The 71,579-nt window shown below is 39.6% G+C and overlaps 4 protein-coding genes across 6 annotated transcripts in view; 1 reads left to right on the top strand and 3 right to left on the bottom strand.

The window, feature by feature from the left end:
* Positions 1 to 1,874, top strand: part of xkr8.3 (XK related 8, tandem duplicate 3) — a 13,749-nt gene extending 11,875 nt beyond the window's left edge. Inside the window, exon 3 of the mRNA XM_020927519.2 lies at positions 1 to 1,874. This exon is cut by the window's left edge and continues 2,046 nt beyond it. The gene's annotated coding sequence lies outside the window, so the exon portion shown is untranslated.
* Positions 1,875 to 9,732: 7,858 nt separating this feature from the next.
* Positions 9,733 to 20,065, bottom strand: LOC110162639 (XK-related protein 8-like). The gene is made up of 3 exons (XM_020927540.2): positions 19,601 to 20,065; positions 13,946 to 14,154; positions 9,733 to 13,216 (listed from the first exon to the last, which is right to left on the bottom strand). The coding sequence occupies exons 1-3, from the start codon at positions 19,894 to 19,896 to the stop codon at positions 12,465 to 12,467; spliced, it is 1,257 nt and encodes a 418-aa protein (XP_020783199.1). The 5' UTR covers positions 19,897 to 20,065; the 3' UTR covers positions 9,733 to 12,464.
* An 11,563-nt stretch (positions 20,066 to 31,628) lies between these two features.
* On the bottom strand, positions 31,629 to 58,481 carry eya3 (EYA transcriptional coactivator and phosphatase 3). Of its 3 annotated transcripts, none has more exons than XM_055156932.1 (19): positions 58,361 to 58,481; positions 51,729 to 51,797; positions 51,253 to 51,302; positions 50,223 to 50,308; positions 47,260 to 47,337; positions 47,133 to 47,181; positions 43,229 to 43,335; positions 42,432 to 42,569; positions 42,229 to 42,311; positions 41,561 to 41,714; positions 41,206 to 41,366; positions 40,811 to 40,894; positions 40,629 to 40,718; positions 40,483 to 40,541; positions 39,895 to 40,055; positions 36,970 to 37,084; positions 35,001 to 35,122; positions 34,810 to 34,910; positions 31,629 to 32,929 (listed from the first exon to the last, which is right to left on the bottom strand). In XM_055156932.1, exons 2-19 carry the CDS (start codon positions 51,750 to 51,752, stop codon positions 32,849 to 32,851), a joined length of 1,743 nt encoding a protein of 580 aa, XP_055012907.1. In that variant the 5' UTR covers positions 51,753 to 51,797; positions 58,361 to 58,481; the 3' UTR covers positions 31,629 to 32,848. The 3 variants fall into 3 exon arrangements, with proteins under 3 accessions (XP_055012907.1, XP_055012908.1, XP_055012909.1); XM_055156933.1 differs by having other exon boundaries at positions 51,729 to 51,800; positions 58,361 to 58,475; XM_055156934.1 differs by lacking the exon at positions 42,432 to 42,569.
* A 3,599-nt stretch (positions 58,482 to 62,080) lies between these two features.
* The window catches only part of si:ch211-195b13.1 (STKc_SGK domain-containing protein), a 13,246-nt gene continuing 3,747 nt past the window's right edge, over positions 62,081 to 71,579 (bottom strand). Inside the window, exons 3-13 of the mRNA XM_020927525.2 lie at positions 69,311 to 69,386; positions 69,157 to 69,197; positions 68,251 to 68,308; positions 67,886 to 67,969; positions 67,009 to 67,140; positions 66,574 to 66,686; positions 66,083 to 66,206; positions 65,623 to 65,718; positions 65,371 to 65,526; positions 65,156 to 65,245; positions 62,081 to 64,658 (exon numbers count right to left, since the gene is read on the bottom strand). Coding sequence (XP_020783184.1) covers positions 64,479 to 64,658; positions 65,156 to 65,245; positions 65,371 to 65,526; positions 65,623 to 65,718; positions 66,083 to 66,206; positions 66,574 to 66,686; positions 67,009 to 67,140; positions 67,886 to 67,969; positions 68,251 to 68,308; positions 69,157 to 69,197; positions 69,311 to 69,386 — 1,150 coding nt within the window. The 3' untranslated portion in view covers positions 62,081 to 64,478. The remainder of the gene's footprint in view (positions 64,659 to 65,155; positions 65,246 to 65,370; positions 65,527 to 65,622; positions 65,719 to 66,082; positions 66,207 to 66,573; positions 66,687 to 67,008; positions 67,141 to 67,885; positions 67,970 to 68,250; positions 68,309 to 69,156; positions 69,198 to 69,310; positions 69,387 to 71,579) is intronic.

The raw sequence follows: 71,579 nt of genomic DNA on the forward strand, positions 1-71,579 counted from the left end.
GGTTATAGAAGTGACCACACAAGACACAAGATCTTGGAGTTTCATATGCCAAACTCTTATTTATTTAACGGTTTTCATTTTATTATGAGCTTTTCATGAATATTTAATGTACATGGTTGATGACTATACAAGTTTCGGGAGATTCAAGAGGGAAATTTTAGCTCTACTTTAAAATGAAGTAATGTTATGAAAATGTGGTGAAGACAAAGTATAAAATCTTTACTTTGCACACCTAAAAAGTACTATTACTATTTTACACCAAGTCTAAGCAAGCAGTGTACAAACTGTAAACGATATATAAACGGTGTATTCAATATATAAACTCAAAACACATAAATCACATGGTATACATCTATTTCTGTTACAGCAGCTCCCTCATGTGGTGTTTTTGCATATTACATTACAGCTTTACCTCGTAGCCTTAAATCACTATAGCAGTACTTAGAAGTATTACAGTATACCTCAACAAGGGCTCACACTATTTTCATTTATATTTCAACGCATGCAAATATCGTTCGATGTTTTTTGGTTTATATTTTTAATCTGTTATTTTGTTGACAAGAATAAGCACAAACTTCAGCAAAAAAAATGTACTTTCATTCAACAACATTTTTATACTTTTAAAACCAGAAGCTATAATGGCCATTTTGATACATTTTTACGAAGTTTGGTCGAAAATGTTACAATCAAACATGGGGCATTTTTGGCTTTTAAAATCAGGGAGAGTTTTGCTGTTGTAAGACTTTGAATGTAGATAGATTTGAGTCTGTGGGTCTGAGTCTTGGACATCAGGGCTGCACAATATAAAGAACTTTTTACAATATTAATATGTGACTTGAATGCAGTGTTATCTGTTTTATTTGTTATACTACAGAGCACGTTAAATGTTTTGAGTAGAACCAACACTACAAAGACACGACAAAGACTGAAGCGATATGAAAACACCTCACTTGTTCTTGTGAATCTCTTTTTAAAGGGAACTTTGAAATAATTGGATGTGAAACAAAAGCAGAATAATAATAATCCATTGAAGTTGGATGGTTATTGTGTTTTCTGTAACTATGAAACCAGGATGAAACCAGGATTAAACTAGAACTAGACCAGGACTGGACGAGGACTAAACCAGGACTAGGCGAGGACTAAACCAGGACTAGACCAGGATTAAACCAGGACCACACCGGGACTAGATCAGCACTAGACCAGGACTAGACCTGGACCAGATCAGCACTAGACCAGGATTAGACCTGGACCAGATCAGGACTAGACCTGGACAAAACCAGGACTAAACCAAGACTAAACCCGGATTTGACCATGACTAAACCAGGACTAAACCACGACTAGACCAGGAATAAACCAGCACTAAACTAGGACTAAACTAAGACTAAACCAGGACTAAACTAGGATCATACCAGGACTAAACCAAGACAAAAGCAGGACTAAACCAAGACTAAACCAGGACTAAACCCGGATTTGACCATGACTAAAAAAGGACAAAACCAGCACTAAACCTGGATTTGACCAGGACTAAACTAGGACTAGGTCAGGACTATTGCATCACATTTTCAGTGTTTTGTGTTTGATTTTCAACACGTATTGATTGTTTGTTTTAGTCGAGTGCCTTTGTTTTACTCTGTGGACGGTGACTTTACATAGATCTTATGTAATATCTATATTTTAAAGCTGGCAATCTCTTGACCACCTGAAGATTTTACCAGAAGAATCCAAATTTAAACAAAATTGCTCAAAGATGTTGACTTTTCGGTTGTAATCATATTTTTTGTAAGTTATTTCAGCTGTTACAGTTATCACCATTTGGTTCTTGTTTTATTGACAAACAACTTTTTTCTTCAAACTCAAATAAAGCTGTCGACGTATTTCTGTTACATTCATTAATCCTGTGCTCGTTTATTAATGCAGAAAGATTATATGATTTATTTGAACAGGACTTTAAAGATGTACTACAGTATGTACTTTTCTGGTAGAAGTCTACTTTCTGTCTTCATTGAGATATTATTTTGCCTCGAATCTTCCAAAGTTTATTAAACTTCTCTCCATGGATACAAGCACTGATGGCACCAGGCCAAGTTATAGGTCAGATCTGTGGAGAGGGGACACAACTCACAGTAAGAATGCCTGTTTTTACAAGGTGGTTTTGAGCAATAAAAATATTTTCAGTAAATCAAAACAAACAAGAGAACAACAGCAGCTGTAGCCAGGTCAGGTCCAGAGGTGTGAAAGCTCCATTATGACTCTGAATGATTCTGCTAAGATGACCCACACTCAGTTCCCAGTTCAATAAGCCGAGCTAAACTAACAGAAACTGGAAGTAAGTCAGAGTAGTTTCAGTGTAGTTAGCTCCTCCCTGCAGACAGATATAAGACAGTGTCCAGCAGAGTCTGACCACAACTGAAGAAGCACACTGAAAAAACGGTCCAAGAGGGGTTGCTCAAATTGTCAAAACAAATTTGACAACAATAACATGACTTTTTTACATTTCTCTGTCCAGCATGTTTAAATCTTACAAAGGTCACTTGATTGTGGCCGATGTGAGACCTGCAGGTTTTAATCAGGTTGAGGAAACATGACTTTATTCTAATCTGTGGTGAGGCTCCTCCCTCTGGAATTCTCCTCGTAACAGGACACAGGACAGTTCCAGGAGCAGAGACACACAGTGTGGAGCAGGAGGATTATCAGAGCTGATCTGGAGGTGAGACTTTTCAAAGATGTTATATGTTTCTCTGGACTAGAATGTCGTCATTGTTAAAGCATGTTTGTGGTGTTTTATTTGAAATTAGAGTTAATGTCAGGACTGTTTCCATGAAACAAATAGTCTTTGACTGTCCATCTACAAGAGTGTGACAGTTGTACTAAAATTTGAATGTGTTTGTTCCAGGGTCGTCTACAAACAGTGACGTCCAGAGCTCTGCTGGAGCTGTGGGGAAGTTCATGAATGTTACAGCTGATGTTTCAGGAAAAAGGAAGATGTTTAATAACCAACAAAACACAGAGCACAGATGAACAAAGTAAGTAAACCAACTAAATTGATTTTAAAAGAATTTTTCAAAATGAACTTCCTATTGAAACTGTTATCGTACTTGTACAAGGTGATGTGGCACTAGGAGACTTTATACCAGATGCCCTCCCTGTTACTGTGTTTAGAGGAAGAAAAGCAGCACATGGTGAGTTTTGTTTCTGCAGATACACTTCTAATGTTCTTGTTCTTCTGTTCTGGTCCATTATTGTAGTAATAAGTGCTTTAAATGTATTTAAACATGTACAACAGAGTAGATGATCAGAATGTGATCATCATGTGTTATTCTGTGTCCACAGAGACCAGAGCTTCTTCACTGGAATAAATCTTCACACTGTCCAGCTCCAAACTGTGTGTCTCTGTACTTGTGTGTCTCTGTGTGTTTGATTCTGTTTAAGACAAAACAGAACTGTGGAAAACTAAAGACTGTTTTTGTATTATTTTACAGAATTAGATCAATTAAATTAAATTATACATACTTATACATTTCATGATAAGGTAACATCAGATAAATATGCTTATTCAGCAGGATTTGATCAAATTTCATCAACATGAAATAGTGACGTTCATGTTCTGAGAAAAATATGTCTAGAGGGAATCAAAAATAAGTTTCAAAGCCTAAACATTATTTTATTGCATGCAACCACTTTCCATAACTTTTTTACGCAAATCCAGCGACCTTTTTTTTCAGTGCAGCTTAGATGAGCTGAGAAACATACTCGACCAAATAAAATTTGTCCAGTTGATAAATTGAATTTCTCCTTTGCCATTTTTAATTGAGCAAATGATTAAGGTTAAGGTCCACTTCATTGTCCCTGTATGGAATTTTGTCTTCAGTGTCTCTGGGTTAAACCTGTTAGGAACAGTGGGACTCATCTCCAGATCTTGAGCTAGTCTTGGACCGGAGGATTTGACCTTTGACCTGGTTATGTGTTTTTGCAGTTTACATACAGCAGTTTGTAGAAGTATTAGATAGTATACCTCAACAAGGGCTCATTTTATTAAAAAAAAAAAAAAAAAAAGTAAATAAATAAATAAAATGTGAGCTGTTTTTGCTTTATATTTTGTGAGCTGTCCTTTGTCAACAGAAATAACTACACATTTCAGCTAAAATGTTCTAGTTTCATGTTGTTTTCATGTAATCATGTTCCTTGCATTTTTTTTTTTTCACCCAGGGCTAAAGGGCTGACCGGGGACCCATCTGCAGACCTCCACTCAGGATCCTGTCTGGAGGATAAGCTGACTCCTGCCTGTTTTTGGGTTTATTTTGGAGGAGTACTTAGAGGAAAGACCCAGGACCATAAAGACCACAAAAGACCTCACTACATCCAAAGAATCCAACCTAGAACCTACTCGTAATGAGGCGAGATAGTGCTGCCATTCATACACATGTAAAACTCAGTCAAAACATGCTGAGTTTTATGGCTGGTGGAAGAGGATATCAGTATTCTGATTCAGGATCAGTGGGCCTATGATACAAATCTTGCAGCTATGACATTTATGTGAGTTTGAATATCTTTTGGTGGCATCTAGTGGTAGAAATGCAAATATGCATGCAAATAGATTTATTATCTTCAGCCAAAATTCAAATAAAAGTGGAATAAGTGAAAATAAGTTAAAGAGTCATAATAAATAAAGAGCTATTCAAAAACGACTTATAACAGTAAACATTACATATGGGTCCAGTCAAGTGGTAACTTGGAGTTTGGATAACAAGATTAGGTTGTTTGACTCAGATTTTTTGACAATTCAAATGTCTCTTATTTTTCAGAAAATTTCTAGATGGAAAACTAAATTGAAATAAGTAAAGTATCAGAATGAAATAGGAAAGAGTTTAAACACTCAACCAACAGGGTACAAGTTGAAAACCTGTGATTGATTCTTTCACAGTTGTTGACAAAAAATTTTAAACACTCATAGTCACCCCCCCCCCCCCCCCCCCCCCCCCCCCCTTTGTAGAGGATGAGGTCTTCGGGGTGAGAGAGAAGGGGTCAAGAGAGCGGAGACAGACGGTGCTGTCAGGATAGACCTGGATAGAAAATGCTTCAGGGTAACTGAAGGTGTGGTTGAGCTGAGCTGTGGTTCACTGGAGAGGAGCAGCGGGAGGTTGAAGAGAACAGACAATTAAATAAAACAAATAGAACACTTTTAGTTGTCCACCATGAACGCACTTAAAAATAGTTGTGTGTAGAACTGTGCATTACTTAGGTTTTGCTGTTTAAGGAAATTGTTCAGTTGTTTCTCATAAGGGCCTTGTGTTCACTGTGTTGTGTAGCATTACACTGTTGGTAAAGGATGTCATGTGCCACACACACGGCACAGCCTGTGTGAACGCTGCTGCTCAGCAGAAGTGTGGGAAGGAGGCTGAAAAGTGTCCACACTACAGGCGTCAACTAGTTTTGGAATAATAGTTTTGGAATAAAGGCTGAATTGGGGTGCAGGGTCACGCTGACACTCTGAGTTTATCAGTGCTGAATCAAGACGGACGCACCGATAAAGCATGAATATCACTGACACATTTTGCAGTGTGGGACCAGATTTGAGTTTGAGTCTTCAGCACGGCAGTTCAAGTCTGTGCATTCACCTGCCTATCAGGATCCATGGACGGGTGGATTCTTGTAGGTGTATGAGTCCAGCCTTGAGCTCGTCATATGAATGAGTTCAAGTCTGTCGCGGGGGGCAGCAGTCTAAGCAGAGACTCCCCAGACACTTCCTCCAGATCCTCTGAGGGGACCCCAAGGCATTCCAGGAGGCATCTGAACCACCTCAGCTGCTCCTCTTGACGTGGAAGAGCAGCAGCTCTACTCCGAGCTCCTCCTGTTCTGTTACAGTTTTATAAGAAAAAATCATTTACAGAGAGACAATTGTGGAGAAAAATAGTCGGTAAAGACGAGTCTTCTCTTCATGGTTATGTGGACTCTGTGTAGCCCTGGTAGTTTTTCATTTGGAAAATTTTGAGTTGCCTTTCGCTCTTCACATTGCACTGGGCATCATACTCGCACCAGTGCTGGAAGAAGTACTCAGTCTAGTTACTTAAGTCAAAATACAGACACCGGACCACAAAAAAAAAAAAAAAAGTAAACTAGAAAAGCACTCAGAGAGCGCAGACCTCCGCCAAGGACTACCCCCATTTTTTTATATAAATTGCGATAAAATCAGTCTTCTGGATCAGATCCGGATCAGCCTTTGGAATATGAAAGAGGATCTCATTGTCCATCCCTGAGTCAAATTTCATGGGATTTGGTCAAAAATTAACCGAGATATTGAGAAACAAAATTTTTGAATTTGTTTTAATGCGTTGTTTCTGATTAAATCTAAAGGTGTAATGCCGGCCGCTCCTAAAGGGTGAAGTATAGTTCTGCGTCGAGGTCTGTGCACCGCGAAGTAATTCACTGCCAAAACGCTAGGGGGCGACGATATCTGTCCATTCATATATACGGTCTGAGTGTATGACCCGCAGACGTATAATCTCTGAAAAGTTGAACATGAACCATCTGTAACGCGACAAAAGAACAGACTCGTCATTAGTACAATGTGACTCTGTCACACGTACCAGGAGCTGTTTTATGAGGCTTTGTTTATGTAAGTTGCCATGTGGTTTCAAGTTTCGTTTCTGTAAAACAAACACATATGCACAAAGCGTCATTAAACACATTATTTCTCAATATATACTGAAAGAAAAGCCTACAGGAAATGTCTACAGAGCGGTGGTACAGAGGACCAATCACAGCTCTTATCATCTGCGTCGCTTCCCCTACTGTCTGCGTCGTTTTGACGCGTAGTTAGAAAATGTCGGAGGTGCACGTTGGTCAACGCAGACGATTTGACGCTGGACCATAAATTGGCCTTAACGCGCTCAGGGCCCCGATGTAGAGTACGCCTCTAAAAGCCAGGTAGAGGCTCTGGGTGATGCATGTTTGGGGGTGTTTACATTTTCTCATGAAGTGATTCCGTAGTTTCTTTTACCTGTAGTGGGAATGAAATTGCTATAGTGATCGGCTAGGGGTGTGTGCACTTTAAAACACCTAAAGTCCTAATAGTGAAGCCACGCACCGAAAAAAAAGTACTATAGCACCTTTTTTATGTATAAATAAATTTGCACTAGCATTTTGGTTCCTGAAACCTGGGATGCAACTATTTGAATTGGTTTGATTGATTTTCCTTTGTTGCACTATTAATAGTTTTTGTGTGATTTGGTTTGTGTCCCAGGTTTTAGTTCCCAAATTGTTGTGCGATTGTGTATCTTTTTTAAAAGAAAATGTGTAAAATGAGCTATTTTAATAGTAACTAAAATAAAGAACTGTATATTTTTCCACTTTAATGCCTTTGTCCTGTGTTTAAGCCAGACTTACCTGTGTTGTAAATAAATAAAAGTGGGGGGACCCCTTTTGAAGCCCCCTCTCTGCTACACACACATATCTCCTCATAGATATCCAAAAACATGATACCAATTTAGTCAGTTCAATTGAAGTTTATTTCTATAGCACATTTAAAATGACTTCAGCTGACCAAAGTGCTTCACGTACAAGTCAACAACATAGAAGAAACGGTTACATATACTGATTTACTACAATAAAAACACCAAGAAACCTGACTCGCTCATACTAAATACCAGGGAGAAGAGGAGAGTTTTCAGTCTGGTCTTAAACTGTGTTAGACTGAGAGGATCTGACAGCAAGAGGAAGGTTGTTCCACAGTCTGGGCGCTGCCACAGAAAAAGGCTCTGTCATCTCTTGTCTTGAGCTGAGTTTTGGAGGAGCAGCAGGAGCTGGTCGACTGATCCCTCAAATAGACTGCACCCATAGAGTGCAAACATTTGAAAATGATAACATTTTAAATTGCACCTGATATAAGATAGGGAGTCAGTGCAGGTCACACAGAACAGGTGTGATGTATTCACGTTTCCTAGTATTTATCAGCAGACGAGCTGCAGTGTTCTGGACGTGTTGTAGACTTGGGGTGGGACGTGGGTCTTGAGTGGCTCAAGACCCACCTTTTTAGCTTGGCTTTTGATTGAAATCTTATACTTTTACTTGTTTCTAGTGTGTATATTTTATTATATTTATTCATTTTAGGCATATTTTTAGGATTTCCAGTGTTTCCTCTGTAGGAGCCTCTGCATCAGGAGCAGGGGTCGGCTGTGGCCGCTTGGTCTGTCCCGTGGGCTCCTGGTGGAGGGTTGGTGTTTGGGCTTCATCTCTCCCCTGGCTCCTGTGGTGGTTCCTGTGGTGGTTCCTGGTGGTGGTGGTGAACGTCTCTCTGCTCCTGGTGTAGACGGCTCCTCTGATGGTGCTTTCTCAACTGGTTCACCTGGATTCAGCCTCACATCTTACTATGTGTCGTTTTATGTATTTTACTGTGTTTGTGTGTGTTTGTGTGTGCATGTTTGAGTTGTCTGGTTGTGTGGGATCGGGCAGGTGTGGGGGTTGGGTTGGTGGGTGGGTGGATAGAAATGTGGGATTGTTTAGTCACTGTAAAGCACTTTGTGATACAGTTTTATATGAAAAGCGCTTTTATAAATAAAGTTTGGTTTGATTTGTAAACGCTGCAGGAGCCCTGGTCTAACCCTACATACAAAGAATTACAATAGTCCAGATGTGATGTCAGGAAAGCATGGATCGCTTTTTGGAACTCTGCCGTGGGAGGTCGGGCTTTAGTTTAGTGAGGAGCCTTAACTGAAAGAAGCTGGACTTAATCACAGAGTGAATGTGATTGTCCAGCTTGAACATGGAATCCAGTCACTCCAAGATTCTTCACTGCAGGAGACAATAGGAGGACAGGGGTAGTCAGTTAATACCCCTTAGAAAAAAATACCCCCACTTTAAATTAGTTTCCTAGCTACAGTTGGTTACACCCTTATCGTCAGAAGGCCCACACTGGTGTGTGAATGTGTGTGTGAATGGGTGAGTGGTTCCCTGTTGTAAAGCGCTTTGAGTGCCTTGAAGATGGAAAAGCGCTATAGCAAAATGTGACCTTTTACCATTTTACCAAGGCCCTGTAGTGAGAAGGTCCACTAGTCAGAAAATCATTCCCTCTTCTATTGGTTTGTCAGCAACATTTCTCTTGAACAACTGAATGTATATTTGATGAAAGGAACAGCGAATAATCCCTGGATATCAGGGAAGAATTTGTAAACTTTTGGATGTTTACCAAATAAAAATGGCTGCAACATCAACATTTTTAGAGATATTGACAGGAAAATGCATAATCATGTATAACAGCATTAGCTAAGACCAGAATTACTTACTTTGTTGGTTTACAAACCCACCAATGCTGTATTAAAAGAAAAAGATTTAAAATAAAATTGAAATGAAGGTTGTAGAGCTCGAATTACTGAACATTTTGCAAGTTGTTGCCTGAAAATCAGACAATTATTAACCCTGTTCCACTTTAGACAGACATTTCCACTCAAATCATTATTTCCTCAAACATTTTTGCTGTATTTTAAGGGTTTAATATATTTATTACTTTTAATATTTACTTTATAAAATATTTAAAACTTGAAATACAATTTCATTCGTAACAATTTGTAACACGACCTGATTTTTTTCTGACTAGAGGCTCTTCTGATGATAAGGCTCACCCCGCTACAGTCCACAATGTAAACAGTCATGAAAATAAAGAAAAACATTCAATGAAAAGGTATACCCAAATGTTTTCACTGCAGTGTAGAATGAACAAAATGAAAAGCATTCAACTAATAACATAAAAAAAGCATTTTATTAAACAGGTGATGCAAGGACTGTACAATGTATAAAGAAAATGTTTCATAAAAAGTACTGAATACTGTTAAATAAATTCAAACAAACCAAAAAACTTACATTATATTATAAATAGTTATTATTTCCTGCATAGACTTGAAGTACATGGTATTCACATAATCTCAAATTCAAATATATTACTTTATGGAAGAACAATGTTAATATTTACGTCAAACTCATTATTGTAATTATTGAGGTATTCAGAGGATGTGCAATTATAACTATACACAATAATAAACGTGCACAAATACTTTTCCAAATTTTCACCTCAAAGTTCATAAAGACATTAATTTTTATACGAACTTCCAATTGTGCGAAAAATTTAAAATAAGAGGCCTTGATATTTTTAGCTCAGCTTAAAGTATATGTACTATTTCGGCGTGTCATAAAAATGCTCCTGTTCTGGGTATCCCGCCTGGTCGTATTGAAAAGGACCAACTGTAAGGCATTTTTAGCTCAGCTTGTGAGCTGTAAACTCAAGCTGAGCTTATGCGATCACCCAGTGTCCGGCGTCCATCCATCTGTCTGTCTGTCCGTTAATCATGGCTGGACAAATCTAGACTGTTTGACTTAGAGTCCATATGAATGTCTTTAGATTCCTTAGGGTAATATCTCTTTCCAATTCTTGAATTATGTCACAGTGACCTACTTTGTGGATCTTTTAGGGCAAAGTTCACTTTTCCAATGCATTTCAATGGGAATTAGTTTTGCTTATAATATAAAGGATTTTTACAACAAGATCCTTTTCACTATGCCAAATTATTATCCCTACCATGACCTTTGTCCCATACCAGCCATTTGACCTTGATCCATTTTCCAAGGTCATAGCAGCCATTTCAATTTTCACATGGTCAAACTTCAAAAGCCAGACAAATCTAACCCTAATGTGTACACTACAGGGCTTTCTGACTAGTGGGCTTTCTGACTAGTGGGCTTTCTGACTAGTGGGCTTTCTGACTAGTGGGCTTTCTGACTAGTGGGCTTTCTGATGATAAGGGTGTAACCGTCGGTCAATCATTTTGACTTGGACATTTTGTAAGTAGCTCACATGCTGAAAAAGTGTAGGCACCCCTGATAGGTAGATGCCCTTGGTGGTGTGTATTTTGGGTGCTGGTGGTTGATTGCATTTGTCATGTAACTTGTGTATTTTTGCGTGGCAGACTGTGCTGCTGCTGTTACTCCTGCTCTCAGATTCTCTCAGATTCTCTCTTAAATTCTCTCTCAAACTCCCTTGAATTCTCTCGCAAAGTCTGTCAGTTTGCCCATAATCTCCTTTTATCTCAGTGTAGTTAGTGTAGTTGTTATAGTGCTTATATATGTTTTCGTTGGGGTAGTTTGTGTGTTAGAGGACAGTGCAATGCAGTACCACCTTGCACTTTAAACATCTAATAGTCCAGAGCACTTTAAGGCCGCACACCTTAGCACTTTACATCTAAAAACAGAAACAAAACAAAAATACTAAAGCACCTAACACTTTGGGTACTGAAATCTGGGATTCAACTGGTTGTTTGGCTTGATTAACGTTTGGTTTTGCATTATTCATTTTGGTTTTGTGTGATTTCATTTAGTTTAGTTGAATCCCATATTTTAGTTCCAATTTGTTATGTTAAATTTGTGCTTTAAAATCTTTAAAATGAACCTTTTAATATCACTGAAATCAATAACTATTTACTGCCTTTGTTTTATGCCCCCCAAGGTTAATATGGAATCTATTTAAATTATAAAAATAGAGAATATGTCAAGTTTACAATGCATGCAAAAGTTTCCTTTGTCTAAATATGCAGAAAAATTGTAGATGGCAAAAAATACTCTTGGCGATGTATCGATAAAACAGCTCATGGATCAACATTTAGTACCACAGTGTATATCAATATCTCAGTATTTTGATATTTTTGCACACCTCTACTACTCATCGTTTGTTTACGATTGGCTCCACAATCACGTGTTTGCGGTTGAATAATTACGGAAGCCGAGAGGGGTCACAACAAATGCAAACGCCGCATTTGTATTTGTTGCGGCAACACAACAAAAAAAAAGCCGCAACGGAAGTGACCGCAGGACTCTCTTTTCCAACAGACCAATCAAGCGACAAGTGAAGAAGAACTACAACATGGAACAAATAATGATAAAACAATAAATTACTTTTACTTACGTTTCCAACTTCTCCGTTCCTTTAATTTTCACATTGTAGTTTGGTCCATCGGAAAATAGAGTCCCACGGTCACTTCCGTTGTGGCTTTTTAATGTGTTGTGGCTTTTTAATGTGTTGCGGCATTTGCGTTTGTGTTGTCGCATTTGTATTTGTTGCGGCGTTTGCGTTTGTTGTGACCCCTCTCGGCTTCTGTAAATAATGGCACCACTTTCTGAATAGATTGTGAAAAACTAATATAATATACAAGGGATATGAACCATAATAAGCAGACATTTCCTCTTAAAGTTTGTTTGTGTTAAACCTGTTGCCCCGAGTCACTGAGTCACTGGGTCACTGCAGCCTCATGTCCTCAGTGTGACCGGTCAGGAGTCAAAGTCTGCTCCCAACTTCCTCTTTGACTCCTAGGGTTAAAGAACATCTAAACCCTGGATTAAACTGCAGATTGACAGTTTAGCACACATCTTGTATTCAAGAACGATAAAAAATACATTCAAATGGTAAATGACTTCACAAGGACCGATCAGGAGTAGAAATTTTCTGCTAGTTTCCTCATCCTCATGTTCACTTTGTCTCCTGGTTCTCTCCTCCCAGGCGTATGGACTGTGGCCATCCTAAACATAATACCATTATCAGGCACATCCTCGACCCTTTCTTCAGGAGAATCTCTACGTAAGGGTACGATGTCCACCGTATCCTCTTCACACTGAAGGTCTGTTGAAGTCACTTTCGGGTGGAAGCAGTAATAGTAGATTGACTTAACTCCAATCCCGATTATGTAGAAAAATAAAATGCAAAAATATGCAATTAAATGTTCATAGTTAAAGTTCGTCAAATCAGAATTAATTTTCCAAAACCACAACCCCCACAGCAGCGTGATATCAGCCACAATATATCCGTGATAAATAATCGTCCACCGTAACGTGTCTCCTTTGACCACGTTAAACCAGTTGAAATACCAGATGAGAGCCACAGTCCCCCGGTACAAAACCTCTCCTCCTTTACTGTTCATGAAGTTGGTTTGAGTGCACCACACAAAGATGAAAAGAACGAACCACGAGCAGAGGAAGTGTGTGCAGATGTAGCAGGGCAGCTCTGAGGTGAACAGGGCCAGAGCAGAGACCCGGGCCGAGATCAGGAGCAGGTTCCATATCAGGTAGATGGCAGAGGCGGCGATGGTCTGCTCATGTTTGTCCTTCAGGAACGAACGGAGCGAGCGATGATATGACATCACGGTCATGGAGACGAAGAAGGCCGAGGCGACGGCTTTAAGAACTGAGGAGAGAGAGAGGGTTAAGAGGACTGAAGCAGGTCTAAACCGGGTCTAAACCAGGTCTAAACCAGGTCTAATCCAGGTCTAATGCAGGTCCAAACGAGATCAAACTCTGGTCTGAACCAGGTCAAACTCAGGTCAAACTCAGGTCAAACTCAGGTCAAACTCAGGTCTGAACCAGGTCTGAACCAGGACTGAACCAGGACTGAACCAGGACTGAACCAGGACTGAACCAGGATGGTCACAGTCAAAGGGATGAAGAAGGCTGAAGCGATGGCTGTATGAACTGAGGAGAGAGAGGAAAGAGGACTGAACCAGGACTAATCCAGGTATAAATTGGGCTAAGGCAGGTCTAAACCATTACTGAACTAGGACTAAATCAGGTCTAAATCAGGTCTAAATCAGGTCTAAATTAGCATTAAACCAGCACTGAACCAGGTCTAAAAACGTAACATCGATACTGAACCACAACAGTTTTACTCCACTCCTCAGACACACCTACTGCTTTTTTTTTTTTTTTTCTCCAATAGTTTTATCAATATTTTACAGCCCAATAGTCCAGCCTGGTCCAGCAGAGCACCACTTTGTTGCAATAAGGTTTATGATGTCAACAGACTTGTTTCTTTTATTATGAATGAATATTGATTTTAAAATGTCCAAATGATAACCGAATAATCCACAGGTGTCACGCTAGGTCTGCTCTGCTGTGTGTTTGTGAGTCCAGGTCTTACTTGGGAAGGCGTGCAGCTGGCCCCTCTGGATGTGGGTGGTGACCATGAGCACGAGCTGAGGCAGAGACTCGGAGAAGGCCTCCACGATCCGCAGCATCGCCACGTCGTGACTCAGACAGACCGCCGCGTCGCCAGGGTCCAGCCCGGACGTCTTCACCCCCTTCAGACGCAGGTACTTACAGATGGCCGTCTCCATCACGCCCATGTGTCTGCACAAACCAAGGACGTCTTAACTCAAGCCACAGGGAGCAGCAGGTGTGACTTTTTACTCAGGGCAGGACAAGATTTGAAAAATACTCTGATATATCGATAAAACAGCCCATGATAATGATACTGGATCAACACATGTAGTACCAGTGTAGCTACCCTGGTTTTCTTCGCAAGAAAGGACTTCACGCTTCGTACTGATGTTCATGTGTGTCAATATTTATTCTCAGTAATCTTCAATAGACGCATCAAGAATCTCAGACTTCCGGTCATTGCACAATTCATACTGGGAAGGATTTTCCGAAAAAGTGAGCATCAAACCTCCATGTTTGTTTTCCCAGTGGGATGAGTCTATTGACAAAGTCGATCTTTTCAAGTCTTTTGAACCATTTCACTGTTGTTTTTGGTTCTGATATTGTCATATTTTAGCTTTGGGATTCGGACATCGTTAATTGTGTGGTTGTTGGATCCTAACAGCGAAAACGGCTCGAGAAATGTGTTGAAAAATTGAAAAACAGTGAAAGGTGAAGGCGATGGGCAGGATTGATCCACAGGAAGGACCAAAAAGGAAAACTTTGACTGCCTAAATCATCCTTTTTCATCTTTCCCGTGGATCAATCCTGCCCATCGCCTTCACCTTTCACTATTTTTCAATTCCGTTGGGAAGAGAAACAGTTTGAACAGGTTTGAGTCACACACATCTGATTCCCTTTTGCATTTATGGAGTTCACAAACACATTTCTCAAGTCGTTTTCCGCTGTTAGAACATTCAACAACCACACAATTAACGATGTCCGAATCCCAAAGCTAAAATATGACAATATCAGAACCAGAAACAACAGTGAAATGGTTCAAAAGACTTGAAAAGATCGACTTTGTCAATAGACACATCCCACTGGGAAAACAAACATGGAGGTTTGATGCTCACTTTTTCGGAAAATCCTTCCCAGTATGAATTGTGCAATGACCGGAAGGAAGTCTGAGATTCTTGATGTGTGTATTCCATCAACACATTGAAACACCGTGAAAACCAAAATAAAGACCCACACAGAAAATGTCTCAGCTCTACATAAATACCTTTAAATAAATGCACAATTGAAAAGAATATTTACAGTGTTCGCCTGTACATCACCAGTGGTAGTTAAGTAGCGTGTCTTTAATTTTCATGTCTTTCTTTACACATTTTTCTGTGTTTCTATCGTCTTTTCCTCTGTTTTTGCAGCTACTATATTTCTCACTCTTTGTTTACTTCCGGGGCAAGGAAAAAGGTCACACAACTTAAAAGGTAAATATTTTCACAAATAAAATATAAAATTAATAACTGTAAAATTTTGACATTGTTTTATTTGTTCAAATATTAAAATATAATTTTCACACTTATTACCATGAAAATAAATATACTGACATTATCGTCAGTTACAACCACAATATATATCGATATCTCAGTATTTTGATATTTTTGCACACCGCTACTACTCATCATTTGTTTACGTTTGGCTCCACAATCAATCACGTGTTTGCGGTTGAATAATGGCACCACTTTCTGAAGTAATTGTGAAGTAATAATTTCACTTTAGTTTATTCATACTGACCAAGAAGACGCTGAACCAGTTTTTGATTCATGTGGATAAGCCAAGGAATTTGTTTTAATTGAGTTTATTGCACTTAGTGTGATGCACCATTTAATTGGTGCCCAGCCCGCATGGGCTTATAAGACACATAAAACAATAAGCAGACAGGTCACACATGAAGTGTCCTTTTACAGAGGTCCCAGACTTTCAACACAAACTGAGCCAACTTAAAAACGGTACATTTAAACAAATACTTCAGTCTCTCCTCATCAGACACAGTAAACCAACAGTAAGAGACATTAGACACGACTGACAGAGCAGCTCATGATACAAACGACAGTAAAACAGAAAATGCATTTCATTTTCAACGTCCTTTAAGTCGCACAGACACATGTGCTCCTCCTCTGGGACTGAGTGGAATCGTCCCGTCTCAAAGGCCAGAGGCAGAGTCCCACACCTCAGCTGGGCACATACTGACCTCTGACCTCTGCTTACGTTCATGGTGACATATGGCTCAGGCCCAAAACAGTCTTCAATTAAGATATATGTTCTCAATTTAGGTGTACATCAAATTTAATTGTGCCACTTTTGTTTCTGCTTATCAAAGTAAATGTTCCTCGTTTGTCTGACATTACAGATGAACCTTTCTGTAAATAAACCGGACATCTACAATCTCAAAAATGTTCTTAATCTCTCTACTCCAGAACGATTTATGTAACAGACTCCAGTTAAATACATGCTTGGTTCATCTTGTGTCTGGCAAATTAACCAACCTGTTCCATAACCGCACCATATCACAAATGTGTCTCACTTCACATGGTTCCAGCCCAGATCTCCACACAGAGCAAGTTTAGGTGCCTTTTTATGCATGTCTAAAAAGTACCTCAGAGCTCTGTTTACTGTAACCCCAGACTCCAGCGCCACAGTCCAGAACAGGACAGACACAGGCCCTGGACACTTCAGTGTAGGTTTTGTAGAAATATTTAATATAAATATGAACCATAATAAGCAGACATTTCCTCTTTTTGTGTGTGTTAAACCTGATTCCCTGAGTCACTGGGTCACTGCAGTCTCACGTCCTCAGTGTGATCGGTCAGGAGTCAAACTCTGCTCTCAACTTCCTCTTTCACTCCTAGGGCTAAAGAAGGTCTAAACCCTGGACTAAACCAGGACTAAAAGCTTATCCATACCACGTGTAACTCAGGTTTAAACCAGGACTAGACCAGGTCTAAACCAAGTCTAAACCAAGTCTAAACCAAGTCTAAACCAGGTCTAAACTCTTTCTAAACCAGGTACTTGACATAAATATATAACACATACATTCTGGGATCACTTTACAATTTCTCTACATTCATTTTGCTTGGTTGAAAATTCTTGGTGTTGACGTTTTTTGGGACTACAGCTTCTCAAACTCGCAAGTATTAACTGTTAAAATGTCCATATTTAGCTGTTTTCAGATCTACTGTGTTATTATGTTTCCTCGTCACAAACAGACCTGGAGGTGTTTGTCTTCATTCACATATGTTGAACACACAAACCCTGCACATTTAGTTCTTCTCTTAAGCAAAAAACACACTGCTCCATCTTGTGATGTCATGTAGTAATACAGGAGGAGCTGGACTGTGTTTTTAAACTTTTACAGGTTCACTTGGATAATTTCAGCTCTGCAATTTCCCACCTCTGCTGGACTAAAGGTAAAACGTAGCACAGAGGTGGAACAGAGCATTTTGAGTTATGCAGACGTAGACTAATAAAAAAACTCAGCTCAAACGTGTCAACAGCAATTCCAGGACTGTTTTTGAGGAGGTAACAATATTATAACATGGCTTAAAGCTCACAGGAGTCACTCTTATGTAATATAGGACTCACAGGATAAAGAAAAGGAATCTGTGTATCATTCGTTTATCCGTTTTTCAAAATAAAACCAAAATAAGAAAATGAAAACAAAAATTTTCCTCATTTGTCTCCAAAACCAACATGAAATGATTTTTTTTTTTCAGTTTTCGATTGTGTTTAAATGAGTAATTGAAAAAAACAGATAACAGCCGTTTCATCCAATTTTGACCCTTAAGCAAGTTGAGCAAACCAGAAACCTGAACTTCACTAGGAGCACAGACACACACACATATAGGGTGTGCAAAACAAACCTAACAGCCGCTGGATTTGAGGATCATTAATATGATTAGGGGTGTGCATTGCCATGAATCTGGTGATACGATGCGGATCATGATGTGCCTGTCACGATTCAATATATCTCGATATATCCTGAAACTAAAACAAGGACGATATATTATGACTTATCAATAATTATATATAATATTTTGATCAAGTAGTATTCAAAAGAACAAAATTGTCTAATACAGTTTAGTTTTTAAATCATGAGAACAGTAAATTTAACTTAATAATTTTTCATGAAAAACCTGACTTTCAAAAATTGATTCAGACACACTTTGAATCAATATAAGAATCACGCAATGAAATATTGCAATATATCACTGAATCGATATTTTCTTACACCCCTATATATGATTAAACAGCTTTTTGAGGATGGAAAAGCGCATGTTTGAATACCTAACTGCTGCAGAGGGTTAGAAATCTAGAGATCCTCAGAAATGTCAGTGAAAAGATTGTTTGCTTTCAGAAATATTCATGTGCATAGGATAGAAATCTGCATTTTTGAGAAATCCGTGCATATTTGTTTGTAGTTGATCATACATAAAATATTTGTGAACTCTCGATTGAATCCAGTCGTATATAAAATGTGTTGTGTGTATTTTGTCCATCAGAATATGAATTGAAAAGTTACGACATCAAGAATTACAATCACAAAATGAATTTGTATTCATATTAAGAACAGCGTGAATTTTCATAGATGCAACTTAACAGTTAAAAATACGTCATCAATGCACAAGCATTATTTACTGAGCAGAAGAAACACTGATCGAGATGCCGGACTTTTGTGCTACATACAGACCGAACCAGGACTGAACCAGGACTGACCCAGGACTGAACCAGGACTGAACCAGGACTGAACCAGGACTGAACCAGGACTGAACCAGGACTGAACCAGGACTGAACCTTGTCCCGAACCTTGTCCCACCCGTGCTTTATATAAAAACGTGGCCTGAACCAGGACTCAAATTCTGACTGCGTGACTGACCAGTGCAAAGACGGACAGACACATGACATTACAGATTTAAAAACATTTGAATGGAAACCTGCTGCTGGGCAACGAAGGAGGAGAAAGTGTAATTACATGAATATCTAAGGGGTCAAATGTCACAGGCCAACTGGGATCACATTTACAGTCATCATTCCAGAAGTATTACACAATAGAAAGAGTGTTACTTTCAGTTTTGGCTCCTTATAAAGCTGTAATGGAACACATTTGTTTACAACATTTCCGTAGAAACAGTTTCAGGCAAATTGACTTGAGTTTGCACCTGCACGTTCACTTCGGCTTTGTTCAGTTGAGTTTATCTTTAGTTTCACATTTCAACTGCAGACACACCCACAAGTGCACACTGGATCTGTCTGTGACATTAGTTTAGCTGTAACGTGCAGGATTATGATCTGTTCTGACTTGTTCTGACGAGACAAAACAAACTGAAAACACACTTCATTCATTCACACTTGTTTAACGCACAAACCCTGCACATTTATACTGAGTTCTTCTCTCAAACAGATGTCATTTTGTAATAAAGACAGCAGCATGTATTTCATTTACTGACTAATCCACTGCTAAAAGTTGGTTTCAGTTTTGTTATTATAAATGACTTCTATTTTGTATTTGTGTTGTGTTCATGGTTACACATCACTGGCATACACACTCTTCTATCTTCTATCTTGGCTCACTTCACTGTCAGTTTAGTCTCACCTGAGGTACGTCCCGAGCTGCAGAATGTGAAGCACCTTGAGCGACTTAAAACTGGGGATCTTCTCCACGTTTGTGATCATCTCGAAGCCGTCGTACTTGTACCAGAGCCAGCTGTAGGTCTGCACCAGGAGAGACGAAGCTATGAGGAAAAACACAAACGCGCCCAGACGTATGTAGTCCCAGTCATTGTAAAAGTCGAGCGCCGTGTACACGTCCAGGATAATGTCCAGGATCAGAGCCACGAGCCCCCCGATGGTCAAGAAGAAGTCCAAGCGCTGAAACTCAAAGTGAGCCATGGTTCATTCATGGTACAAGGACACACTGGAGCAGAGAGCAGGGCAAAGGACAGTGAAAAGTACAGAATAACTCCGCCTTAAGAGGAGGAGTTGGGTGAAGAGACAGAGAGAGAGAGAGAGGAGTACAGAGTAAAGCACAGGACAAAGTACACTGAAACACACTGACAAACTTAACTTGCCTTAAGAGGAGAGACGAGGGACAGAGAAAGAGACAGAAAAAGACAGAAAAGGAGGGAGGGAGAGAAGAAGAATCAGAGAGTAGGCGGGAAAGACGTAATGACAAATATTTCAAGAAGTTAAACTATGTAAACGTGAACATGAATGAACACCTCCCACCTGTGCTCTCTAATTCCTCCTGCAGTCACCAATGCACACACGTGAAAAAGTGTCTCGCTCAAGGACACTACAGCAGTACGCCTCTGCTGCCGCCCGGGACAGTTACATCATCTCTGAATGATTCTCACATACGTTGGCCTAATACATTTTTTGATACATCACATATGTTTTTGTGTGTTTATTTGGATTTGAAATAGTGTGCACAGTAAAAAGTGGAGTGTTAAAATTGACTCTCACAGAATCACTTTTAATATTTTCTCAGGGTTGATATGAGTCATATCTGTTCTAGAGTTAATTTGACATTTTTGGAAATGTTCATTAAGTAACACTGGACCAAAATTCCAGTTTAACCCCGAAATCAAGAGTTATATCAGGGTCCGGTCAAGTGGTAACGGAGGGAAACAGGGGCAGATTTTTGACATTCAAATGTCTCTTATTGAGAAACTAGAGGAACTATTGAAATAAGTAAAGTATCAGAATGTAGGAAAGAGTTACACTCCAACAGGGTCAAGTTAAACCTGTGATATTCTTTCAAGTTGTTGACAAAAAATTTAAAAACTCATGTCGGTAACAGAGAGAATGAAATATGCAGCACTTTTTGGTCAATAAATCCAAACAGTGATAACTCTTGGTTCTCACTTCCATATCCTTAACAAACTGGTTTGAATATTTGCTTCATATAGTTTTCTACCATATGGTACAAGATTAGGTTGAAAAACCTCTTACTTTTTGACTCATGAGATTTTTTATTAAGAAAGGTCATGGTAACGGAGGGAAAATTACAATTCTTTTAGACTTGTAAAACACAGGTTTTACCAGATACTAACACTTAATAGTTTTAATTTTCATACGTCTACTACCTAGAGATGTAGATTAGTCAAAGATGAAGTTTGAAAGTTAACCTGAAGAGGATTTGCAGGTCTTTGAAATTTGGGAACTAATTTTTGTTCAAAGTGTAGGAATTGTACCTGTGACATGGTCTGTTTAAAACATATGGAACTTTAGAACCAAAAATGGTACAGAAAAAAGGTCAACAGTTTCATAAACTAGAGTACATATGTATCTGTTCAATACATTTTTATATCAGATGCATTAACTTGAATTTTTGGCCTTGCTGTTTACTTCTGCTTGACCGGGCCCATTAACATTTTGAGAGTAAACAGATAACACTTTGTAGAGTTATCCTGCTTCGGCTAAACAACACACAGAGGTGTTTTATTTTTACACTTTGTTTTAATTAATTTAAGATGAAATTATGTACAAAACTGGTTCAAACTGGTCTTATCTCACAGGAGTTTAAAGTGGTGGGTGGGAGGAGCCAAATTAACACTAAGGGAAGTTGAATTAACTTCAGCCACATCAACTCTGGCAAATAACCCCAACTCCAACCAACACTTCACTTTCAAATAGTTTAAATAACACTTTTTGTTATCTTGTCTGTTGTTGTTGTTGTTGTCTGTTTACTCCAGTCAAGAAGCAATTTGTGAAGAAAAGTTGAAAAATGTGTGAATTTGCTGGAAGTAGAGAGTTTTATTTTAGGGTGCCAGCTAGACTAACTCAACAGTGTGTGATCAGTGATCAGTGTGTGATCAGTGTGTGATCAGTGTGTGATCAGTGTGGATCAGTGTGATCAGTGTGGGATCAGTGTGGGATCAGTGTGGGATCAGTGTGGGATCAGTGTGGGATCAGTGTGTGATCAGTGTGTGATCAGTGTGTGATCAGTGTGTGATGTGTGTGGGATCAGTGTGTGATCAGTGTGGGATCAGTGTGGGATCAGTGTGGGATCAGTGTGGGATCAGTGTGGGATCAGTGTGTGATCAGTGTGGGATCAGTGTGTGATCAGTGTGTGATCAGTGTGTGATCAGTGTGGGATCAGTGTGTGATCAGTGTGTGATCAGTGTGGGATCAGCGTGGGATCAGCGTGGGATCAGCGTGGGATCAGCGTGGGATCAGCGTGGGATCAGTGTGTGATCAGCGTGTGATCAGTGTGGGATCAGTGTGGGATCAGCGTGGGATCAGCGTGGGATCAGTGTGGGATCAGTGTGGGATCAGTGTGGGATCAGTGGGATCAGTGTGGGATCAGTGTGGGATCAGTGTGGGATCAGTGTGATCAGCGTGGGATCAGTGTGTGATCAGTGTGTGATCAGTGTGGGATCAGTGTGGGATCGTGGGATCAGCGTGGGGGATCAGCGTGGGATCAGCGTGGGATCAGCGTGTGATCAGTGTGTGATCAGTGTGTGATCAGTGTGTGATCAGTGTGGGATCAGTGTGGGATCAGCGTGGGATCAGCGTGGGATCAGTGTGGGAGTCTCTAAGGGCTCGCTCATACTAGGGCCGCATCTTATTTCTTTTCCCTTGCTTCCTTCTCCTTGATTCTGCAGGAAATGGGTGAGAGAGGATCTAAACTCCTCACTGAGACCAAAAAAGTTGAATTCTTTTATCTGAGTAGTGTGACCAGACGTCCTTACTGACCCGGGACAGTCCCAGTTTTGAGCCCCTGACCCAGCAGATTCATCCAAAACCACTGATTTGTCCCAGTTTTATACAAGAAATGTTCCAGGTGTCTCTATTTTTGACCAACTTGACCCTGCCAACAGTAAACAGAGACACGAGTCATCATTTGTAGGGTTGTGCAAAAATATTGAAATATCAATATATACTGTATCGTACATATATATCATACTGCATGTGATGATAAAGTATCGATACTGGGTGCTGCTGTATCAGTATATCGCCAAGAGCATTTTTGGTATAATTTACTAAATTACTGTGTTACAGCTACAGTTTTGTTGTTTGTTTAGAGGAAGGAAACTCGTTTATGCAACACATTTGACACTTTCACTGTTTTGATTAAAATGTTTGTGTTTCATATGAACTTTGCACAGGAAGTGGTTTCACAAAGACTTTGAGTGTCACAGCCATGATAGACATTTTTTATTTAAACGTATATATTGTATCAAATCGAAAGTGCACTGTATCGAGATATGTATCGTATCATGGACTATGTATTGAGGTATATATCGTATCGGCAGCTTCTTAATGACACCCAGCCCTAGTCAGTGTTGGGGAGTAACAGATTACATGTACCGGAGTTACATAATCAGAGTACAAATGATGAGTAACTGTATTCAGTTACAGTTACTGTTTCAGTGAGTGGTAATTGGATTACAGTTACTTTGTTGAAATAAATGGATTACACAGAGGGATTTTCCTGTTTTCACATTTGGGCTATATCCCCTTTTTTTTTTTTTTTTTTCGATAATTCCACTCATCGCCAGACACTAAACCAGGTCCAAACCAGGTCTAAACCAGGTCTAAAACAGGATTTAACAGGACTAAACCATGCTGCATGGACTGTGTCTCCTCTTCTATCAATAATATTTTTTTATTTGGTTGAGTAAAGTCTGGGCTTTTTATTTTCCTTTAGCAGACAAAACATCTCATGTGAAGATTTCCTCGTCTTTGGATTACTTGATTTGCTGTAGAGAAGCAAAGTATTCAGATTACATTACTCATCTTAAGCAATTTAATGGATTACGTTACAAACTACATTTTGTGGTATGTAATATGTAATCTGTAGGGGAATACATTTTAAAAGTCACCTTCCCAACTGTTAACTAACGGCCCCAGGCCTTAGATTGTCATTTGTTCTTTGTGGTCTAAATTATTCTGCTGACACACCTGGATTCCTGCTGTGGGAGCCCTCGTTTGTGATTGGTGGGGCAAGTCTACGCCCACCTCACCTGCAGCCACCGCCCCCTATTTAAGGAGATTACCAGCACCTGATCGGGGCTGCTGACCTTGGTGGCCAGTCTGCCATTTTATATTGTGTGTGTAGTTTAGTTTAGTTCTGTTTTGTGCCTTTTTTGATTTGGTCACTTGATTCTGTTTGGGGGCTTATGTGGTTTAATTTGGGGAATTTGTGTTTTGGTTTCGTGTGTGTCCCTTAATTTACCCCTCGTTTTTTGTAAGCCTGCGTGAGCCCTTTTGTGGCACAACAACAGTTTATTCTGTTGTTCTGTTTCTTAGTTTAGGTTGTTTTCTGTATATTTTTAGTCTTTTGTTAATTTACCTTTTACTGTCGTGTTAATTAAACATTATTTTATTTATTCCATTTCACATCTTGGTTTTATTTTTGTTACTACCCTCACCCCAACGAGCTGGGTCGTAAACACCAACACTGGCCCTAGTCATTTGATTAAATAAAATACAGAAAAGCTGCTTTTAAAATGACAAAAACACTAAGAACATGTGACTGTTCTGACTCACCTTAGTGCAGAATCATTATCCTAAATTACGCACTCTTTTCACAATTTTATTATTACCAACCACCCCAAACCAGGGCTGTCCCAGTTTTTTTATTTAGAAAATGTGGTCACCCTACTCCTGAAACCAGCTCCCTCATGTTTTAATTCACAAAACAGGAAATCTCACTCAGAAACGTGTTCAAATTTATTTACACTGTAACTGCGGTACACAGGAAAACCCAATGAGCTACTTTAACTTACTATGAATATGAACATGTACTTATTTGAGCAGAGACATTCAGGCCCCCAGCGAAGGTCCTTCCAATGAGATGTTTAAATACAAAACGAAAACAAATCTGTGTAAAAATAAAGAGTATTTGGCATCAGGAAAAAAGACACAAGTTTATAGCACTTAAAACACTGCAAAACAAATGAGATTACACGCTAAAGGAAAAGCCACATGCTAAATAAGGCCACGGCCGTTCCGCGATTTGGCGCCGTTTCACACTGAGCATGCCCAGAAACTTCACGTCACGGGAGCTGAAGTTGCCATAGTAACTGTACTTTGGACGTACTTTGTTTTTACTGATAAAACTGGCTCTGTGTGTAAAAATTGAGTACTTTGAAGGTGCGCTGGGTGACTTTTTGGTTGAGTCTGTCACCTGCTTGTTTCTATGGATATGTCGCTAAAATGTTCCACAGTATGATTTTAAAAAGATCTGTCTTACATTTATTCAATTACAAGTGGTTTTAGAGCTCAAAAATCTAGAAAAACATTGACATTGTGACTGAGCGGGGTCGCCTCTCCACAGATCTGACCTGTAACTTGGTCTGGTTTGGTCTCCATGAAAATAAAAGGGTTTAATGCCATACTGTGGAACATTCCAGACAAAACAATAACATCCCTGTGACAGACTCTTTACCATAAAAGTTACACAATGCATCTTTAACTGTTTACAAAGATCAGAAAAAATAAGCAGTAAAACGGAGCAATTTGATGATTCTAGTAAAAATACGATTGTTTTTATTTCTGTTTCTAAGGATAATCTGTGAAAAAGTCGGACTTTGACGTGAGGAGATGTGAGCAGAGCGCCGTGTGTGTAAATAAACACATTTTAAAAGAGTTCAGTTGAAAAGGAGCCAAACCGGGCAAAGACAGACACGTCTCCCAAATGTTCAGTAATCGACAAATACTCTCCCTTCAGATTTACAAACATTATAATTGTGCATTCAAAGTACCGTGTGATTGTCCCTCAGCACTTGCCGTAGACAGGGGAATGAACTGTCTCAAAAACAAATGATGATTGTTTGACAGAAATTGAAATCTCAAAGTGAAAATAAATAGTTATGTTATTGATTCATTTGAGAAGTTTTGACAAATTGATTTAAAAGTCTCTGAAAAGTTTGTGTACCATTTTGGATTTCAGTTAAGAACATAAAACAATAAAATCGGAAAAGTTTGGTAGTTCATTATTTTAAAAAAAATGATTTTGACCTAATCCATGTATCATTTGTTCATTTGTTTTTCAATATAAATCCAAAAATAAGAAAACGAAAAAAAAAAAAAAAAAAAAAAAAACATTTCTTCATTATTTGTCTCTAAAACCAAAATGAAAAAACAGATAATGGACTAAACCAGGACTGAACCTGACAGGAACCAGACCAGGACTGAGACCAGGACTGAGACCAGGACTGAAAACAGTTCAGTCCTGGTTCAGTCCTGGTTCAGTCCTGGTCTGGTTCAGTCCTGGTTCAGTCCTGGTTTGGCATCGCAGTTTAAGTCACGTAAACGGCTGTTATTTGTTTTTTTCCATTAATTCATTTAAACACAAAATCAAAAACTGAAAAAAAAAAATCATTATCTGTTTTTTTTTTTCATTTTGGTTTTGGAGACAAATAATGATTTTTTTTTTTGTTTTGTTTTCTTATTTTTGGTTTAATATTGAAAAACTGAAATGAAAGAATGATGCACAGATTCGACCTCTTTTTCGGTGCCTTTTTCAATTTTGATATTTGATTCTCTTTGGTTTATTTACCCTGGAAGTTCTGCTGCAGTGTCAACCAAGGATCTATAATAAAAACTATTTTTAATTATAGTTCTATGGACTCAAAGCTTATCGCTGCTTCTTGTTTCTCATCATGGAGTTCAACAGTGACTTTCTAAGACGTGAAAGTAAACACGTCGATATAAAAGAAGAGACATGTTTGTCCACGAAACTAACGATTTTACAAGTAAATCCTTCTAACAGCAGAACTTCCCGCGCAAATAAACCAGAGACAATAAAATATCAAAACTGAAATAGGCACGATGATGTTTTGATTGATGTTTTTTTAAATAAACTTTAAATTAAATATTGGAATTAGAGGTCGAAATCCGTTTTTTGTTTGACACTAAAGAGGAATAATGAAAAACTGTTAAGAATGAAAAACTATAAAATTTGAAAAGAACGAATGGTACATAGAACCTGAAATGAAATAAAATTGAGATCATCATTTTTTTTTTTTTTTAAAGGTACACTGTGTTACTTTTCGGACTGAGTGGGCTCGCCTCTCCACAGCTCTGAACTGTAACGTGGCTTCTTGTCTGTATTGGGGCTAAAAAACGGGGCGGACTTCTGCAAAATCTGTGAGTAAAATGATGGTGACCAATGAGCTCTAATTGGACAATTTTTTAGTTTGTTTCGTTTAGTTCTGGCTCGAGACGTAACCCGGGGAACAGACTGACGTTAACGAGATTTTCCAGCCAACTGTAAAGCAATAACATCTCCACGGCAACTGGCACAAGGCTGGAAACTAAACAGAAAAGTTATACAGTGCACCTTTTGTATTTCCTTAAGCTTTCAATTACAAAAAACCAAAAAAAAAAACTAATCCAGACTTGTCAAAACTTAGAATTTTTAAAACTTTTGCTATGACTTTTTTTCTCCGAACAGTGCAGACATCAACCTCACAATAATAATAAAAAAAAAAAAAACACACTGAAAACATAACATAACACTTTGAATGTTGTATAAAATAATAATAATAATAATAATAATAATATAGGTTTACATGAAGAGTTCCCTTTGAGATTATGCATAAAGTAAGGCACAGTTTAAATATGCAATCACACAACAACAAACGACAGAATAAAAAGATTCAAACGTAACATTCAGAAAGCTGCTTGAATGACAGAGACCTTCATGGCTCAGAGTTGTTCAGTCGAAATCACTAAATGTATGTACACAGATGATGACGTGATAATGAGTTTGGTTTCAAGAGGGCAGAATGCAAAACACGGCAGATGCAAAAAAAAAAAAGTAAAAGCTGCTAACCCTGTAGTTTAGACCTAGAACGTTTTCTGAAATGCACAGGATTCTCGGATCAGGAACAGTTCAGATTTCGTTGATTTTTGTTTAATTGTGTTACTTTTGTACTTGTACTTTTGGAAAATGTTTGTATTATGAGCTTAAAGGTGCACCGTGCAACTTTTCTAATCGATGGTGAACCACCTGCTTCACTTTGTAGCCAAGTTTGCCTGTAATGTTCCGCATCATGGCATTAACTCTGTCACATTTATTGGGTTTTAGTGTTTTTATTACCATAATTTCCACACTATAGGACGCACTTAAAAGCATTTAATTTCATCAAAAAATGACTGCGCGCCTTATAATCCAGAGCGCCTTATATATGAATTTATTGGGGTGTCTTAGTACGACTTTAGTAAAGTACAAAGCCGCTCCACTTGCAGCATTACGGCTCCAGCAGTCAGGAGTATCAGGAGTAATACAAACTGTGATTCCTTTTAATATCAAAATGCACCTGTCAAGAGACACGCTCACAACGCCCACTTTAAACTCAAGGCTGTTATAAAGTGAAAGTGTGAGCTGCGTGGGAGCAGTGGATGAGAGAAGGAGAACACACTTTCACCAAGACAGAGAGACAACGCCGAGCCACTTATGCCACGATCTGCCAACGGATCGTGGACGCCTGGGCTAAGGATCAGTATCAACTGTGGTCCGAGCTTTCACCAAGACCAGAATCATCACTGAACTGCCAGGGAACAGTAACCACACTGACTCGGATCATGACGAGAGGGATGTGGACGTGTGGACGCCGGAATCGCCCAACTGTTTGAACTATTATGACTTATTGTGAACACAGGAACAATTTAGTGTCACAGACAGTATTTTTTTTTTTTACACGTTACAATTAAACAAAGTTGAGAGTTATTGTGAACACGTTAAATAAAGTTTGACCGACTTATCTAACTGTTGTGTTTCGTTTAATGCGCCTTATATTTCAGTGTCAGTGTGGTTTATATGTGAAAAAAGTTTGAAAATAGACCATTCAATGACAGTGCACTTTATAATCCAGAGCACCCTATAGTGTGAAAAATACGGTACTCAAAAAAACACACACTCTTACTGTTAGATGGGTCTCCTCTCCATAGATCTGCTATGGAGTTTAATGCCATACTATGAAACGGTCCAGGCAAAGCAATAACATCTCCATGGAGACAAGCGAGTGGCATGATCCCCTTTAGAAAGTTACGCGGTGCATCTTAAAAAAGTCATGACATTATGATATGATGAAAAAAATGACAATATATGAAATCTGTTTTAGAACTTGGCTGCTTTTCTGTTAACTCGTGTTTCTTTAGACTTCACTTCATTAGATAAATCAATATAGGATTAAATGAACACAAACTCGTTCAAAACATCCCTAAACCCAAACCAGAACCTTTAAAACTTTAAAACCACAGTCCACAAGCACACGTACCAGACTGGGTCATCCCTTTAACGCACTGGAACTTATGACCGTCATTCACAAAACCCAAACCCAAAATGTTCAGTTTGACCAACACTTAAAGGGACATGTTATACAACTTTTTATGAACTTTGAACCATGTCCTAACAGTGTTCTCTCATTATCTCACTCAGAGTTGTATTTAGAGTTTATTTATTTATTGATTTATTCCTGCAGGTTTGCGGGTTAGGGTTAGGGTTAGGGTTGTGTTGTGTGAGCCTGCTCTACAGTTAGAATCTATGACAGTTTTGGAAAAAGGCTTGATAAAATAAACAAGCTCGACTTCGGTTTTATAAAACTGGTGTCCAATGAGAGCTGACGTCGCCGTAAACATCATCACAACTAGGAGCGTGCAAAAATATGATATCATTTAATGTGATGATACAGTATTGATATCATGGGTTGCTGTATCAATATATCGCCAAGAGTTGTTTTTTTTGGTATATTGTACTAAATTATTTTGTTACAGCTACAGTTTTGTTGTTTGTTTAGTGCAGGGGTGTCAAACTTAAATTCACAGAAGCTAAAATTAAAAACTGGCACTAAGTTGTGGGCCAAACTAAATATTTATTGAAAAATGTCCACAACATCTGCATGTTTTCTCTTCTTTGGAGATATTTTTCTTATTAAAATAAATGTTTAATAATAGTTTTGCTTAAATGCTGAATCCAGAACAAGCAGAATATAAAATAATAACAAAATTTTAAATAAATAATGTCTCTATAGTCTATCTGTAGCCATAAATACTGTAAATATTTGAAATGATTCACTGTTTTGATGATTAAAACGTTTGTGTTTCATATGAATTTTGCACAAGAAGTGGTTTAACAAAGACTTTAAGTGTCAAACCTTTGATTTAGCCTTTTTATTTTTATTGAACCGTATTGAATCGATTTGAAATATATTGTATTGAATCGTAAGCTCACTGTATCGAGGTATGTATCGTATCGGCAACTTCTTAATGATCCCCTGCCCTAATCACAACAAAGTGCTGCATGCTGTGGGCCCTTTTGTGGATATCTGTACATTACACCTAACCAGACATTACATTTGGACCTAAAATGAATTGTACGTGTATCAAAGATTAAGAAAATAAAATTGAAGCATTAAGCAAGTATGTCACAGTGTAGCGGTGGACGCAGACGGACGCAAAATGTCACCTTGATAATAAGTGATTAAAGACGACTCTAATACGCACTAATCTCTCCAAATACAACTTCAGAGGGTCAATGAGAAGAAACGACTAGAACATGATTAAAAGTCCATTTTGCAGAACAGGTCTGCTTCAACATATTAGAGGACCTTCAAAGGAATTTATGGCATTATGAGAGTTTAGGTGGGTTAATGTGGTTTGAGATTAACATTGTATGGAAAAAAAAAAAAAAAAAGTTGAGACTCATAATGCTACAATTTAAAAGGGAAACTACTCTGACATAATACTGATTGTACACACATTACAAACCGGTTTCTGATTTAAATCCTACTGAAAACTGAATATCCAGTTTGGTGTTTTGAAGCTCTCTGCTATAAAACCACATCACTAAAAGAAAATCCATCAGGCAACCAGATTAGCATAAACTGTACATTTTAGAGCAAGAAGTCTATTTCAAAATCCTCTAATCCCCAGTGACCACAAGTGTATGACTAAACTCAGGTTAAATATTGTGACTAGTGACGGGAGGGAGTCGTGGTGATGTCAGGATTTTACAAACTTGTTCCTAAAATGTGCTTCTCATGTGATTAAAAATGAGCCAACGCAAAACAGCGACCAGGTTTGACATTAAACTACTGACTTGTGCTGACAGGGAAGAGACTGAACTTTGTGACTGTTTTTGTTTCACGTGGATAGGCCCAGTAATAACAGATATGAACCATAAAACGCGTCGAATATATAGGTAGTTATTTTTAAAAACACATTTCTTGAGGGAGGGATGTAGTAGTAATAGTAAGTAGTGAAGTAAGTAGTGAAAAACAGGTGGAACTAGAGACATTAGAATACTGAAAATGTTTAATGACCTTAAAATGTACGGAAGCCGAGGGGTCACAACAAACGCAAACACCGCAACAAATACAAATGTGACAACACAACAAAAAGCCACAACAAACCAAAAAAAGCCACAACGGAAGTGACCGCGGGACTCTATTTTCAGACGGACCGATCAAGCGGCAAGTGAAGAAGAAGAAGTACAACGGGAAAAGAAAAGGAATGGAGAAGTTGGAAACGTAAGTAGAAGTAATGTATTGTTTTATCATTATTCCTTTCCCGTTGTACTTCTTCTTCTTCACTTGCCGCTTGATCGGTCCGTTGGAACATAGAGTCCCGCGGTCACTTCCGTTGTGGCTTTTTAATGTATTGTGGCATTTTACTGTGTTGCGGCATTTGCGTTTGTGTTGTGGCTTTTGCGTTTGTTGCTGCGTTTGCATTAAAATAGAGTCCTGCGGTCACTTCCGTTGTGGCTTTTTAATGTGTTGTGGCTTTTTAATGTGTTGCGGCATTTGCGTTTGTGTTGTGGCGTTTGTATTAAAATAGAGTCCTGCTGTCATTTCCGTTGTGGCTTTTTGCTGTGTTGTCGCGGCGTTTGCGTTTGTTGTGACCCCTCTCGGCTTCCGTACAAATGGGACTTAACACCTAAACTTCACCCACGACCACATTTCAAATAGAGCTGCTAAACCGGGCAGTACCTGGAGAATTAAAGGGGAGAGTACGACAGTGGGACTGGTCGAACAGGTATCCAAACTTCAAATTCCACCCCTGCAGCCAGCTGTTTGTATCAGAAACACGAGGCTGTAACCAGGGCAGTGCTGTGTGATGTCATCAACTACTTGAAATCGCAGAGGTCACTGAAGCCTGTAAATGTACCTAGTTTACACTAAAGTTGCCAAAAATGCCTAGCAACAGTATATAATGTTGTTCAAACACCATATACACCGTTTAGTAGTGACAATGTTCACTATTAAAGTTCCACTTGAAGTTTGTGCCTTTCAAACTCCTTGAAGGACAGACATTGTAGTTGTGGTGGTAGTAGTAGTAGTAGTAGTAATAGTAATAGTAATAGTAGGTAGTGATGATGATGATGATGATGATGATGATGATGATAGAAAAACAGATGTAATAGGTCCCTTTTAAAATGAGTTTTTCCTTGAGGCATGATGATTCTTGTGCAGAGATGAATAAAATAGAAAATGTTTAAATTACCGTAAGTTTGAGATATTGTGCCATTTGAAATCCAGGAGGGAGCAACACGGTCGATTCAAACTGTAGAGATGAGGACAGTAAAACAAATGAACTTCCCTTTTGGTTAAAGTCAGTGCCTGTTCCAGCTTCATGAGGTTAGCTGCCGTTAGCGACAATCCGAACAACGATCGACCCACAAAATGTCCGCTGCGTTTTCAAAAACAAACGCACAAAATGTCCGCTGTCCAGAGTCCAGAGTGACGCAGGCCCACAGCAGCTCAGAGGGGCGTCAGTGAAAAGTCTGTCCTCTGAAAGTGAAGCTGCAGCTCACGGCTCATTTAAACTCCACACGAGCCTGAGTTTAATGATAAGTCCGACTCCCGGCTCATTTAAACAACAGTCTGTTTTATAAGAAGTCCAGCTCCAGAGCCTGGTGCAGAGACACGAGGTCCCCGTGAGTCGAGATCCTCCAGAACGGCATGTTGTGCTGAGGGGGAAACACACACAAAGATTTCAGAATTAGTAACTATTCAATCAGAAAACATCGGACTCATTTCGAATGGGATGTGATTCATTTAAATTCTATTTTGAAAAGGCCTGTAGTCGTTTAGCCAGTTAATCAGGCCATGGAGTCTCAGTTGACTCATCATTTTATTTTGATTATAAGGATTAGTGTGGGACAACAGTAGAAAGGAGAAGTGAGTGAGCGAGCTGAAGAAGGTATTTCTCTGTAAAAAAGTCAGATTAAAGTCATGATTCACACGTTGAATGTGTCTTTGAACAAATACTACTACATTGTTCCTAGTTCTTTTTCCTGCATACTGTATTTTCCGGGCTATTAGGCGCTCTGGATTATAAGGCGCACTGTCATTAAATGTTCTATTTTCGAACTTTTTTCACAAATAAACCGCGTGGGACTTTAAAGGAAACCCAACAGTGTGATGGGTGAGTGGTTTTGTTTGTTTGTGGCGTTCACGGTGACTCTGGGCTTTGTTCAGTTGTGTCTAGAAGTGGCACATTGCACTCGCTTTTTCGGTTCGTTCCTCCGTTCCGTTCCTCGTCGGCGTGGAGTGATGAGTGTGTCTGTGGGTGTGTTTCGCTGTGCGGTCGCTGTCTGCTCCGTGTGTGTTTGTGTGTTCTGTGGGTGGTGCGGCTTTGTAGTTTACTGAAGTCGTGCTGAGACACCTGAGTGGATTCGTGTATAGGGCGCTCTGGATTGCGGTGGGCGCAGTCGTTTTTTGATGGGGTTGGAGGCTTATGAGCGCGTCTAATAGCCCGGAAAATACAGTACATTGTTTCTGCGTGTAGATGCAGTCTTGTGATTGCAGTTTGGGTCACATATATTCCATTTCTCTGCTGTATCTAGGGCACTCACTGCCAGGTCAGTCCCTGTATTGGCCTGTGTCAGCAGAGGTAACAGACTGTACTGGACCAGACTGTACTGGACCAGACTGTACTGGACCAGACTGTACTGGACCAGACTGTACTGGAGCAGACTGTACTGGACCAGACTGTACTGGAGCAGACTGTACTGGAGCAGACTGTACTGGACCAGACTGTACTGGACCAGACTGTACTGGACCAGACTGTACTGGAGCAGACTAGAATGGACAAGACCATCACAATATCCTGAGAGTTCATGTGTGCGGGTGCTTGGTCCTGTACTGATTAATGTCATGTCCAATGTTGGGGAGTAACAGATTACATGTACCAGAGTTTACATGTAATCAGAGTACAAATTATGAGTAACTGTATTCAGTTACAGTTACTGTTTCAATGAGTGGTAATTGGATTACAGTTATTCGGTTGAAATAAATTGTCTTTTTTTTTTTTTTTTTCCCTCAGTAATTACACTCATTGCCGGACACTAAAACCAGGTCTAAAACCAGGTCTAAAACCAGGTCTAAACTAGGACTAAACCAAGACAAACCCAGGACTAAACCAGGTCTAAAACCAGGTCTAAACTCAGTCTAAAACCAGATCTAAAACCAGGTCTAAACCCAGGTCTAAAACAGGATTATTACAGGACTAAATCATGCTGGGTGGACGTGTCTCCTCATCTTCTATCAATAATATTTTTAATACGGTTAAGTAAAGTCTGGGCTTTTCATTTTCTTTTAGCAAACAAAACATTTTCTCGTCTTTGCTTCTCTACAGCAAATCAGGTAATCCAAAGTATTCAGATTACATTTCTCAAACTACACGTTGGGGTATGTAATCTGTAATCTGTAGGGGAATACATTTTAAAAGTCACCTTCCCAACACTGGTCATGTCAGCAATTACATCTTCATGGAGACTACAGTGGACTATACACAGTTGCATCTTTATGTTGCCTTGTTACATAAATATGTTTAAAGTGTATTTACTTGTTTTGCAGCAAACTCCTCGTCTCGTCCATCTCCGATCACCACGTACGTCACCTTCTTCCCAAAACGGGACACGATCCTCTCGAAGCAGCTCTCCTTCCCTGAACACAAGCTCAGGTTTAGGCTCATACAGGGTTTAAATGTGTCTGTGTCTATAGTCACACAGGTATATGCGGTGTAGTAATTGTTACCTATCTTGGTGGCGCTGTAGATGTTCTCGATGGGGAACACTTCTCCCAGTCCGTACAGCAGAACTTTGGCCAGAGCCGGAACCAGCTGAGTGGTGGTCACCAGAACGTTCAGACACTTTCCTCTGAGGAAAACACAATTCAAGGTTAGTTTGTGTATAATCCTTTAATCTACAAAAGACTTCAAAGCTGTACAAACAAGTTGTGAAAGACAGGAATGCTGGTATGAAAACAAACAACTCAAATCTCTCTCTCTCTCAATAGTATGTTTATGTACAGTATATTTTTAATCTGATAATTTATCAAAACTGTTGAGCCCAGCCCATATGACATGATCATTATCTCCACAATACAATGTGTGTATGTGTACAGGCCCATGAACATTAGTGTGATGTTGGTCACACATGAGAATGTTTGTGTTTACTAGTGTGGAACCAAAATGTCATTTTTCATGAGTTGTGTGTGTGTTCGTTGTGTGACTGTAAATCAGTGTGTTGTGTTTCACCAGAAAAACAATAAACGGAAATTATTTTTGTTCCAATTAGAATTTTAACGGCAACATTGAAAGAGAAAGGAACTGTTAGAATTAGTGATTATCTGGAAAACTGTTCATATTTTACTATACAAATGCATAGAATTATAAATAGAGATTTTGAGACACTCCCGTTGCTCGAACTCGATCCTTCACGGAGTTATGACCAAAAATGCATATTTGACCTTGGTTACTGTGACCTTCAAGTGACCTTGACCGGTTTCAACCTGTAACATCCAGTGTGCCCCGATTATGTGTGTGCCAATGTGTGTGATGATTGGGTGAATATTTTAGGCCACAGATGGTTCAGAAATTCCCGAAATTGACGATCCTTTATAAGGACTTGACCTTTCTATTGACCCGTGTGACCTCAAATGACCTCGGATCGTCACCAAACTTTTTTTTTGCAGCATCAGACACGAGGGCTTGAACGACGTACCAAATTTGGTGACAATCGGTCCATAAATGGCAGAATGACACACACACACACAGACACGCACACAGACACGCACACAGACACGCACACAGACACGCACAGACACGCACACAGACACACACACACTCTTTATATCAACAAACCACTCAGATAACTGACACTCAACCTACTGAGCTTCTGCTGTCATACGCTGCACCTCTGGATGGTTCTGTTCGAGTTACTGTGAGTACATGTGTTTGTAGTACTATTCCCATACCTTCCCTTTATGAGCAGCCATGATTTATTAACCTGAAACATTCCTAATAATGTGAATAAAGTCAGAGTAAATGTTTTATAATGTTGTGCGTCCCTTTGTTAAGTTGAGAGTGTTGTATTCTGTACCTTCCCTGTACGGCTCCTGATTGAATTAGTAGGGGTGAAACAATATCCAAGTGTCACGATACGATATCGTCAAGGTATGAACCTCACGGTACGATATTTATTGAGATATCGTGGGAAGGCTCACGATTAGGGATGTAACAATATCCAAATCTCTTGTTACGATATTTTCATGAATCACATCTCACGGTGCGATATTCATTACGATATTTTGCGGAGGTTAACAAAACTGTTACTATGTGACTTTTTCCTCTTAAAATGCCTTGACAAGACTTAACCCAAAGAACTAAGACTTCAAAGTGCTTAGAACTGTTATTTCTTCTTGTGGTCTGTACTTAAATGGAGCAAAGGATCATGGTCTGTGTAGTTTCCTCTGTCTTTTGTCTAACTCTCCAAAGAGTTAGACAAAGCAATGAGCAAAGAGACTTGTAATTCCATATATTGTGATGGTCCACGATATTATTGTGAGAACTTTGACGATACGATATCATGATATTTTAGTGATTGTTACATCCCTATGATTTTCAGTAGTAAATGTGATTGTAGTCCAGTTCTGACTCGTACCTTCCCTGGCTGGTTTCTCGTCGAGTTACAGTAGTAAATGTGATCATAGTCCAGTTCCGTACCTTCCCTGTATGAGCAGCAGAGACTTGAGCGCTGTGCTGAGCCAAGCGTCAGTCACGTTTTCGATCTCCGTCTGCAGCCTCAGGAGCAGGTCTCTCTTTATCGGACTCAGCAGACCTGCACAACAAAATATGGCCATTTAGAACTTATCTTCTGCCACGTTTTCAGATAAAGTACATGTATTCTTCACCACCTTTTGGCCAATACTGTGCAATATTTTGACTTTTAAAAACTTTTTTGGACATCTCATCTAAACGTAATATGTCGACAACTCAAACCTTTTTCGATTACATTTTAAGCCGATGATAAACTGTACTGCAGGATTCTTTTCAATTGCAATGGAAAACAGCACAATTAATATATTTGTCATTAAAGGTCAGAAGAAGTAAAACTCAATATGCAAACATTTCTGAGTAGTAATTTTTCCATAATTAAATTCCATTGTAAACATGATTAAAAGCCATCGTAGTTTTATATAGATCATTTAAGAGATAAATTATAAAACGTCTAATCAGATTCCAGATAAACAGAATTCACACAATCACGCGGCGGTCGTATACTCATGAACTTTGTGCAGAGTCAAAATGAAAGTAGTAAAACACAGATTATTTCACAACACAAGTCATATCACTACTACTCACTTTCATTCATAAATTTATACATGCATTATCAACGGACGTTCCTGTATTTTTCTAGTTTGCAGTTTATGCGGTTTGATATTCCAAAAGTTTTTTTTAAGTCAAAGTGCCGATTTCTAGTGTTTAACAGACTTTTTTTTTTTTTTTTACTTAATACATGCAAATCAGTTTTTGAATGGTTTCCCTTATCAGATTACTTAGAGCTGGATGTGAGAGATTCACTGATGTTATGAGGAATCCATTATCATCCTGTCCTTATCAAGCTGCTAAGAAATGGACTGGTTCACCTTAAACCCTCCAGAATACAGGAAATGACACCGGTTTTATCAAAGCAAATTAGATTCAACTATAAAGATCATCTGTGAGTAGTAAAAGAACACAGAATGAGACTGAGTATTGATAATTTGCCGCTGTTGTCATCTGCATTTCCTGGGGATGTGACGCTAACTGTGGACACTGCCCTGTCTGAAGCTTTGTTACTCAAATTAGACTTTAATCAGAAAGATTTAATTTAGTTGGAACTACAACAGGAGAGCTGGTTTGTGCTGTTAAACAAGTCTCTCTCAAATAACATTGCAGCCACAAGCCAACAGTTTTTTAGTTTGTCACTCACTTTTTTCTTGAAAACCATGAAAGCTTGCATTGATCACACACTCCTGAAAAGTTGTTTAAACCCATTTTGTATTTTTGAGTTTTCAGTTTCTTAAAACTTTTGAGTGTTTTCCAATGTGTGCATTCTGTCTCCATGGTAACTACTGAACATTCCCACATAGAGATGCATGTAGGACGCCCCAGTGTGATGTCACTGCAAAGTACAATTGACCACCTGATGACAAAAGGTGGAACAGAGTAAATCAGAAGGATGTGTGAATGAAACAAAACAACTCCAGGGATGTTTTTAAGGAGTACCGTATTTTCCGCACTATAGGGTGCACTTAAAAGCCTTTAATTTCATCAAAAAACGACTGCAGGCCTTATAATCCAAAGTGTCTTATATATGAATTTATCGGGGTGTCTTAGTACGACTTTAGTAAAGTACAAAGCCGCTCCACTTGCAGCATTACGACTCCAGTAGTCAGGAGCATCAGGAGTAATACAAACTGTGATTCCTTTTAATATCAAAATGCACCTGTCAAGAGACACGCTCACAACGCCCACTTTAAACTCAAGGCATTTATAAAGTGAAAGTGTGAGCTGCGTGGGAGCAGTGGATGAGAGAAGGAGAACACACATTCACCAAGACAGAGAGACAACGCCGAGCCACTTACACCACGATCTGCCAACGGATCGTGGACGCCTGGACTAAGGATCAGTATCAACTGTGGTCCGAGCTTTCACCAAGACCAGAATCATCACTGAACTGCCAGGGAACAGTAACCACACTGACTCGGATCATGACGAGAGGGATGTGGGAGTGTTGGACGCTGGAATCACCCAACTGTTTGAACTATTATGACTTGAATACACGAACAATTTAGCGTCACAGACAGGATTTTTTTTACGTGTTACAATTGAACAAAGTTATTGTGAACACATTAAATCAAGTTTGACTGACTTATCTAACTGTTGTGTTTTGTTACGGCCCCAAGCCTTAGATTGTAATTTGTTCTGTGTTTTCTAAATTATTCTGCTGACACACCTGGATTCCTGCTGTGGGTGCCCTCGTTTGTGATTGGTGGGGCAAGTCTACGCCCACCTCACCTGCAGCCACCGCCCCCTATTTAAGAAGATTGCCAGCACCTGATCGGGGCTGCTGACCTTGGTGGCCAGTCTGCCATTTTGTGTTCATGTGTGTAGTTTAGATTAGTTTTGTTTTGTGAGTTTTTTGATTTGGCCACTTGATTCTGTTTGTGGGTTTATGTGGTTTAATTTGGGGAACTTGTGTTTTAGTTTAGTGTGTGTCCCTTAATTTTACCACTCGTTTTTTGTAAGCCTGCGTGAGCCCTTTTGTGGCACAAAACAGTTTATTCTGTTCTTCTGTTTCTTAGTTTAGGTTGTTTTCTGTATATTTTTAGAGTTTTGTTAATTTACCTTTTACCTTCCTGTTAATTAAACATTATTTTATTTATTCCATTTCACATCTTGGTTTTATTTTTGTTACTACCCTCACCCCAACGAGCTGGGTTCTAACAGTTTTGTTTAATGTGCCTTATAGTCCGGCGCGGTTTATGTGTGAAAAAAGTTTGAAAATTGACCATTCAATGACAGTGCGCCTTATAATCCAAGGTGCCCTGTAGTGCGCAAAATATGGTAAACCCTTTAAAGGTTTGAGCGGAGAGTCAAACCCACCTCCCACGTTGTTCTTGTATCCGTTGTAGATCTCCTTTAATCTTCTGTATCTGAAGGCCAGTTTCCTCATCCACTCCACTCCTCCCTGCACTCCGCTGTTGGCCCCTCCTGCCCCCGCCCCCCCTGAGCCACTGAAGCCGTCTGCTACAAAGTTATAGTTACTGTGGGAGACAGAGGGAGAGAGGATGAGGTATAGATCAGCGCTGAACAGGTTAAAAACACAATACTGCAAGCACATAAAGCATTTAGATCTTTGGTCATACTAGAGTTGAGGAACAAAAGATACTAATCAACACTACAACTAGTATCAAAACTCAACTGAGCAAGTATCCTTAACAGAAAAGAAAAAAAATCAAAATGCAAAAAGTACAAAATAAGACCTGTCCTGAATAGTTTTCGTTTGGTCTTAATCAATTGTACATACTTTTTTTTTGTTTTTAATCAAACTGAAGTTTTATTATTGAGCCATGGAACAGCCTTTTTAGCGGCTGGGTCACTGCTGGTAAATACATGTATCACTACTAAAAACTTCTGGATGAATTTTAAGTATTTAGCACTTCAAACTCAAACTCTTAAATGAAAACTCACGTGAGGTCTTGTCCGTTATCGTCTGAAGCTACATCTTCAACATGAACCTGATCACACTCCTGAAAAAGATGCAGAGGAGAAGGTCAGAGGAGAGAAGGAGAGGGTCAGAGGGTCAGAGGAGCAGTGGAGAGGTCAGATGTTTGTACCTCGAGGTCGTTGAAGAAAAGGTGAGTATCTGCGAGCTCAAAGATCAACTCCTCCATTTGCAGACCCAGGTTCAGGACTGTGGCTGGGTCCTGCACAAATACAAAATAATACAAATACAATATAAATACATAAATAAGTTACAAATAGAACTTCAACTTGAAATAACCAAACGGAGTGGTACCTTCCCAAACTTCTGTGCATAGGAGCCTGTGAGCAGTGAGTGGAAAATGATGATGGTCTCATCCAGATCCCACAGAAAGATGCGCTAAAAACAAACTAAAATTACACAATGCTTTTATATTTCCTAAAGATACTTGAAGTTTTTAAGTCCAAGTATCAAAAATAAAAGCTTTTATTAATTATGGTACAAAAAAAGTCTCCACTGGAAAAAAAATAAATAAATTACTACAGTTCTATCAATCTCTGATGACCACCAGAGGGCGATGTTGGAAGCACTGAATGAATTTCTCATTAGGAATGAAGTGGTACTAGCAGCAACAGCAGTTCTAATAGTAGCAGTAGCCGTGGTAGTAGTAACAGCAGTAGTAAAAGTACAAGTCTGTGGTCCACTGTTACCTCCAGGTCGGTCTCGGTGGGTGGGCTCTCTGCTTTCTTGTTTTTTCCTTTGGATTTTCCCATGGAGTTCCTACGGCTCATGTCGTCCTGCTCCCGCGCTCCTGCAGGGGGCGCTGTGGGCAGAGCTGCAGCAGCCGGGAGTGACTCTGGAGGAGACGAGTCTAAGGAGAAAAAAAACCACATGATGTTCCAACGTTTCCATATTTACAGCGAGAGCTGATCTATTCTAGATAAATGTGTGGAAGTCAGAGTGCTGCACAAATCAGTCTGACAAGAGACGTTTCCTCCATAGATGTAATCAGTGGGATGATAATAATGAACTGTGTGTGCAAGAACAGTTGTTCTACAGGCTCACCTCTAGGGGGCAGTCCAGCGGCCGCAGCCTCCTCAGATTTAAAGCCGGAGGAGGCGGAGTGATCATCGGAGGAGGACAGAGCTGCAGGGACAAAGGACTGAGGCAGAGAGTAGTACTGAGGGAACTGTCCCAGGGCGCTGTAAGTGCTCAGCTCCTGCAGGGGGAGACACCGAGACAGGAGTTAAATACAGTATTTAGTATTTGGTGAGTATATGGTCTGTGGTGAATAATTCACCTACTGTTAATTTATCATTTAATCTCTTTTTCTCATGGGATTTTTAATGAACCTGTTTTTCAGCTCTGGTCAAAGCCTGATCTCGTCTCAGAAGCTGAGCAGAGCTGAGCCTGGATCGTACTTGGGTGAACCAAGAGAACACCACAGAGTGACACCCGGTATTCCCAGAGCAGAGCACCAGTGACAAAAACTGTTGTTGTGTCCTTAAACACCACACTTCACCAACACTCCCAACACATTAATTCTAGGCAATGCTGGTGGAAGTTGGAGGGGCCGATGGTGCAGACTGGCAGCCTCACATCTGTCAGTCTGCCCCAGGGCAGCTGTGGCTACAATAGTAATTTACCACAACTGTGTGTGGAGTGAATGAAGAATGTACTGTAAAATGTTTTGAGGGATTGAAAGGTGGTGTATAAATCCAGGTCAGCTTTACCTGTGGAGCAGTAGAAGACACTGTGGTGGGGGCAGTGGCCGAGGGCAGACTGGAGTAAACACTGGACGTGGTAAAACTCGAGCCTGAATCAAAGGAAAACACATTAAACATGAACATTTAAGCCTGAAGCTGCCAAACTCTGGTCTACTGTTCTGTGCTGGAGTGAATGCAGAGGTTGCGTGTTGCGGGTGCAGACGGCTTGCCTTGGCTGGGGTAGGAGTAGTGTAGTGGCGCAGCCTGAGGGGGGCAGTATGCGGCGCTGAAGCTGAGAAACCCGGGCTGACCAGTAGAGGGCGCCTCCGAGGGCACTGCCTCTGATTTGACGCCCGGCCACAAAGCTCCTGAAGAAGTGAGAGGAGGCAGGAAGTGCTCAGCGACAGACAGGAAGTGGATCAAGAACAAGCTTCAGATGATAGAGGGTTTGATGCATGGAAAAGCCGAGTTTGTTTTCTTGGCCAAAGTATGTCTGTCAGAGTTCACATGATACTGAGTGTAGGGTGCACAAAAGTATGGAAAATCTGATGATAATCAATTCTAAAACTTGTATCAAAGCTCATTTGAACAAGTGTCAATACTAAAAATGTCCCACTGAAAAGGACAGAGCAGAATCTTTCCTGAATGTCTTTAGAAAGATCTGGAGTTGTGTCAGAAGATCACACAGACTAGTACACACACATGGACCACTATAGAACCTACCTGGACCATTCCTTAGTATTGAAATAGTGTTTAAAAATGTGTGCACTTGTCACGATACTAAAATTTGAATCTCTAGGATGATTTTAAACTGCGACTTGTGAACAGAATCTTTTCTTTTGAGTTTTTTGCAATAAAACTGTTCAAAACTTAACCACAATACTCGTCTGCAAAATGTGAAAAGTGTTGCAAAAACCCAAACTATCATTGTAACAGGAGGTTATGAGCAGATGTGAGGCTGCAGCTGAGTGAGAGTTAGTTTAACAGAAATGTAAATTAAAAAAAGAGAATTAAAAATCAAACTGACCGAAAGGAGGGAGTCCATACGTCTGTCCGCTCTGAGAGAAAGACGAGTATAAACCCGACTGCGCCAGAGGAGGGAAAGAGACCGGGCTGAACGAGGTGACAGAAGGACTGAGAGGGGGGAGAGAGGGAGGAAGCAGGGAAAGATAAAAGAGGGAAGGATAGGAGAGATAAAGAGGGGACAGAGAGGGTAGAAGGAGGGAGGGGAGGGGTGAGAATGGGGAGAATTACAATCGAGGAGTGAATGAGAGGACAGAGAGAGGGAAGAGTGGGACGTGGGGGTGAGGAGAGAGGGAGGGAGAAGATTATTAGAGAGAAGGTGAGGCAGAGTATGAATACATTTACAATAACACCACATATATACAATAAAGTTCTATTTTCTCTTCCAACTATCACTGCCCTTCTATTGTAATAACTCTCAAAAGTCTTTAACTCTTTCCCCCATGAAGACAACAATTTGACACCTCTGTGATATCACTAAAGACATGATTTGATGATGAGTTGAATTAACTAAATGGAAAAACAACAGGTAAAAACAGGTGTACACTTTGCTATACTCTATCTGGTGATATGAAATCTGTTTAAATACTTTGACAAATGTATTTTACATTTTTTTATGAATCTAGTACTCAGAACATGCATATATCAGATGCTGAATGTAGTTTTTTGTTTTCGATTTTGCACCTGACCAGGTAAACTCTCATTTTCAGTGAGCTGTTATACACCTGTAAATGAGATGAATCGCATTTATATGTCCACAAATTAATAGTTCAGAGTCTAAGGCAGGCATGTCCAAACTATGGTCTGTGGGCCAAATGTGGCCCTCAGACAAATTTAGTTTGGCTCTCATGCTTCCAGGCCAATTGGCCCAAATTACTTTGCATCAATAAACAAAAGCTAGTATTTAATATTTACAGTCCCTGACAAAAGTCTTGTCGCTTATCCATTTTGTAGAAACAAAAGCTTATAACCTGACTTTAAATTAATCGATTGGTTTTAGAAATGTCTCATATGAAAGTTAAAACCCTCCCAAATTATGCTCAATATACTAAAATAAATTTGCTTCACTGAAGAAAGATTGATCATTTAATGAACACAGAAAGGTCAGATTTTGGCAAGACAAAAGTTTTGTCGCCTTGTCATATGATGCACCCAATCCTAGATTACAGCCTCACCTGTGATCAGTTACTGATCAATCAATTAGTGTTTGTGTATAAAAAGAACCCAGCAGAACCAGACCTTCACATCAACTGCAACTTGACCTCTGACAACATGCCTAAGATCCACCCTGAGACCAAAGCCTTAATTATCAAGAGGCTGAAGACCAGATCCACTGCTGAGGTGGTGACACCTTCAATGTGTCTCAGCATCAAGTACAAAGAATAAGAAAAAGATCTGAAATGACTGGAGATGTTTTTGACAAGCCCAGGTCCAGCAGACGCTGCAAGACAACTGCTCGGGAGGACCGTTTGTTGATTCGAAAATCCAAGGCCCCTTTTCCACTGCAGCAGACTCCACCAGGCCTGGTCACCTCAAGTCCCTGTGTCAACCACAACAGTTTGTAGAATTCTGTCTCGAAATGGCCTCCATGGATCGAATCAGTGCACAGAAACCAGCACTAAACAAAAGGCAATTAAAAAAACCGTGTGGCATTTGCCAAGGCCCACAGCCTGCTAAAAGGATGGACACTGGAAAAGTGGCAGAAGGTGGATTTCTCAGATGAATCCTCGGTTGAATTACATCACAGCCACCGCAAATATTGCAGGAGACCTACTGGAGCCACATGGATCCAAGATTCACCCAGAAAACAGTTAAGTTTGGTGGTGGAAAAATCCTGGTCTGTGGTTACATCCAGTATGGGGGTGTGAGACATTTGCAGGGTGGAAGGAAATATCAATAGCCTAAAATATCAAGAAGTATTAGCTCCTCTTACATTCCCAACCATAAAAGGGGTCAAATTTTGCAGCAGGATGGTGCTCCATCACATACTTCTATCTCTACATCAAAGTTTGTCAAGGTGAAGAAGATCAAGGTGCTGCAGGACTGACCAGCCCAGTCACCAGACATGAACATCATGGAGCATGTCTGGGGTAGAATGAAAGAGGAAGCATGGAAGGCAAAACCAAAGAATCTTGATGAACTCTGGGAGGCATGTAAGACGCTTTCTTTGCTATTCCTGATGACTTCATCAACAAATTGTATGAATCATTGTGGAACCACATGGATGCGTCCTTCAAGCTCATGGAGTCATACAAGATATTAAATATGGATCTCACAGCACCACTACTTCATTCACTGACATTATGCAACATATTTTTGTGTTTGAAGTAAATTATTTGTTCAATTTTCTGTAGGCGACAAAACTTTTGTCTTGCCAAAATCTGACCTTTCTGTGTTCATTAAATGATCAATCTTTCTTCAGTGAAGCAAATTTATTTTAGTATATTGAGCATAATTTGGGAGGGTTTTAGCTTCATATGAGACATTTCTAAAACCAATCGATTAATTTAAAGTCAGGTTATAAGCTTTTGTTTCTACAAAGTGGATAAGAGACAAGACTTTTGTCAGGGACTGTAGTGTGTGGTTTTGAGGATTTTAGCATGAATAAAGACTGATGGCTCATTCTAACGTATTAAACATGCAAATATTTCAATTATTCACTGTACTGAGCATCAGTCTGCGGCTCTCGAACGGCCCTCTGCTTCGTCTGTGTTTAGATATGTGGCCCTTAATGAAAAAGTTTGGACCCCCCTGGTCTAAGGTTTCCAGAGATACCAAATATGTCTGTGTTTTAATAAAGTTCATGAGTGTGAAAATCATTTATAATCACTCGTGGAAGTCTGTTTTCTTTTATACAGTTATGCTCTGTGGGTAGCCCTAGAAATATATGTATGGGTTGTTCCTAGTAGGCATCCAAGGGGGAAAGAGTTAACAATATTACTCTAGATTTTGAACTGAAAAATTATGCCCCCTGCTGTCAACAAACTTCAGAGTAGATCCAGTGGAGGAGTTATTAAAGAGCCATTAAACAACGTCCCAAAACTTTACTCCGCCCCTAAACTAAATCTGAAAAATCCTCTGGAGCCTCTGCGCTCCAGACTTTGAAACGGAGCGGACAATTTCGGTCGGATCATGCCGCTTCCCTTTTCTCCAGACACAGCGGGACATCGTGGTGCCAGGTAGAGGTGGGGCTGAGAGGGCCTCCTCACGTACCGCCCACAGATGCCAGTGGCTGCGCTCGTCACGTAATAACCTTAATAACCTGTAATAACTGATTGGCGGCCATTAGTCTAACCCAAAAATGAAAATTCAAATGTTCTGGCCGTAGTTGATCCTAAAGAGGCCGTTACAGACACAGCTTTGACCCAAATGTCTGCACTAAATGCCAAAATAAGACCAGGGATAGATATACACTTCTATTTTAGACCCATTTACACAGTGAATCAGGAGAAAAAAAGGGATTTTGGTGTTTAGTGGCCCTTTAAACTAAGTGCTCTTTAAGAAATAATTTTCCATTATTTCTGGCAAGCACCATTTAGTAAACCATGTAAATACTATTTCTAGGTGCACTTTAAAGCTGCACTGTGTAACTTTTTGGTTGGGGTCCGTCACCTGCTTGTTTCTATGGAAATGTCATTTTTCTGGAATGTTCCACAGTGTGACATTAAACAGTTCTACTTTACATTTATTCACTCACAGGTGGTTTTAGGGCTCACAAATACCCACCTCTCCACAGACCTGACCTGTAACTTGGTCTGGTTTGGTCTCCATGAAGATAGGAAGGTTTAAAGCCACACTGTGACACATTCCAGACAAAGCAATAACATCTCCATGGGAAAAAAGCATTTGACGGATCCTCCACCAGAAAAGTTACACAGTGCGTCTTTAAGTCTATGTAAAATACTCACTTGTTCCCCTGATAAACCTGCTGCGTGAATTCACTGGTCCCTGTTACATCTGTCACAGAGATCGTCACGGTTACAGTTAAACATATGAAATAATCAGAACTGTAAAAGTAAATGTTTGTGTCCTTACCCGAGTGTCCATACGAGGTTATAGGATCAGTGCATGTTTGAGATGTGGGGCCTTCAGTCTCCGTCTGCTCCGGCTCTCCTAAAGATTCACAAATCAAATGGGTAAAATCAAATAAGTTCAAATACAAATACTACTGTAATTTCCAGACTATAAGCCACTACTTTTTTCTCACACTTTGAACTCTGTCTTATACAATAATGCAGCTTACGTATGGATTATATGTTTAACTATATACAAATTATGGATGCGTGTGCAGTTTGAGTGCAGAAAGCGCTGCTGTCCTGTCTGTGCGGACACTGCGCACATGATACCAGACAGGACAGCGGCTCTTTCTGCAGGAGACATGCGTAAAGTAAAGTAGAGCGCCAAGAGCAACTTTTGCTCAAGTCTGCCAGTGGATCCTGACAGCGTGGAGCCATGTGGAAAAAAAAACACACACACACAATCACCAACGGGTTTTGAAAGGCTGGACTGCTGCATGATGAAGAAGACAGCACACGCTCAAGGGAAAATGTGCCTCGAGAAGAAAGTGACACTGAGAGCGACAACGAATGAGACTGAGAAAGTGTGGAAGACATTCTGAGGCTGTTCATTTCCGACACTGAAGACGACGACTTCACTGGTTTCAGTGCACACGAGGAACATGAAGACAGTGATCAGTGACTTTTCTGGTAGGTGAAAATACCTACAGTAAACAAGTGAGGAGAGTTAATCAATTAATGAAGCTTAGTTTTAGCCACTTAAAATCTCCAACACAGTTATCAAGAGTAAACCATCACAGTTCTGTGAGATTGAGTTCAGGGGGTAACGTTTAAAGGGCCCATCTCATGTAAAATAACTCTCTTCACATTGTATCTTCTGCACATATACAAGCATTATTTGGGTTTTGGAACATCCATTACACAATAGTTCTGAAATCTTACTGATTTCTTGGAAGGCGTCACAGACCAGGAACTATGAAAGGCCGACTATTGCTCCTTCCCCCGCCCGTCCTGTGAAAGCACAGGCTCCGCCCTCCAAACGTGACGTAGGCGACGAGTGAGTCGCCCTTCCTCCGCCATCTCAGGGAGGGAGGGGGAGACAGACGTGCACCCTGATAGTGGTAGGAATAAACTTTTATTCATCATGGAGATACAGCGCGTTCAGACGCATGTGTTGGACTTGGAATCGGACGAGGACTTTGAGGAGCACAAAGCTCAAGCACCGCGTCCACATCAGCTGAACATTGGTAAAGTTTTAATAAACACTAGTAGATAAACTTATTATATCATGAGCTTATGCTGTCGCTTTTGTTTAGGTGTTCATGTGGGAATTGTCAGCCGATACGGGGTGGAGGCGGGGCGGAGGTGGTGGAGCGGGGGAGGGGGGCACGTGTGAAGCTCTTTCCGCTACATCAAACGCATCATAGGTGTAGCTGCCGCGTCATCGTTGTAGCAGCTTTAGTTTGTTGTCACGTGGGAGGGTGGCAGAAATATGCTGCAATTTGTAAAAAAAAAACACCGAATCAATCTAAAAACGACTTTGGCGACAAAAACAAAGCCCACACATTACTCTTAGAAAGCTCTGAAAAGTTGATTTTGCATGAGATGGGCCCTTTAAACTTTATTTTCAGTCTTCCAAAGGGTACAAGCTGGCCGTTTTACTGTTGTTTTACTGCCGTGTTACAGGGACTGTTCAGAAAAAGCAACTACTGGTATTTACAGTAATTAAAAATTAAATAAAATCTTTCTGTGCACCATCTTTCTTTGTAAATATCTCAAGTTACAATGTGGACACCTGCGGCTTATAGTCAAGTGTGGCTTGTACATGTACAATGTATGTTTTTTGTTTTTTTCTTTTAAAATTTGGTTGACGTGGCTTATATTCAGGTGCGCTCAATAGTAAGAGTAATACATAGTAATAATACCCGCTCATTCAAACTAGGAGTCAACCAGCTCTAAATCGGGATTCATAAGAGATTTGTGGAATTTTTGGGAACATTGAACCAAGAGGCGATTTCACAATAACAGAGCAAAGTCCCTATAATTCCCCAGTCCCTGTTTGGTCAGTGGAACCACCCAATCCCCCTTGGCCATAATATCTGTACAGAGTGGAATTATGATTAAAAGAGCCCATATTATGATATTTTCTGATCTATGTTATCATCACAAACAGACCTGGAGTTGTGTTTTGTTTCATTCACACTTACATATTATCGCCCTACATATTTAGGCTCAGCTCTTCTCTCAAATGAAAAACACTACTCCACCTTCACTGGAATCATTTGGATGATTTCAGCCTTGGAATTTTGTAACTCTACTCAAAAAAAGGTAAAAGGAGCTGTTAACTTGACAACTACCACTTCATGACATCACAAAGAGGAACAGAGCATTTGGAGCTTTGGAGATGCAGACAGACTAATAATAAAGAGTTACTCAAACATGTGTGAATGAAACAAAACACAACTCCAGGGCTGTTTTTGAGGAGGTCGCCACATTATAAAGGCTTAAAGCTCACATTTTGCGCAATACCTTTATACTCAATTATAACCACAGCTGCTTATGATTTGAATTACAATTTCCTAATAAAGAATTGTATTTTTAGAGCTGCTCTGTCCAAGTAAAAGCACTGTTGTACTTCCAGGTCTGACTAGAAAGTACCTGTCGTAGAGCAGGAGCTGAAAAAGTCCCCAAAATGTCGCCCCAGTCCCTTCCTACTCTGTGAACATGCAGTTTTTTTTAGTTGGAGATGCAACTAAAATAGGTTTAATGCATTGGATTTATATGAAGCCTATATAATCCACTTATATAATCCACTCCACACTCTGTCATAGTAGTCACAGCTGCCCTGGGACACAGATGGAAGTGAGGCTCCACATCTGCACCGACACACACACACACACACACACACGCGCAGACACACACACACACACACACACACACACACACACACACACACACACACACACACACACACACCCTCACCTGAGTCCAGAGCGTTGGACAGAGCAGAGTACGATGCCTCCTGTTCTGAAGAATCCAACACATCACCTGGACTTCTGTCTTCAGCTCTAAAGGAATATGAATATTTTTACACAGGGGAAGGGCATTTTATATGAATTTATACAATTTATATTTTAAAAAGCCTGACAAAATGCAATGCAAATATTCCAACTAGAAAAGCACTCAGAGAGCGCAGACCTCCGCCAAGGACTACAGTCCCCCTCATATTAATTGTGTTTTCCATAAATATTTGTCTCGTATCTTTCAATTTGGAATATGAAAGAGGATCCCATTGTCCATCCCTGAGTCAAATTTCATGGGGTTTGGTCAATAATTAACAGATATTGAGAAACAAAATTTTTGGCTCCATTTACCACAATGTTAACTAAAATTTCAAAGTGATCCAGAATCCAGGATTTCTTCCGGATCACCCCCAAAATGAAATCAGTTCTTCCTTTTCACCTTTCCAACAAATCCTGAAAATTTCATCAAAATCAGTCCATAACTTTTTGAGTTATGTTGCTAACAGACAAACAAACAAACAAACAGACAAACAAACAAACACCAGCAAAAACATAACCTCCTTGGCGGAGGTAAAATAATCTTACAATTATATGAAGAGAGAACTTTTGTAACACAAATCTTCTTAGAAATGTTTGACCCTCAGTTATGATTTAAACACACTACTGTAATTTGACTATCTCCAGTGTATCACCAGAAAAAAGCTGCTTATTCATGACCATCTCTTCTAGATCATTGTTGTTTTCACTTATAGAAAGTACAATACTTTAACAGTTGTTTAAATATAGGACTTATTCATAATATTAAAATAAGAATGATTAATTTCTCTAACATTTTTAAACTGTCAACAGCTTTATTCATTATTATTCTGATATAATCGTTAATCGAAGTTATTTTGGTCATGATCCTGGTGACACCTGATGTCATTCTCATATACGTCTACAAGAACATCATTAGCTGCAGCTTTAAACCACAGAACGCCTCCACAAACCTTGGTTGTTTTTCCAGAGCTGGGTCCAGGTCGAGCTTGGCCTTCTTCGTCTGAAAAGAAACAGAAAAGTCAATCACTCAATAAGATCACATCAGATTAGAGCCATGATTTTTCAGCCCATTTATGTAATGTATTTCCATTTTTGACAAATGTCTCTGGGTGCTTCAGTGGAAGGGAGGTAAGATATAAAGATAAAAGGAGTGTGATTTCATGCATTTTGGTGAGTTGTAAAGGGTTTTCAAAAAAAAAAAAAAAAAATGTTATTTTGACTGTGATGACAGTGGTAGTCTCTTGCTAGCCAATGATGAGAAATACAAACAGTGGAGAACTTTTCAAGGACAAAATATATTCTTTCAGCACATTTGGCCTCTTATTTCCTCTGCAGTTTCCATGTCTGGAAAACAGACAGGGTGCGTGGAAACCCTGCGCGTGTTTGGATTGTGGTTAAGATAAAGTGGGATGGATGTGTATCTGACCGGCAGCTCCTGGGTGTCATCCATCTTCAGCTCCGGTCACACGTCTCTCTCTCCTCCTCTCCTCGGACCCTGCTTCACACAACACCAAACGTCAACAACACAGCAGCTCTAACACCAGAAATCAAACAACAGAATACGCACAACTAATTTACACCAGTTATGATTAGATTCATCAACACAGATAAAATCAACTGTAAACTGTCACTGCATTATGGATGAATATTTTTGTATTGAACTTTTCTCCACAAACTGCCACTATGTCAGGCACTATCCACCAAACCAAGTCAGAAGCAGAAAAACATGAAAGCAGTATTAGTCATGTGCACTTCAGCACGTGAGTGATACTAACATTGATACTAACATTTCAAAGTCGATTCCGATACAAAAGAACTGACTCAATGCTCGATACCAATACAACAATGATGTTTTTTGGAGTAAAAGAATGTCATTTTCAACATAAAATAATAGTAATAATACAATTTTTACATTTTACAACTTGAATTTCCCTCAGGATTATAATCTGTCTCAGTATCTCTCTCTTTTTTAAATATTACACGTTATTTATATTGCACTTTACAAGGAAATCTTCAAGTGCTACAGCAGGTAAAGTAAAGAAGTCAAAGCTAAAAACTAATATGTAATAACAGAGTATGATCATAGGAAATATAGAATATTAAAATGGTAATAAAAACATTCATAGGCCTTTTGGAATAAAAATGTCTTTAAATCTTAAATAGTTGCCATGAGATTTTATACTGGTTCTGACAAAACTTAAAAAGACACAAAAAATCGTAGAAAAAACCTCAAGTTTAGTCCCGTTAATGTAACTTTTTTGGTATCAACACCTGCTCAAATGTGTATCTAGTTTCGACATTAGTTTTAGTATTGATAAAAATCTAATTTTCCATACTTTGACAACCCTACCTTGCACGAGTCAGATATTTTCAGTCCTTTTGTTTGCTCCTGTCTGCTCCAAATCGAACTATCCCCAATATTGAAGAAATTACCTCGTCCTTCAGCTCGCTCTCTTTTATAACCCCATCCTCTGCCCTCTCTCTCCTCCCTCTGCCCCCAAAAACCTACAATCTGCCCCCGGCTCCTCCGTATCACCCGGGGGCATCAGGAAACCCACTAATCCCCGGCACAAAAGCCTCACGTGGGGTACTGACGCTCCCGATGGCCCCCCTCCTCCGGTTCACCTCGGCGAGATAAGCCAAGCGTGCAGACTTACATGCACTAGCCCATATTCAGAGTATTAGTGATATCAATAGGCGGGATAAGATCTAACCTGGTTTAGCGGCACGTTTAGGCGACAGGCACAAAAACAGCTAAAGTAGGTCGCTCGGAGGAGAGGAGCACGGACGTGTGAGGAGAGGGGAAATTAAAAAAGGTGTAAATAAGAGAAAGAAGAGAATTAGCGGCGTATAATGGGGACTTATGCAAGGTTTACACAAGCGAACGGATTCTACCGAAATAATGGTATGTTAAAGGTCAAGTGTGGAGGAAGTTAACCTACTTCAGGCCAATCTGAGCTGGAAGAGAGTAGTGCTGTCACGTTACTAACAGTTCAACTCAGAAATAGATTAGACTAAGGATTAAAACGCCACGATGATAATAAAAAATATATATATTCTTTAATATGACAATAGAAAGTGATTTTCCACATTAAATAGTAATACTTTCTTTTCTATTCCCATGTGTTTTATACAGTCCCTGACAAAAGTCTTGTCGCTTATCCATTTTGTAGAAACAAAAGCTTATAACCTGACTTTAAATTAATCGATTGGTTTTAGAAATGTCTCATATGAAAGATAAAACCCTCCCAAATTATGCTCAATATACTGAAATAAATTTGCTTCACTGAAAAAAGATTGATCATTTAATGAACACAGAAAGGTCAGATTTTGGCAAGACAAAAGTTTTGTCGCCTACAGAAAATTGAACAAATAATTTACTTCAAATACAAAAATATGTTGCATAACGTCAGTGAATGAAGTAGTGGTGCTGTGAGATCCATATTTAATATCTTGTATGACTCCATGAGCTTGAAGGACGCATCCATGCGGTTCCACAATGATTCATACAATTTGTTGATGAAGTCATCACAAATAGCAAAGAAAGCGTCTTACATGCCTCCCAGAGTTCATCAAGATTCTTTGGTTTTGCCTTCCATGCTTCCTCTTTCATTCTACCCCAGACATGCTCAATGATGTTCATGTCTGGTGACTGGGCTGGCCAGTCCTGGAGCACCTTGATCTTCTTCACCTTGAGAAACTTTGATGTAGAGATAGAAGTATGTGATGGAGCACCATCCTGCTGCAAAATTTGACCCCTTTTATGGTTGGGAATGTAAGAGGAGCTAATACTTCTTAATATTTTAGGCTATTGATATTTCCTTCCACCCTGCAAATGTCTCACACACCCCCAGACTGGATGTAACCACAGACCATGATTTTTCTGCCACCAAACTTAACTGTTTTCTGGGTGAATCTTGGATCCATGCGGCTCCAGTAGGTCTCCTGCAATATTTGCGGCGGCTGTGATGTAATTCAACCGAGGATTCATCTGAGAAATCCACCTTCTGCCACTTTTCCAGTGTCCATCCTTTTAGCAGGCTGTGGGCCTTGGCAAATGCCACACGGTTTTTTAATTGCCTTTTGTTTAGTGCTGGTTTCTGTGCACTGATTCGACCATGGAGGCCATTTCGAGACAGAATTCTACAAACTGTTGTGGTTGACACAGGGACTTGAGGTGACCAGGCCTGGTGGAGTCTGCTGCAGTGGAAAAGGGGCCTTGGATTTTCGAATCAACAAACGGTCCTCCCGAGCAGTTGTCTTGTGGGGTCTGCCAGACCTGGGCTTGTCAAAAACATCTCCAGTCATTTCAGATCTTTTTCTTATTCTTTGTACTTGACGCTGAGACACATTGAAGGTGTCACCACCTCAGCAGTGGATCTGGTCTTCAGCCTCTTGATAATTAACACTTTGGTCTCAGGGTGGATCTTAGGCATGTTGTCAGAGGTCAAGTTGCAGTTGATGTGAAGGTCTGGTGTGCTGGGTTCTTTTTATACACACCCACTAATTGATTGATCAGTAACTGATCACAGGTGAGGCTGTAATCTAGGATTGGGTGCATCATATGACAAGGCCACAAGACTTTTGTCTTGCCAAAATCTGACCTTTCTGTGTTCATTAAATGATCAATCTTTCTTCAGTGAAGCAAATTTATTTTAGTTTATTGAGCATAATTTGGAGGGTTTTAGCTTCATATGAGACATTTCTAAAACCAATCGATTAATTTAAAGTCAAGTTATAAGCTTTTGTTTCTACAAAATGGATAAGCGACAAGACTTTTGTCAGGGACTGTATGTTAGGGCTGGGTATCATTAAGAAGTTACCGATACAATACATACCTCGATACACAGGCCACGATACGATACATATCTCGATACAGTGCACTTTTGATTTGATATGATATATTTCAAATCGATTCGACACGGTTCAATAAAAAATAAAGTCTAAATCATGGCTGTGATACTAAAGTCTTTGTTAAACCACTTCTTGTGCAAAGTTCATATGAAACACAAACATTTTAATCATCAAAACAGTGAAAATGTCAAATGTGTTGCATAAATGAGTTTCCTTTCACTCCACAAGCCACCAAACTGTGGCACTGTAACAAAATAATTGAGTAATCATCATTCTAAACCTCTTCAGAAAAGCTTAATTTCTGTCCTGTCAATGGCACTTTTTTTAGTATCGATACCTGCAACAAATGAGGATCTAGTTTCAATACTAGTATCTGATTTGTGAAACTTTGACAACCACAGTAGAGATTCAGAATGGAAAATAATCCATGAACATAGAGGGATACATGGATATTAGATGAAATAGATTGATAGATACCAATATTAAATTTGAGTCTGCAGGAGAGACGGGGCCCATTTAGATGAACTTCCTGCAGCAGAAGAGACAGTGCAGATCTAACGGCCAACACTGTAATGCTGCAACTGATGACTGTGAAAGTGATTAAGTGATATTGAATACATTTATACATTTTACATTTAAGTGATGCTGTTAGACTCTTCATTAGAACACGCACTTTACACGTTTCTGTTTCTGACTTTTTGACTGTTTTCATATCCATATTGAAAAGATGAAAATGGTAAAAATGTGTTTGTACTTGAACGGCACAAAAATCACTAACTTTTTTGCCAGTGCCTCATGAGATCTACAGTATTTTTCAGAGTATAAGTCGCACTTTTTTCATGGTTTGGGTGGTCCTGCGATTTCAGCGTGAGTAATATATTAAAACTGACACAATGACAGCCACGAGAGAGAGCTCTATTCTCTGCGCATGTCTCCTGCAGAAAGAGCTGCTGTCCTGTCTGGGATCACATCAGTCAATTGCACCCCCACTTCTGTACCACTGAAAATTTTAAATTTAAACAAACTTATAAAGACAACCAAAACCATCCTGTCGGGATACAGAAAGGTCGGAATAATTTTAACTGGAACTGATGCTGACTCTGACGACGGATACACAGAAGAGGAAGCGGAGCTCTGTTTACCCCCAGAGGTCTCGAGGCCGAGTTGCTCAGAAGTGACACTGAGGATGAAGAGTTGAATGGATTTAGTGATTTGGAGTGAGATGGAGAGTTTGGTAAACTTGTTCTGTTGTTTATGTTATAGTTATCTGAAGAACTGTGAAATATGTGACAGTTACATATTGTTAACAGTTCTCTCTTCTATTGTCATTACTATAATTTGACATTCAAGATGAAATGTCAGTTCCTGGTCTCTGATTTTATAAAATAAGTTTACCCCAAAAAGTGTGACTTATAGTCCGGTGTGACTTATATATGTTTTTTCTTCTTCATTATGCATTTTTTGGCTGGTGTGACTTATACTCCGGAGCGACTTATATGGAAAAATACGGTAATTCGCCAATGGAACATTTTATTGGCTAACCCAATAATCTGGTCGGGCCTCAGTATTGATACCTGCCCAACTTAGTACTTAGATTCAATACTAGTTATAGTATTGATTAAGGCTGTGCGAAGTCTATTTGATTATGACTCATGTAGACCTCCATCTTAACATTGCCTTTAAGACAGAAATATAGTCAGCTGCTCCTCTTGACAATTCACACTTCTCTGATTGGTTAAATCCACCTGTCACTCAGTCAGAGCCATACTGCATAAAGAATTGCACTAAGGGAGTGTGATGGCGCCCACAGAGTTCAGCTACAGTCAAATGAAGCTCACTGAGGCTTGTAGTTATGAGAAAGAAAGAAGAAAGAGGGTGAGGAAAGCCTCTTAATGTGAGTTTAATAAAACAGAGGCACTTAATAAGAATATGCTGATGTCTCTAAAATAGCAGCTCACCACAGGGATGAGATCACCAATAAATTTTGATCACCATATTGTATTGATTAGTATCTGAGTTTCCCTTTTAGACAAACCAAAGAGACAGTGCATTTTTTGGCACCTCAGAAGTTCAATAGATGATGGCTTTGTAAATTATCCACCTTGATGTATTCTCCTTTCATAACAAAACAGGTTTGTTTCGTTCACTCAAGTTAAATCCTTCTGCTGCTGAGTCTAACTGAGCTCAACCACACTTTCCATGTCACCCTGTAACAACTGTCAATACAAGCAGATCAGTTTACTTATGCAAAGTAGCCATGTGCTTTTACAGTCACTTGTTTTAGACTCATCCCTGACTGAACACTTTAGGTTGAGGGTCATTTATTCTGAAAGTCAGAGCAAACAAATCATATTCAAATGATCCTATAATAATGTTAATCCATTAGAAAAATCACATTGTGGCTAATGGTACTATTCAAAAATGACTGCTTAAAGTTTATATAATGTCAAGATATTATGCCATGCAAATTGTAAGAGATAAAACTTATAAAGTAAATAAAGATATACATGATCAGTGTCACCATAGTTTTACAAAAATGTGAAAAACTGCTTTGTCAGACTCAAAGTTATAATGGTATATTGAGACTGTAACACGCATTTAAGCACTTTAGAGCCGTGTTTTCTCTCTTCATCTGTCATTGGTCAAGCCTCATAAGAACACAATGAACCAAAGCAAATGTCCATCCCCTGTCTGTCTGTCAACAGCTTTCCCCCGGCTAGCTCTGGAGGGGAATTTTTACTGATTTACAAGAAATCAACAACTTTTAAAATGTGAAATGTAGTAAAGAAGCTGACAAAACGTGGATCCAAGCAATAACACGTTTAATGGATGAGTAACTAGCGCACGTTCCCAACAATCTCCAGACTAAACAAGTGTCTGTAGCATTAGCACGTTAGCATTCCCGCTACCCAAGCAAGATTGTTCCACAAAATCGTCACAAAACTCGAATTTGAAGCAATCGATGACATTATTGATAGATCGAATGAAAAGGTGTACGTTATAAAACACTGCAAATGAGCCTTGGGAAGTACTTGATATTAAATTTGCTGTGGTTTTAAAGTTTTCTCAGCCCAGAAAAAGTAGTCAGGCCCCGCCGCCATAAACAGCGGCTGCAGAAATGCTAGCAGCGTGCTCATGCTAAGCTACGGCCGTGCATCAAAACTACTCCGAAAACGAGCCCGTAAAAGTGGATAAAAGTCTTACCATTGAAGGAGAAAGCGGTATCCGGGTTAAATTACGCGTCCCAAGTTTAGTTTATTGTGTAAAAGCTTTGACTGTTGTTTAGGGGATGTGTTTTGCAGGAAGCTAGCGGCGTTTCCCTCTGCGCATGCGTAGTGAGTTACAGAGATCATTTCGGGAGAGATTTCCAACCCCTTAAATAAAATATAAATTATACTCAGTGTTGGGGAGTAACAGATTACATGTACCGGCGTCATGTAATTAGATTACAAATTATGAGTAACTGTATTCAGTTACAGTTACTGTTTCAGTGAGTGGTAATTGGATTACAGTTACTTTGTTAAAATAAATGGATTACACAGCGGTATTTACCTGTTTTCACATTTTGGACGAAACTAGGACTACCAGGACTAAACCAGAACTAAACCAGGACTAAAACCAGACTTAAAACCAGGACTAAAACCAGGATTAAACTAGGACTAAAGTAGGACTAAAACCAGAACTAAAACCAGGTGTAAACCAGGTCTAAAACCAGGACTAAACTAATACAATATGACACCTAACAGTAGGGTGGACATAATTGTGATCTCATATAAATATAATTTCTCTATCAATAATATTTTTAATATGGTCAAATAAAGACTGAACAAACGTGAATTTTCAGGATGTGGATGTTACATTCATGTCAATATCAAGTAATCCAAAGTATTCAGATTACGTTACTCACTTTAAGTAATTTAATGGATTACGTTACAAACTACATTTTGGGGTATGTAATCTGTAATCTGTAGGGGAATACATTTTAAAAGTAACCCTCCCAACACTGATTATACTTACGCATAGATGTACTATATTATATTTTTATTGTGTTAACTAAATATTAGTTTACTTAATATTTAAATATACAGTCCACATCTGTACGTTAAATGTTATACTTTCAGGTTTGAGTGAATAAATTCGGGTATTTCCAGAGATTATTTTGAGATTATATACATATTTTGTGATTTTAGCTAATCAGTCAACTGTTTACACATTTAGTTTCAAATTTTGCCAAATAATAATGCATAAAAAACGAAAATTGTGCTGAACTGTTCTTATGAATTGTTTTTCAGTCGATGTAAAGGGCGGAATCTCCCCTCATGAAGCGGGTCTCTGTGTGACGAGAAGCGACAGGTGTCCGTGCGTCAGTCCGTGCGTCAGGCGCAGGTACAGCTCATAAAAAACATTTGTCTTTTTAAACAGGTGCACATTCCTCACGGTCCTGTCTCCCAAGGTTAAAGTTCAGTAATGTGGCTTTAACAGTTCGTTGTGTATGAAAAATAGGCCTATAAGACACTATTGTATTAGTCATGGGTTTCAACTTCCTGTTATATGCAACATTTTCCCATTCATTATGTACTGTAATATTTTGTTGTTAATCGCTATGGCAAAGGTCCCAGAATTTTTTGAAACGCACGGAGAGTCTGCATGTATCAAAAAAGGCACACAATGGCGCTATCTGGTGGTGAAAGAGCATTTTGCAAAAGGCGAGCTTTTAGTTTAGAGATCAGATAATAAGAACTTGGAACAAATGTGTGGAGAATTCATGTTATTTTATTACAACACATATTAATAATAATTCTATATCCCCTGTGAGGATTGTCATTGTTTTGCCTAGAATTTTCCACAACAGGGCATAAAGTTCTTTCGAGACGAGACAGACAGCTCACACCATCAGGTCAAGTTACAGGTCAGCTCTGTGGAGAGGCGATAAAATACCTGTAACTAAATAAATGCAAGATAGATACAGTTAAAGCCAAACTGTGGAACATTCCTAGCCTGATTCATCAGCCGGTTTCACTTCGTAGAAACCGTCTCACCTTGCAGTGTTAGGATTTATTTGCTTGGCAGTAGGCAGGTACTTTTTATCATTTAACCAATCGCTGCTATTTGGTAGTTATGTATGGAATGCACCACTAACGAGGCTAACTGGTATATTAAGCTTTTCTCAAATTCTGTAGGAAGAAGGACAGTAACGTCTTTCCCCTTGATAAAATTCACCAAACATTCTCTTTGTTCCGGCTTTAAATCCTCGATCTCGGGAATCATTGACAACACTGAATGTCTGGCTGTTCACTGATTGGCTGGTTCCTGAACACTTCCGGGGTTTTTGCAAACAGTCTAGTATATTTTGATTCCTGACCAAGTTGCTGGAGAGAAATGAAGTTGAGTGGAGGTCCTAGGTGGCACCAGCCAGGCATTAAAGCTCTATAGAGGCGAGACAAACAGCTCGCACCATCAGGTCAAGTTACAGGTCAGCTCTGTGGAGAGGCAATAAAATACCTGTAATTGAAAAAAATGCAAGATAGATACAGTTTAATGCCAAACTGTGGAACATGCCAGGCAGAGTAATGGCATGTCTCATGGCAGCGGAGTGATCGCCTTTGTGGCTACCTGGCTCACACTGAGCAGTTGTCAAAACTTTTCATTTGAGCTCAGTGTTTAACATCATATGATGGGAGATTAACCATCTCGTATTTGGTAGCAGAAGACCTTCAGAGGAAATACTCTGAGGGAAAGAACACGAGGGGCTGTTGGATTGTGTGAAAGGCATTGTGTTTGCATGGAGACTGTGCAAGAAGCAGATGAGATGTTACAGGATTGTTACAACACATGTGGCAGTAAATGTGGAAGAAGATCTTCTAGAGCACAGGTGTCAAACATACGGCCTGGGGGCCAGATCCAAGAACTTCCAAGAACTTTAATCTGGCCCTCGGCTGATTTTCTACTAAAATATTTTAATGATATTTTCTATTAAAATCTTGTTAATTTTCTGTGGTGTTTATCACAGCAGCGTCTCCAGCGTCTCTGTACGTGGCCCCTCCCACCAGAGCAGCACAAATGAAGACTTGTCTCTTTCCAAACGCTCTTAAAGGACGATCGTTTTGACTGTTGACCGTGACACCCTCATCAGAAAAATGTCCAACATGAGAAAAGTGGAGCCGAGTGCAGGATTTTCCAAGAAAAATTGACTTATTCCTATTTACATACAAGTTAATGTTCAAACATTGTGTTGAAGTTGCATTTTTCTTAAAGTTTCAGGTTGTTCATAATATTGTAATATTTTGTAAAAGAAAGAGTTCATCAATTAAAAAAGGTTTCTGTAACAGATTTGTGTTTCTCTGCACAAATATTTGAACTTATTGTTATTTTTGGGGTTTATATGACATGAGTTTTCTGATCCGGCCCCTTTGGGATCAAAGTAGGTTGGATACGGCCCCCGGACCAAAAGGAGTTTAACACCCCTGGACTAGAGGAAACACTATGAGGGAATGAACCATCACCAACCTCCTTTTGAACTGAACTGAGATTTGAGTGTGGCACAAAGGACACTGTTGCTGCAATAAAACTTTCTCTCAAAATTTCCCTCAGGATCAATAAAGTGTCTCTCTCTATTCCCCATGGATTCTCTTCTATGGAAAAAGAAAATTAAAACCGTACTTCGAATCATCCTCCAAGGAGATAGATATGTTTTATCCCATACTCTGGAATATAAGAGTCAATTTGGGGAGATGGAAGCCTCCTCATAGTAAGGACGTGTATTTTTCAAAGTTTTTCAGTGCAATAAACACAACCAAAATGCACAAACATGCTTTTATAGTAGTCTGTTAGTCTATTTCTTTGGCTAAAAAGTTACACTGTGGCTTTAAACTACTAGTTAAAGTTGTCTATTTAAAAAAAAAAAAAAATCAGGTAAGACTGAAATTCATGTTTAGACTTTTTTATTTTTCACCATTCCTGACACAGACTTTACAGATATTTCCGATGATCATGTCAACTCATTTACACAAAATCGAAGGAAATAAATAAACAAAAATACAATAATATTTTCAAGACCCTCCCAAAAAAATCTGGAAGAAAACTGTGCGTAGTTCATCAGCAGGCGTCAACGTTTAAAAACCTAAAAACGTTTAAACACGGGGTCAGATTTCGCATTTCATAATTAATATTTTCATTATATATTACAAGCTATAGTTAAACGTATATATATATTATTTTATTGCACTCTCTCGCAGCATTCAACACAGACGTTTAGTGACTGCGCCCCCTAGTGGTTCATCAGGATTCACCATTTCTTAAAGCGACAGTCCACCATTTTGAGTAAAGATAAAATGTGTAGATGCAGTGAAAGTTTCTAAAATTTGGGTGTTGGAGGAGCAGACAGTTGGGAGATTTTTTTCTTTTTTTTTATATTATAATTTCATGCAATATAATCAGGATTTGGATAAAATGTTAAATTAGATTACACAGAAATTTCCAAAGCTTTAAAATTATATTCTATTTATCCAAACTTTTTTTTTTCTTGTAATAATTTTTGTTTGGATTTTTAATTTTTTTTTCAATTTGATTACTTCCACCTGTCTTTTTCTCCCATATTAAATCACATTTTTAGCATCTTTTTACCACACAAAATGGCAGATTGCATCTTTAAACAACACAAGACTTTAAAGGAATTCGTTACATCAAGGAAAACCAGATACGCACATCCTCCGACAGGCACGAAACATCACGGATCCTCTCTACGACATGATGCAATACAAAAATAACCTGTTTCTCGATTCGTATATTTTAACAGCGGTCAGTGAAATGCATACAGCTTGTGCTACTGTCGTTATTATTGCTGGTTCATTACGTTCTGTACATTAAAGTTAAAGCAAACGTCGATATTTCTACACAGTACCATTGTTAAAAGTTTGATCGATCTGTGAGGAAAAAAAAAAACAGCAGGAAAAGCAGCGCTGTGTTGGTCCAAGCTTAACATCAAGTATTATTATAAAACAGATATGAATGTACAGATACAAGTTGTGTAATAAAAAACGGCCAAATTTTGTAACATAATTTCAATAAACTTACACTTTTGTACTTATTTTTGTATTTAAACGTCGCAATTTGATATAGAATTGTACACAGAAAAATGTATAGAATATTTTGCACCAGATTAGAATATATTTTCAAGTAAATCTTAAACCTCTTTGCCACACAGTGCAAAATGTAGCTTCAAGTATTGTTTTTTATTGTATTTTTTGATAGAAACACAACTTTTTAGACCAGTAGAAAATATTTTGAAAGGAAATTAAGTTAAGTAATAATGATGATTTTGGAGTAAATATAACAATCTATATAATTTGTCCATTCGTTTTAGTTCAGGGTTTAGCTTTAAAGAGAGGATATTTTACTTTTTTTTTTAACTTAACACAAACATGCCTGAAGAGTTTTTAGATCCATGCATGTTTAAGATGAGGGAACAATGTTATAACACGTTAGAAAGCTCCAAAACGTCAAATTTGCATAATCTTGAAATCCTCTTTAAAGCAGATAGAAGCAGCTGTAACAGAAACCACACGATTCATTTTTCTGCGAGTGCAAAAACAAAACATTTCAAACTCGGTGCAAGAAAAGGCCCTTGGATCGCCACAAACTTTTGATGATAAGTCGATATTTGAGTCGAAACTTTCCAAACTCTTGTCTGTATGAACTGCCTTCAGAACTCGAGGCACTTTCCTTTTGATTCTTTAGTTTAAACTTGAACAGCTGCTGCAGTTGGCACAGAGAAAGAGAGAAAGAGAGGGAGGAAGAGAGGAAGAAAAGAAGAAAAAGAGTGAGAAAAAGAGAGAGTGAAATCAGGAGTTTAACATAAAGAAAAGTGATATCCAGAGATAAACTGTTTAAAGAGGTGTTTTTTCCACCAAACAGCATTTCAGGGTATATCATTTTATTTCATTAATTGATTGATTTGTTTGTTTTTATGTGTCAAAAAGGGAATGGCCAATCATTGCCAATGGATTTTCTGATCAGAATTGTAAGATAATAATATGCATGGGAGCAAACTTTCTGATTCGTGTGCTTTTTGTTAAATTCAAATCCAAACTGATGAAGATTTGCCTTCTGAAACTGAGCCTGAGCCTTGTCCATGCTGCTTGGTGGAATCACTCTTTTCAAAATAATAAATTGTCTTTTTGAAATCACATCTCCTCGTTGTAAAAATCTGGAGCGGTTGAAATTGGTCCCAAAATCGTTCCGGGCCGTACACTTCAGTCTTTTGTTCATGTTCTAGTTTTGAAGCAGTTTTTCGATAGAGTCTTTGAAAAGTTGTGTTTTTATTTCAGACAAAGTGGGAGTGCTCAAAGGTGTGGCCCTCCGGTGGTCCGTACGAGAATCCGGGGAAGGCTCCGGCTGCCTCCCGCACAGAGCTGGTCAGGTGCAGAGTGTCCGTGCTCAGGGATGAAGACACAGGGAGGTGGGTGAACTCTGGGTCAAAGTGCTGCAGGTCTGTGGGGCCAGACTGAACGAGACAGAAGAGAACATGAATATAAAATCAATCAATATGATTCATGAAGAGATAAACTAAGAGAAGAGGATCTCACAGGTTTTAAAGAGGGGCTTGTGCTTTCATCATTGCTCCAATATTAAATATCATAATATATTAAGTAAATTCTGCATACGTCAAGAATCAGTCGTTGTCTCCCAAAATAGACATTTTATTTAGGCAGTATATAGTGAGGATTATCCTTTTAAATAGAATATCTGAATGTTAAAATCAGTACAATACTCTGTATGCAAAGTATGTAAATGCTATTAGTTTTGTTTTTAATTCAGTGTTTTTGTACTATAGTACGTACACAAGTCAAATGTACTCATATTTCAAACTCCAGTGAAGAGTTTAGCCAAATCAAATTTAATGCTTCAGGTTCAAATTTAATCAAACTGATGCCTTTTAAGGCCTAACTTCTGATTTAATCCATTTAAAGCCTTTCAATAATGTAGGTACTTCATACTCACCACAGAGGGCAGAAATGGGGGCGTGATCTTTTTGGCCATGAGGTCGTCCCAGTTTATGGGTGAGAAGAACGAGTGGTACTTCAGCTCCAACTACACACACACACAAACACACACACACACACATTAGCATCAGCATATGAACAGTATAAGAATATACACAGACATATCATGAACGGGACAATATCTGATGTATTGTATACAAGTTCTGTACTCACAAAGTCATCCTTGGAGCCCAGCCTCTTGCTGCGTTCCTTCTGCAGAAGTCCTTCCAGAAGGTCTCGTCCTGCGTTGGACACGTTGGGCTTCAGGACTGGAGATTTGTGCAGGATGTTGTTGTACATCTCAGCCGTGTTCCTGCTGTAGAACGGAGGCTGAGGACACAGAGAGAGAGTTTAGAAGGAGGACAGTGAGGAGGAGGGAGAAGAGTCTGATGTTAACATGGTTTAAACACTGGATTAGATCCTCACCAGTCCATAGAGCATCTCATAGAGCACAGAGCCCAGACACCACCAGTCCACCGTGCGGTCGTACGCCTGTTTCTGCAGCACCTCTGGAGCCAAGTACTGAGGAGGATTAACACAAACACGTATTAGTTTACTTTATCTTACTCTGTACACCACCTGTCAGACCAGCACACCTGTCTGACAGGTGTAACTCTCTGACCAGTGCTTTGTTAGTATCTCTTCATGAATGTAGGTTTAGTGTATGAGTATGTGTAAGTGTACACATCTGCAGAACAATCATTAGAGCATAATTGATTTTTAAATTGCCCTTTGGAGTTCCACAGAAGGTTGATGTGTTTTTGTATGTGTTTTGTTTAATATTGTGCTGATTAGTTCTAAAGTCCCACAGAAGGTGGAGGTGTGTTAGTGTGTGTTGTACAGTGATATACAGTAGTTAGAGTTAAGAGTTGTAGTACATATTTACCTCTGGAGTCCCACAAAAGGTGGAGGTGGTCCCGTTGGGCTCCAGTCCTTCTTTACACAAACCAAAGTCGGTCAGAACGATGTGTCCCTGAGAGTCCAGCAGGATGTTCTCTGGCTTCAGGTCCCTGCGGTCACACACGTTGTTGATCAGTGAGTGTGAGAAGAACACGGTGAACAGTTCAATCTGCTCCTCCTTTATTGACCTTAGGACTGTTTCACTGTTTGACTGAATTGAATGCGACTGTATAAAAGTGTTCAGAAGGCAGTGTTTGTTTTTCATAATAGCTTCACTAAATCGTAACAGGTACAGTTAGGCTTGTTATGCCTAACATGTCCACCAGGGGGAGCTCTTAACCCATTTTGAGTTAGGATATTGTCTGAAGCTTTTTGTTGAACTCTCCTTTTCTTCCCTGTTTGACGTTTATCAGTAGCAGCATAAGAACCACATACATGAAGTGACACTACACAGATGTTGTAGACGTAGAGGCTCACCTGTAGACGATGTGCAGGGAGTGCAGGTAGCCCAGCGCAGAGGCGATCTCAGCCGCATAAAACCGAGCTCTGGGCTCCAAGAAGATTCTCTCCCTCTGAAGGTGGTAAAACAACTGAACAAAACACAAAAGAGGGGAGACTTTAATACTGACATCACAACAGTATGTCCCTGTGTGTCAGATGCCCTCCCTGTGTGTTTGTGAGGTCTTATTCTGTGTTGAAGCTGCTCACCCTGTAGTTGAGACCTCTATTAACATGTTTTAAAATGTGAATGCTGGATGAAATGAGTGAAATAAATCATGGTTTTAAAAGGTAAATTGACCAATTTATGTCAATATCTATAATCTGTATCAGCTCAGTTCACATTTCTATGTATTCATTGGTCAAAAATATGTGTGTACATACAGTTATGTCTTGTAATAGTTCTAGTCTCACCTCTCCTCCGTTGACGTAGTCCAGGACAAAGTAAAGTTTGTCCGTGGTTTGGAATGAGTAGTGCAGTCCCACGAGGAATGGGTGTTTGATGTTCTTCATGAGGACGCTGCGCTCGGCCATGATGTGCTTTTGCTGTCAAACAACAACAAACAGACAGCGTGTCAGATATGAACACAATAACATACTGTACACCCACATCAGATAAGACATCACTCATACAGTACTGTTTTTACCACGCACGCAGGAAGAAGCCTAATCTGCATTCTTGTGTACGCACACTGATTGTGCCCTTCCTGACACGATCAGCCAAATACGGACATTTAAGACTTTATTATAGTCTCTTTTTTGGAAATATTTTACACCTGGTTTAGTCCTCGTACAGACCTGGTACAGACCTGGTATAGACCTTGTATAGACCTTGTATAGTCCTGGTATACACCTGGTTTAGTCCTGGTATAGTCCTGGTATACACCTGGTAAAGACCTGGTATAGTCCTGGTATAGTCCTGGTATAGTCCTGGTATAGTCCTGGTATAGACCTGGTATAGACCTGGTATAGACCTGGTATAGACCTGGTATAGACCTGGTATAGTCCTGGTATAGTCCTGGTATAGTCCTGGTTTAGTCCTGGTATAGACCTGGTATAGACCTGGTTTAGTCCTGGTATAGACCTGGTTTAGTCCTGGTATAGACCTGGTGTTCAGTTCTATTTTAGTTCGTGTTTAGACTTGATTGTTTCAGATCTAGTTTAGTCTTGTTATAGACTTATTATAAAGCAGGTTTTAATCTCTTGATCTCTGCTGCCAACTTAGAAAATATTAAACTCCAAATATAAACGTATATAAATATCATGAATAATTCATTTGTGACTTGCTCACCTCTTTCTTCTTGAGAATAATCTTCTTTTGCAGGACTTTGACGGCGTAATATTTGGTGGATTCTTTGTGTCGAGCCAGAAGAACCTTCATAAAAACAAACATCAGACTTGTTCAAACAGGATTCAAACTGCGCTTCAGGCATTCAAGCTCCAAAAATACCGGCTCCTGTTGATTTGCATGTGAGCCCTGACATACTGACAAAGGAAGCTGTGTGAGAGCTTAAGTTCAGTGTGCTGTGTGATCACGGAAGTACTGTACATACACACAGTTTATATTTGAGTATTTTTTGTACTTTTTCCATGAATTACTCTTAATAATATAAAAATAGCATTAAGTATCATAGAGGTAAACTAATTTAAATGTACCTTTCCAAAGCTGCCTTTCCCGATGATTTTGAGGTAGTCAAAATCACACGGTTTGATCCTGGAACACAAAAAGAAAAGATACAGTAAGTCTTCAGACACATTCAAATAAAAAAGACAATTCTGCTACATGTTTAAAGTGTATATGATAGACTAAAGTGCATCTGGTTTAGTCCCATATGCAGTGTGGTTTAGTCCTAGTTTAATCCTGGTTTAGTCCTTAGTTTAGTCCTGGTTTAGTCCTTAGATTAGTCCTGGTTCAATTGTAGTTTGGCCCTTGTAAAGTTCACACGTTAGTCCCAGGTTTAGTCCCAGGTTTAGTCCCAGGTTTAGTCCCAGGTTTAGTCCCAGGTTTAGTCCCCCATTTAGTCCCCAGTTTAGTCCCCAGTTTAGTCCCCAGTTTAGTCCCCAGTTCGGTTTAGTCCTCGGTTTAGTCCCCAGTTTTGTCCTGATTTAATCCGGTTTAGTCCCCGATTTAGTCCCCGATTTAGTCCTCCATTTAGTCCCCAGTTCAGTTTAGTCCCCAGTTTAGTCCTCATTTAGTCCCTGTTTAGACACCATCTTAGTCCCAATTTAGTCCCCAGTTTTGTCCTGATTTAGTCCTGTTTTGTCCTCGGTTTAGTCCCCAGATTAGTCCCCAGTTCAGTTTAGTCCCTGGTTTAGTCCCCAGTTTACTCCCCAGTTGAGTCCGCAGTTGAGTTTAGTCCTCAGTTTAGTCCCCAGTTTTAGTCCCCAATTTAGTCCTGGTCTAGTCCCCAGTTCAGTCCCCAGTTCAGTTGAGTCCCCAGTTGAGTTTAGTCCTCAGTTTAGTGTCCAGTTTAGTCCCGGTTTATTCCCTGGTTCAGTTTAGTCCCTAGTTTAGTCCCCAGTTTAGTCCCGGCTTTAGTCCCGGCTTTAGTCCAGACTTACTGTGTCTCTTCGGCCAGGGAGCTGCGTGAGGCGAGGTACCTCTGAGGAGAACACAGGACATTAGATTAGTGATGAAATTGTGTTTCCATAACTCGATTGTTTTGGTTAAATCATGTTACGGTAACATCATATTTTGTGTGAATTATTTCTGTACCGGATCAGGAAGTTCGCCTCGCTCCATTTCCTCATTCTGGTTCTCGTCGATCTTCAAGAAGTTATTCACCTCCACACTGCGAAACAAAAAGACAAACACGCTTAGAAATTGGGGCGAAACTGAGTAACAATAAATTTAAAATAAAAGTGTAACATTTCATACACTGCACCCAGGTTTGTCAAATAATGTATTTGATATTAACAATGCTGATAAGCAGTTTGTTTATTCAAATGTTAAGTGTGAACCCTCTGCTCCTCTGATCATCTCCTCTACATCCTCTGTTCCTCTGACCATCTCCTCTGCTCCTCTGACCCTCTCCTCTGCATCCTCTGTTCCTCTGACCCTCTGCCCTGCTCCTCTGACCATCTTCTTTTCATCCTCTGCTCTGCTCCTCTCATCCTCTGACCCTCTCCTCTGCTCCTCTGACCCTCTCCTCTGCTCCTCTGACCCTCTCCTCTACATCCTCTGACCCTCTGGCCATCTCCTCTGCTCCTCTGACCATCTCCTCTGCATCCTCTGTTCCTCTGACCCTCTGCCCTGCATCCTCTGACCATCTCCTCTACATCTTCTGCATCCTCTGTTCCTCTGACCCTCTGCCCTGCTCCTCTGACCATCTCCTCTACATCTTCTGACCATCTTCTCTACATCCTCTGACCCTCTGGCCATCTCCTCTGCTCCTCTGACCATCTCCTCTGCATCCTCTGTTCCTCTGACCCTCTCCTTTGCATCTTCTGACCATCTCTTCTGTGTTCTCTGCTCCTCTCCTCTACATCCTCGGCTCTAAACCAGGTCAAACAGCCGTTACATCTTGACCCGTCTGAGCTTACGGGCGCCGCTCACCCTGCCCCGCAGACAATGCCACAGACAGCTTTGGCACTAAGCGTGGCTCACCTTTTTCAGTCTTAGGAGCTGTACAGACAGACTGACCTAGAGCTCGCACAAACCAGGGCTGCGAGGCTAAAACTGTCGCCAACGTCGCTCGCTCATAATTCAATTAGCGTAATTATAGAAGGGAACAGATGAGCAAGCAGACCATGACCTAACCACAAGGATACCTACCGCCTGTTTCCAAGACATTTAAACTTTGGAAGCAGCTGGGAAAAATATCCAAATGTGATTTTTCTGACAAGCATCCCTGTTATGATTAGATGGATGAAATTTACGTTTTAATACTAGGAGTTCTTTTCAAAGTTCACATTTTAAACACCTCCAGAAGAATTGATGAAAAAAACTGAAATCTGAAGTGACAAACAAATACAGGAATTACATTTCAGAACATGTTTGTGCAGATTTAAACTACAGAGTTAGCAGTTTTTATGTAGAAATTATGGTACTTCAAAAACTGTAGCCTTTGTGATTTGCTAAATGCGTATTTTTTTTAAATACACCTCCTTCTTCTATCACTGAACCTCTTACACAGATTCAGTTGATTACAGTTGGAATATTTTTTCTCATAACTTTTTATTTCCTTCATCAAATTATTTTTGCTTCTTGTTCAAACAGGACACTCACTTAAAGCATTTAATGCAAAATCAAATCTTTTTTTTGGAGCTCTCTCTCATGTTGTAATGCCTGAAGAGGTTTCTATGTGATCTACTTATCTTTGAGTCATCTTGCATTCTCTCCTGGCTCTGTTTGAACACTCTGGTGTGTACAAACTGTCCAAATTTAAAGCGTTTTTTTGTCCGATAATCAGGACAGTTAAGTTGTTGTTAGTATCGTGTTGGCAAAACTGCACCCTGGTCTCTGAAAGTTGTGCAAAGCTCTTTTAAAATCATCGTGGTGAATAATTAGGAAGCTCTGAATGTTTAAGGTAAGTGAGGAAAAACTTTGGAGCACCGCAAGCTGTTTCTGTTTTTATGTTTTTAAGACAGTCAAAATCAGGTATTACATTTTTTTTTCTTTGAGATAAAACTTTACATTGGTGCATTTCCGCAGACGCTTTGGTGTTCCCAGCATCTTTCCCGCGGGTTTTTTCCATGACGCGGGAGTTTCCTCTGGACACCTGAATGAGCTGCATGTGGCTAATAGCATTAAGAGAGAGGACAGCGGGGATTAGCGCGGCACGTTGGGGTTGGTGTTGGCGTGATTAGCTGATGCTGCTCTAGCTTTTGAATGGAGGGGCTATTCTTGTTTTCTTCTGGAAGGTAGATTAGCTTTGTTCTTGAACGACCTGCCTAAACCGGCGCTTTAAACCGATTGGCTCCTGATGCACTGAAGCAGGAAGGAGCCGAGGAGCCAACTCTTTATGCAAGGGAGTTACAAAATC

This window comes from Boleophthalmus pectinirostris, unplaced genomic scaffold (genome assembly GCF_026225935.1).
Source record: "Boleophthalmus pectinirostris isolate CB_2022bp ecotype Guang Dong unplaced genomic scaffold, ASM2622593v1 HiC_scaffold_21, whole genome shotgun sequence".
Lineage (NCBI taxonomy): Eukaryota > Metazoa > Chordata > Actinopteri > Gobiiformes > Gobiidae > Boleophthalmus > Boleophthalmus pectinirostris.

What these genes read in the sequence shown, in the direction of transcription:
- eya3 (XM_055156932.1), bottom strand. Translation starts at nt 51,752, where the DNA reads ATGGATGACACCCAGGAGCTGCCG. An exon ending in CCACCGAGACCGACCTGGAG is followed by an intron (nt 40,895 to 41,205) that starts GTAACAGTGGAC and finishes GTTTGTTTTTAG; the next exon opens with CGCATCTTTCTGTGGGATCT. An exon ending in ATACAAGAACAACGTGGGAG is followed by an intron (nt 37,085 to 39,894) that starts GTGGGTTTGACT and finishes TTTGTTGTGCAG; the next exon opens with GTCTGCTGAGTCCGATAAAG.
- LOC110162639 (XM_020927540.2), bottom strand. Translation starts at nt 19,896, where the DNA reads ATGGCTCACTTTGAGTTTCAGCGCTTGGACTTCTTCTTGACCATCGGG. An exon ending in CAGCTCGGGACGTACCTCAG is followed by an intron (nt 14,155 to 19,600) that starts GTGAGACTAAAC and finishes TGGTTTGTGCAG; the next exon opens with ACACATGGGCGTGATGGAGA. An exon ending in CCAGCTGCACGCCTTCCCAA is followed by an intron (nt 13,217 to 13,945) that starts GTAAGACCTGGA and finishes CTCTCTCCTCAG; the next exon opens with TTCTTAAAGCCGTCGCCTCG.